This window comes from Dendrobates tinctorius, unplaced genomic scaffold, assembly GCF_039654945.1.
Source record: "Dendrobates tinctorius isolate UK_male_01 unplaced genomic scaffold, ASM3965494v1 ptg000007l, whole genome shotgun sequence".
Lineage (NCBI taxonomy): Eukaryota > Metazoa > Chordata > Amphibia > Anura > Dendrobatidae > Dendrobates > Dendrobates tinctorius.
In genome coordinates, this window is record NW_027361675.1 from 13,814,745 (window position 1) to 13,886,833 (window position 72,089).

Genomic DNA, 72,089 nt, shown 5'->3' on the forward strand with positions numbered 1-72,089 from the left:
GCACAGCATGTTTGATATTTACCCTATGTCAGAGGTGCAGAAAGTCAGTATACGTTCAAGTCAGCTGAGTGGCGCTGCTCAGAGAGAAGTTCAATCTTGGCCAGCTACTGATAAAAAGACTGTAGAAGACATTTTTGATAAACTAAGGGATACTTTTGACACCCATACTGCTTCAGAAATAAAGATGCGATTTTTCAGCTGCAGAAAAAAATCACAGGACACTATTAGAGACTATGCCCTTAACCTGCAGGAGACGCTGCAGGCCATTAAACAAATTTATCCAGACAGTGTAAGAGATGAGAACAAAATGCTGAAAGATCAGTTCATTGAGGGTCTTATGTCTGATTCCAGTAAGGCACAACAGCGCATGATGTCATTGCAGAACCCTGACATGGACTTTGTTCAGTTTAAGAACAGATCAATCCATATCTTAAGAGAATCTAGGTCGCCCTCACACCCAGGGCAGCGGGGTACCCGGTACCGGGCTGGTGTCAGGGGGATGTGTCACAGCAGCAGTGACCCGGTCCGTAGCCCTGGGCGCCCAATATCAATGGCGGTGATGTTAATAGTGTTATAGTTTATTTGAATAGTTCGTGACGCCACCCGTGGTGTTTGGCAAGGGAGATGTTAAGCCAACGCTGCATGCAGATCCACTGGGACTGATGATATATTGCAGCAAAGATGGTATAGCTCCCCACAGGTGGAGCTGTAGTCCCAGGGAAGTGTAGGTGCAATGAGCGAGGAGAGGCGCAGAAGGGGATAGATGCTGTTACCCAGATGTAGCGGTGCTGGAGGGGTTAGCGACGAATGAATGGAGGACACCAGGGCTTGTAGTTTCAACACTTTACTCACAGTTCTTGGTAACCACTGGTGCCCGCCTCCGTGCCGTGTCCTCCGGGGTAGAGACTCAATCAACCTCAGGGTTCTCCTCTCCAACACTCCGCCAACATGTGCCTTTCCTGAACCACTCCTCTATTGCGCCTTTTAGTGTGAAGAACTCCAGTACTATGTGTTATGATTGAGTCACCGTAGGAGGCAAAAACAGAAATGCTAGCTAAGTCCAGAAAACCAGAGAGGTTGGCAGTTATCGGATTGCAGACCCCTGAACCTATCAACATAACTAGCAGTAGCCGTGGGGGGTTCCTACGATGCCCTAGACCCCTCGATCACAGCTGGAGAACTACATAGCCTAAAGAGACAGAAAGGGAAATCTAAACTGCCCCAGAGCAGACCCCAAAGCAAAAGGCAGCCCCCCACATATAATGACGGTGAAGCAAGAAGAAAGAACACAACACAGACAGAAAGATAGACTGAGCAAAGACGGGGCCCAAGCTAACTAGATAGGAAAGGACAGGAAGGCTGCTGTCTGCAATCCGTGAAAAACCCTATGAAAATAAGAGCCAACAGACTGACAGTGAAAAAGGCCCTGAAGACGCTAGGCTTCAAAAGACTATGTCAGTACTCAGGAATATTCTGAAGACAGAGCAACTGGAAAAAGGGGATTCAGCTCACCCCAGCAGGGAATGGCAGAATCAGAAAAGCAAGGCAAACAAAAGCTAAAAGGCAAAGCAGAAAACTTAGCTTTAGAGGAGCAGGAATCAGACTGGTCTCCTAGAAGTCCACAGAGAAATCACCCGCAGGGCAGAAGGGCGTCGGCAGCCTTATATCCAGTCCGTGACTCCACTCAGCCAGTCATCATCATTAGGCTCAGGTGCCTGATAATCAGGCTCATTACCTTCCTTTACCAGAATAGGGAGTTCACCAGACCTCAGTGACGAAGGGGAAAATGAACTCACAACAGTACCTCCCCTTTGAGGAGGGGTCACCGAACCCTCAACCACGCCACCAGGGTGATCAGGGTGAGCCCGATGAAAGGCAAGCACCAATCTTTTGGCATGAATATCAGAGGCAGAGACCCAGGAATTATCCTCCTGACCATAACCCTTCCACTTAACCAAATACTGGAGTCTCCGTCTAGCCAGACGGGAATCCAGTATTTTCTCTACCTCATATTCCATGTTACCTTCAACCAATACAGGGTCCGGAGGTGCCACCCCAGGAAAAACTGGTTCAACAAACCTCTTCAACAAGGACTTATGGAACACATTATGGATTTTAAATGTGACAGGAAGAGCCAAACGAAAAGAGATCGGATTAATAATCTCCAAAATCTTGTAAGGTCCAATAAATCTAGGCTTAAACTTAGGAGAAGCCACCTTCATAGCAATATTTTTTGATGATAACCACACCATATCACCAATCTTAAACTGGGGACCAATGGTCCTATGTCAATTGGAAAACCGCTGGGCCTTTTCCTGGGAGAGAGATAACTTATCCACCACTTGGTCCCAGATCTGGTGCATCCTCTCCACCACAGTGTCAACACCTGGGCAGGCAGAAGGCTCCACCTGCCCTGAAGAAAATCGAGGATGAAACCCAAAGTTACAAAAAAAAGGTGACATCAAAGTGGCAAAACTAGCTCTATTATTTAAAGCAAATTCGGCCAATGGCAAAAATGAAACCCAATCATCCTGATCAGCAGAAATAAAACATCTCAAATACGACTCCAAGGTCTGGTTTGTTCTCTCTGTCTGCCCATTGGTCTGAGGGTGAAAAGCAGAGGAGAAGGACAACTGAATTCCCAGCTTGGAACAGAAAGTCCTCCAAAATCTAGACACAAACTGAACTCCTCTGTCAGATACAATGTTCTCAGGAATCCCATGCAAACGAACCACCTGTTGCAAAAACAGGGGCACCAACTCAGAGGAAGACGGCAACTTAGGGAGTGGTACAAGATGAACCATCTTAGAGAACCTATCACAAATCACCCAAATAACAGTCATTCTTTGAGAGACCGGCATATCAAAGATGAAATCCATTGAAATATGGGTCCATGGCCTCCTGGGGACCGGCAAAGGCATCAACAACCCACTAGAGCGAGAACAAGATTTAGACCGGGAGCAAGTCCCACAGGACTGCACAAAATTCCTGACATCATGAGACAAGGTGGGCCACCAAAAAGAGCGACTCACCAGATCTCTAGTACCAAAAATACCTGGATGACCAGCCAATGCAGAGCAATGAACTTCAGACATCACTCTCTTCTTCCACTGGTCAGGAACATACAACTTTCCACTGGGACAACGCTCAAGTTTGTCCTCCTGGAAGTCTTGCAGAGCAAGTCTCAAATCGGGCGAGATGGCAGAAAGAACTACCCCTTCGCCTAAGATGGTAGCAGGCTTGGTCACCACAGGAGAATCAGCAAAGAAGCTCCTAGAGAGGGCGTCTGCCTTGACATTCTTAGTTCCAGGAAGAAAAGAGACCACAAAATCAAAACGTGTAAAAAACAAGGCCCACCTAGCCTGTCTAGGGTTCAAGCGTTTAGCCGACTCTAGGTAAATCAAATTCTTGTGGTCAGTGAGGACCACAACTTGATGTTTAGCTCCCTCCAACCAATGTCTCCACTCCTCAAATACCCATTTCATGGCCAACATTTCCCGATTCCCCACATCATAGTTACGTTCAGATGGAGAGAACTTACGGGAAAAGAAAGCACAGGGATTCATTTTAGATGTTACAGGATCCTTTTGGGACAAAACAGCTCCTGCACCAATCTCAGAAGCATCCACCTCTACCTGGAACGGGAGTGAGACATCAGGTTGCCGCAAAACCGGGGCGGAGGTAAATCTTCGCTTCAGCTCCTGAAATGAAGCAACAGCCTCCGGAGACCAATTCAACACATCAGCACCCTTCTTAGTCAGATCAGTCAATGGCTTGGCAATACTAGAAAATTTTGCTATAAATTTCAGATAAAAATTAGCAAAACCCAAAAACTTCTGGAGGGCCTTCAAAGAAGTGGGCTGAACCCAATCATAAATGGCCTGTACCTTGGCCGGGTCCATTTCAATAGTTGACGGAGACAAAATAAATCCCAAAAATGAAATCCTCTGTACTCCAAAAAGGCATTTCGATCCTTTGACATACAGGGAATTCTCCCTCAAGATCCGGAACACAGTCCGAATATGTTCCACATGAGAATCCCAATCCTTGGAGAAGATCAAAATATCAGATAGATAATCAAAAATTTATCGACAAAGTCTCGGAAAATATCGTTCATGAAGCACTGGAAGACAGAAGGGGCATTAGTGAGCCCAAAAGGCATCACCAGGTACTCAAAATGTCCCTCCGGAGTATTAAACGCCGTCTTCCATTCATCCCCCTGCTTAATGTGGATAAGATTATACGCCCCCCTGAGGTCAAGCTTGGTAAACCAGCAAGCACCTCTAACTCTAGAGAATAGATCCGAAATCAGGGGTAACGGATACTGATATTTAATAGTAATTTTGTTGAGGGCACGATAATCAATACAAGGCCTTAAAGAACCATCCTTTTTGGCCACAAAAAAAAACCCGGCACCTAAGGGTGAAGAGGATGGTCTAATATGACCCTTCTCCAACGCCTCCATAATATAGGACCGCATAGCCTCGTGCTCGGGTACAGATAAATTGAAGAGCCGACCCTTGGGAAATTTACACCCCGGGCTCAGTTCAATTGCACAGTCATAACTCCTATGAAGAGGCAAGGACGCAGACTCATTCTCACTAAATACATCATAAAAGTCCGCCAAATAGTCAGGAACATCATGCGACTGAGGAGAGGTGGAAAAAAACGGAGCCTCACTAAAGGCACACCGACAACCCCAACTCACCACAGACACAGATTTCCAATCCAAAACTGGATTATGAATTTGCAACCAGGGAAACCCCAGAACAACGGCATCATGCAGACCATGCAACACCAAAAATCTGCAATTTTCTTGATGGTCTGGGGCGACCCGCATGACCACCTGGGTCCAAAACTGAGGTTTATTTTTCGCCAAAGGAGTAGCATCAATCCCCCTCAAAGGGATAGGCGTCTGCAAAGGTGTCATCGGAAATCCACAACGTTTAGCAAAATCCAAGTCCATTAGGTTTAGCGCTGCTCCCGAATCCACAAAAGCCTTGGTGGAAAATGTGGACAGGGAGCAGATCAGAGTAATTGCCAGAAGAAACTTAGGTTGAACACCACCAACAGAAAACGTGTGTGCAAAGCGTTTCTCTCGTTTAGGACAAACAGAAAGAATATGCGAGGCATCTCCACAGAAAAAACACAGCTTATTACGCCTTCTGAACTCCTGACGTTGCGCCTTAGACAAAACTCTATCACATTGCATAGGTTCAGACGTCTGTTCCACCGGTGGCAACACCTCTCGTGCAATCCTGCGTTCACGTAAACGCCGATCAACCTGAATGGCTAATGACGTAGAATCGTCCAGACCAGAGGGAACAGGAAATCCCACCATAGTATCTTTTACGGCTTCTGACAAACCCTTCCGAAAGAGAGCAGCCAAGGCATTATCATTCCAGGTAGTAAGGACCGCCCACTTTCGGAACTTTTGACAGTACAACTCTGCAGAATCTCGACCCTGGTTCAATGCCAACAGGGTCTTTTCAGCCTGATCAATAGCATTAGGTTCATCATACAACAACCCCAAGGCTTGAAAGAATGCGTTCACATTAGTCAGAATAGGATCATCTGGTTTCAAAGAAAACGCCCAATCCTGGGGATCGCCACGCAGCAAAGAGATGACAATTTTAACCTGCTGCGCGGAGCTCCCTGACGAGTTAGGCTTCAAGGCAAAAAATAATTTACAATTATTTTTGAAACTCAAAAATTTAGATCGATCCCCAAAAAATACATCAGGTGTAGGGATCTTTGGTTCAACTGCATGCGAACGAGCAAGGTAGGCGGAAATTCCCCGCACTTCCGCAGCGAGCTGCTCCACACGATCAGACAATTGCTTTACCTCCATTGAGAGAAAAAAAAATTCCCCCTACGGCCTCAGAGATATAGAGGAAAGAATATACACCTTTTTTTTTTTTTTTTTTTTTAAACACAATTCTTTCCTGCTATTGAGTACCCTAGGATCTGCTGTATGGCGGGTGATTCTGTTATGATTGAGTCACCGTAGGAGGCAAAAACAGAAATGCTAGCTAAGTCCAGAAAACCAGAGAGGTTGGCAGTTATCGGATTGCAGACCCCTGAACCTATCAACACAACTAGCAGTAGCCGTGGGGGGGTTCCTACGATGCCCTAGACCCCTCGATCACAGCTGGAGAACTACATAGCCTAAAGACAGAAAGGGAAATCTAAACTGCCCCAGAGCAGACCCCAAAGCAAAATGCAGCCCCCCACATATAATGATGGTGAAGCAAGAAGAAAGAACACAACACAGACAGAAAGATAGACTGAGCAAAGACGGGGCCCAAGCTAACTAGATAGGAAAGGACAGGAAGGCTGCTGTCTGCAATCCGTGAAAAACCCTATGAAAATAAGAGCCAACAGACTGACAGTGAAAAAGGCCCTGAAGATGCTAGGTTTCAAAAGACTATATCAGTACTCAGGAATATTCTGAAGACAGAGCAACCGGCAAAAGGGGATTCAGCTCACCCCAGCAGGGAATGGCAGAATCAGAAAAGCAAGGCAAACAAAAGCTAAAAGGCAAAGCAGAAAACTTAGCTTTAGAGGAGCAGGAATCAGACTGGTCTCCTAGAAGTCCACAGAGAAATCACCCGCAGGGCAGAAGGGCGTCGGCAGCCATATATCCAGTCCGTGACTCCACTCAGCCAGTCATCATCATTAGGCTCAGGTGCCTGATAATCAGGCTCATTACCTTCCTTTACCAGAATAGGGAGTTCACCAGACCTCAGTGACGAAGGGGAAAATGAACTCACAACAACCGTGGTTCTCTGGAGTTCCTCCTGTCAGATGTTCCTAGAACCTTACTTGTATGACAGACAGCTGTAGCCTGATCAGGGACCTCCTGGATCCCGGCTCTCTATCTGTGTTGCTGTTGTGTCCCAAGTCTCAGATGGGAGTAGTGCATTTACAACCAACTACTACACCGGTGTCTGCTGCAGAACCATAAGTGTCCATACAACCTCGGGGACCGGGCCCCGGCCTTGCGCTGAGAACCTATAGGCAGGGTTCCTCTTCCCACCCACAACTCCTCTCTGTTCTCCTACTCCTCCGTTCTGCGCTGTTCTTCTCTCTCTTATGGAAGCTTAGGTTGCAGTTCCACGTCTTTCTCCTTCTCTTCTCTTTCCCGTGCCAGCTGGCTCAGATCACTGAGGCAGCTGCAGCATTCTTTCTAAACTGAACTCAAACGGAACTAAAAACTAACTTCAGAACTGAACTCCTCTCACCTGACCTCCCATCAGACTGACCTGCAATTCTAACCCTTCCCACTCTTTTATATGGATCTCCACTCCACCCGCCTCCCAGCACATCTCGTGTTATGAAGCAAGGAATCACCAGAGGTGCTCTGCTACCGTCTAAGCATGAGCCGCAATGTGATCAGTGCTGAACTATCCTGCGTGTGGGATGCAGGTGTTGGAGTGTGGAAATGAGTTCCCAACTTAACTAGTTGGTGGGGCACTACACCTTAGGAGAAGGTGCAGTACCTCTGTGGCGACTGAGCCTCAGGGGCGCCACAAATCTACCTATGTCTGCACTGAGCCAGATAAACATCCAGCAGTTACATACCACCAGGGGGCAGTATCGTCACCCCAGGTTCCTGCAGTACAACATGTGCAGATTCCAATTGATGATTCTACTGCAGATTTACGGCTGCAAGTACAAGAACTGACTAAAAATATGACTGCTCTATGTAAAACTGTTCAGACTCTCCAGGCTTGATCCCCCACAGAAAGGATCCAGCTAGCATAAAGCCCGGATGATCTCCCATGGCAACGGCCAAAGAGGATGCCACAACATCAGCAATGACTGACTCGCTCCGGCAGGAGAACAACGGACCTATTTGACTCTTCTGGGAGACCCATCTGCAGACGGTGCCATAAGGTTGATTATTTTGAAAGAGAATGTCTTTTAAATGATCGACCCCTGGGGCCGAGGACCAACCCTCAGGAGTAAGACAATCTAGTCCAACAAACTGGAGAAATAGATATGTTGGAGGACATCCACTTATACCCACGGTAGAGGATGGTATCCCCTTCACCGCCCTCATGGACACTGGATCACAGGTACCCACAATGCCTCACACACTGTACCAGAGATATTGGACTGATGCTGATTTCACCCAACTTCCTGATGGTAACTTGTCATTAATTGCAAGTAATGGTCAACCTCTGACACAGGTGGGGTACAAAGAGGTTGTCATTAAAGTGGGGAAAGTTGAGCTCAAAGCTCAAGGTCTCTTGGTGGTAGAGGTGGACAGAGCAGAGTGTCAACCTATCATAACATTAGGCACAAATGTGATTGAAAATTGTTTAAATGAGGTCATCACCATTTTGAAAGACATAGCCGAGTCGGCCCCGTACAAAGAACAGGATGCCCTCAATAGAGATATCAACGCCCTTGTGCAGCAACAGCTGGTGGTGTTAACTGGTGGAGAGATTGGTACTGTAGTGTAAGGGTGAGTGATCCCTACTCCATTATGCTTTCCCCTAGGAGTGAGACTCTCATCTGGTGCAGAGCAGCCATAGGCATCAGAGGATAGGAATACCAAGCTCTCCTTGAACCAGTCTATTCAGATAGCAGACCTACTGCGCTGACGGCCAGGTGAATTGTTGAAGTTAAAAGGGGCACGGTCCCAGTACGTGTTCTGAACTGTAGAGAGGAGGAAGCTTGTTTGTCTCGTTATGCAACCGTAGCCAAACTATCCACAGTCAGCAACAATGATATCCAGGCTGTAGGACCCTTGGATCCGTCGGAAGCGACGGATGGCAATGGCTCTTCTGTTCAGACAGAGGAATGGTTCCAAAAGATACATGTTAGCACCGACTCAACTCCTGTACATCAGAAAAATGGAGTGCAGCGAGTGGTACAAGAATACGAGAGGGTTTTCCGTAAGCATCCCTTGGATTTTGGGCAGGTAAAATGGTTTCAACATAACATCCCCACAGGAGATCACCCACCTATCAAAGAAAGGTATCGTCCTGTACCTCCAGCTCATTATCAGTGTGCAAAAGGTATGCTAAGAGAAATGAAACAAGCAGTGGTAATCAGGGATAGCTACAGTCCTTGGGCAGCTCCCCTGCTGTTAGTCAAAAAGAAAGATGGTACAATGCGCATGTGTGTAGATTACAGACAACTTAACAAAATTACTCACAAAGATGCATACCCCTTACCGCGCATAGAGGAGTCTCTAGCAGAGTTAAAATCAGCTAGGTACTTCGTCACTTTGGACTTAACCAGCGGGTACTAGCAGGTTCCTGTTGCTGAGGCAGACAAAGAAAAAACTGCGTTCACTACTCCTATGGGGCTATGTGAATTTAACTACATGCTGTTCGGATTGAGCAGTGCTCCTGGGACCTTTCAGAGAATTATGGAATGTTGCCTGGGACATATGAACTGTGAGACTGTGCTACTGTACTTGGATGATGTGATTGTATATTCCAGGACCTATGAGGAACATCTGCAACACCTGGCAGAGGTCTTGGAGGCGTTGTCCAACCTCGGCTTAAAGGTAAAACCATCTAAATGTCATCTCTCCTAAAGCCCAAAGTGCAGTATTTACACCATGTCGTGAGTTCAGAAGGAGCAGCACCCGAACCCAGACAAAGTGACTGTCATCAGAGACTGGCAGGTACCCATCAACACCCATGAGGTTAGACAATTCCTAGGCCTAATGGGATACTACAGATGCTTTATCAAAGACTTTACTAAATTGTCAGCCCCTCTTCAAGATCTCCTAGTTGGCCAACCCAAAAAGGCCAGAGGCAAGAGTCCCCTGATTGAGTGGAATGCTAGGTTGGATGAGTCATTCAACAGCCTTAAGCAAGCACTTACTGGAGAAGAGATCTTAGCGTATCCAGACTATGATCAGCCATTTATCATGCACACCGATGCCAGCAATGTTGGGTTAGGAGCTGTCCTATCTCAAGTGCAGCAGGGTAAGGAGAAAGTCATTGCTTATGCCAGTCAGAAGCTTCGTCCTACTGAGAGGCACCCTAGCAACTAAAGCTCCTTCAAGCTAGAATTCTTGGCTATCGTTTGGGCAGTGACTGAGAGGTTCAAGCACTATTTGGCCTAATCCAAATTTACCATCTATACGGACAACAATCCGCCAGGCTCGACAGATTGAAACAAAGATGGATGGCTCAGTTGTCCAATCATGAGTTTGTCATTAAATACTGAGCTGGCACTAAAAATGCCAATGACGATGCCTTGTCTCGTATGCCAAATGCTCCTGATCTAGCAGAAGATCTAGAAGACCTGGAAGAAATAGAGATGCCGGCATTCCACTGCCACGGTGCCTCCCAAGACTCTAACTACATGACAGGGAGAAGTCTTGCCGTTCACGAAGTTTCCCTTAATCCACTACCTCACCATGGTTGGCAGAGACGCAGAGCAGTGACCCGGCTATATGTATGGTCAAAGAACTCCTTGGAGAAGCAGATTTGTCTTCAGCTCCTGATACGCCTGCAGATGTCCAACACTTGTGGAAAGAGAGAAAGGAGCTGTTCCTTTTTGAAGTCAAGTTGATCCGAATTGCTATTAACCCACGTACGCATAAACTGGTATGGCAGATCGTGGTCCCCAGAAAAGATGTGCCCATGGTCTTGAAAGCTTGCCACAATCAAGCAGGACACTTTGGTTGGAAAAAGCTGAAAGTAGTCATCCGCGACCGCTTCTTCTGAATAGGTATGAGATGGTCTATTGAACAGTGATGTAGAGAATGTGGCCCATGTAAACTCAGAAGAAAGAATTCTGCCAATCAAAGGGCCCCCTTGAAGCCCCTCATCACTAAACAACCTTTGGAACTTGTGGCCTTTGACCACGTGCAACTAACCCCAAGCCGATCAGGGTATACATGTACCTTAACAATCGTGGATCACTATTCCCATTTCCTAGTGGTCGTTCCAGTGAAAGACCAAACAGCAAGAACAGCTGCAAAGGCATTCCAAGAATATTTCTGCAGACCCCATGGCTAAACAGATAAAGTGCTGACAGACAGAGGTACAGCCTTCGAAGCAGAAGTCTTTCAAGAATTTTGCTCCCTCTATGGATGTAAAAAGATCGAACTACACCATACCATCCACAAGGCAATGGTGTTTGCGAAAAACTAAATCATCTGGTGATCAATTTATTGCAGATCCTACCACTAGAAGAAAGGAACCAATGGCCTGAGAAATTACCTGATTTGATTGAAATGTACAACCATATCCCAACCAGCGCAACAGGATATGCCCCAGCTTACTTGATCCATGCAAGTCCAGGTAAATTCCCCATTGACCTGGAAATGGGAGTCCTAACTCCTGAATCCATATTCAGCCAATTGGACACGGATTGGAATACGGAAAGACAACTGCAGTATAAAAAAGTTCAGCAATGTGTAGAAGAAAGTCTTGCTCAAGCTAGGCGAAAGCAGGAAAGGAACTTTAACAGACATGCTGTGGCAACCCCCTTACCAACAGGTGAACAAGTGCAAAAGAAAAAGAGAAGAAACCACAAGTTAGATGACCAATGGGAGGCTCAGCCTTACACTATTCAACCATCTGGTTATGACAATAGCAAAGTGTGTACCATCTCCAAAGACGGCAGAAAAACGTGTACCACCATATCCAGAGACAATCTGAAAGAACTGCATGTCCAGCACAATTGCGTGAAAGAGTTGAGACAAAGGAAGATCCTCAGCTAAAAGAAAAGACAGATACCAAGATTCGCGCTTTTCTAGGTGAATTCCCTAGTTCTTGGCTACAAGTTAACAAAGCAGTGGTAGTTCCATTGATGGTGTTCCCACAAAGGTCTTTACCAGAGACACCAAATTATTCTGGAAGCGATGAGTCGCTAATGCCAACCACTAACACTGTGCACGAGGAAGAATCAGAAAACTTGCCCACAGTCAGCAGTGAACCTGTTGTACCCATGGTAGGTTCAAAGATTCGTAGGAAGCTGCCTAGTATTCCTATCTTGCGCAGATCACAGCGTAGCACACAGGGCCAAACCCCTTCTTGGTATAGAAATGATTTGTAAAAATATTATAAGATTAATAATTGAGTTTGAGTTGTACTTACATTGAACTTTACCTTAGGTAATGTTATTAAAAATGTTAAAGAAGATGTGCCCACATGGACTAATGTGATATTTCAGATATTATGCCTTATTCTACTAGAAGAACACTTGTAAGACTCATAAACTTGAGAAGAAAAACTGTTCATCGTGCCTTGGCAGGAAGCCATCTAAATTAGCCAGTGCAGTGAATTTTCAAATTATGGCCTGTGTGCCCTGCAGCTGCACTCAGGGATGATCCAACCAATCAGAAGTGGTTTAGGGCTGTAATCCACGACTCAACTCAGTTAATGTGACTGTTTACCCATACCCAGGCTAAATGTTATGTCATTTTGTTATATGCTTATGTTCCTTGTGTAGCCCGAGGACGTGCTACCTTTAACTAGGGGGGAATGTGGAGCTGGGCATCTTTACTGCCACAAAAGGGTTAAATATGTACTGTTTTGTATGTGTTTTGTGAGCAATGGGAGTTATGCTTTCTCTGCTAGAGACCACAACACACACACAATTTGCCTCACTCCCTCACTTGTCTGAAGCTTAGAGCTTTGTAGACACACCCTAACTGGGAGAGGGAGGAGTCGAGACTTGTTGTTTTTGTGTGAAGAAGGAGGAGAAGAAGAACTCTCTTGGGAGCCATGAGACATGTGCTTGATCCAGGAGTGAAAGCTAGAAGCATCAGGGAATCAGCCCCTAGACCATCCATGCTTTCAGAGCAGGGTGGTAAGCTGAGAGACTGTGTGGATTTATACAACCAACAACATCGTGTTTTCCCAGGGAAAACTGCAGCGAACTAGGATCAGTGAAGGATAGTGGAAGTGGGAACTTGAGCTGCCTCACATAGGACCCAAGACTGCAAGTTACAAAAGGAGAAATGCACAGTGAGTAGACGCTATACTGGAAGTTTTAGACTCTGGGAAGCCTTGGTTCCAGAAGGGATTAGAATGGCAGGAAGCATACACTGAGTCACAAGCAGAGAGAAAGGATAACTCCCATTCTGCAGTATACACTGTAACCAGGTGAGAGTTGTAATATCTCCTCTGAACTGCACCTGAACTACAGTAAATGATAAAGTGACTTTCCTTGTCTCCTGCCTTATTACTCCATGCCATCTACTTCCATCACCATCTCTGGGGGTCAGCCCTGGTTGGAGAGGGTTTAACATCTGCACTGCCAACACATTCTACTCCCCCAGGGATCATCTGCAGTGCCGGCTATACTACAGTCGAACACTCCAACTAGCGTCACAAATCAATACATAAACTGTATCCCCATTCAATTCAACCCCTTTTACATGACCGCCTGAGGCCATGGACCGGGTCACTGCCACTGTGACATTTCCCATTGAAGTTAACGGGCCCGGTGCCGAGTATCCCACGGCCTCTGGGGCGCGTCAGTCACATACAGTAATATTATCTTACAATTGGTCACATAGGAATTCTGGCCCCAATACTGTAATAATGACCCTCATCCTGTTATAATGTCCTCCTTTTTGTAATATTGTCCTCCTTAATGTAATAATAACCATCATCCTGTCACATACAAAAAAAAATGTAAAAAATGTCACATAAAAAACAAAGAATTCTTCTCACCTTTTTACGCTTTTACGGCAAACATCAATTTCTTCCTCCTCCACAGCTGGGGCAGCGCATGGCAGTGATATAACGCTGACATAAGCGCTGGCCTCTGGCTAGTATACTGTAGGTATTGAGGTGCAAAGAGCTGGTGATTCTCTGCACCGTTGTACATTTGAACTGAATGTGCATCTGAGTACACACTTTCAGCTAAAAAAAGGGGTGGTGTCAGCAGGCCCTTTTCCTCCCTTGATCAGATCGCAATTGTTTTCAGTTGTCTGGTTCCCGTGGGCTGCAAAATGCAGCGTCAGGAGCTGCATGCGGCCCACAGACAGCGTGTTTGAGACACCTGACTTACAGTAAGATATATTGGCATTTAATGTTTCATTTTATTTCCTAAACAAAAAATGAGACAGTTACAGCCTTTGGCTAATACATCAGACATTCGAGTAGAACTCGAAGACCCACCTCTTCCGACAAGCCTATAACCTGCAGTAACCACCGATCGTCCAAACCGCTGCATGACCAGCTCTACCCTCGCCTACTGTATTCTCACCCATCCCTTGTAGATTGTGAGCCTTCACGGGCAGGGTCCTCTCTCCTCCTGTACCAGTTATGACTTGTATTGTTTAACATTATTGTACTTGTTTTTATTATGTATACCCCTCCTTACATGTAAAGCGCCATGGAATAAATGGCGCTACAACAATAAATAATAATAATGATAACTCCTGTCCAGAAGATTTGCATAGTTGCACAAAAACTCTGATATATTAATTTTTCATATAGATAATGTTTTAAATGGAAACTCCATCAAAATCAGTAATAATAATTATTCCTAATGAAGTCACTCTGTTTCTTTACACTCCATACTATACTGGTGAAGGATTAGTGGCATCACTAACACTGCCTGGCCTTCAGATGACAAACTGCCTAGATAATGTGCTGCAGTCTTATACGACAGGGAAATTTATGTAGGACCCACTTAGGCACCAGACCCTGGGTGCATCCTGTTGGCAGTGGATTATTCAGGATATTCTCCAAGCTTGTGACACCAGAGCTTCTTTATTCAGGAACAATCAGGAACAATATGCTTAATAAATCAGGAATACATTAGTTGTCTGTCTGTGTCTGTGCAGCATCTACAGCAGGCTGCTTCTCTCATACACAGACACAGGAAAAACAGGAAATACAGTCACATGCTCTCCCTGTGTGAGCCTCTGGGAGTTTTTTTTTATTTTTTACTTTATAAACAGCATAGAAATCTAGCAACTAAACACTCATAGACAGGAATGGAATTGTTGCACCAAACATATTCCAACACATCCACAATCTCAATACCCCTTATAGTTACACTCCTAGAAGTCATGTATATAGATGGCTATAATTTTGGATTTTCACACATGGACTTTCTCGTTACTGTGAAGAATGCAAACACCCATTCTACAAGTTTTCGAGGGGGCACAATACCTTTTAAAGACATTTACAGAAATCTGTCCCAATACAAAATAACGGACTCAGCGCTGCACCTAACAAGCTAAAGTCATACCCCACTCAAAATAATTTGGAGAGACCATCAGTCTATGGGCTTATTCAGGCAAGCGTATTATACTGACGTGTGATGTTTGTGTTAACAATGGGCAGCTGCTAGATCAATGTTTTTAAATAGAGTGGTTTAGATGACAGCTTTTTCACAGTGACCATGTGTTCAAGTTAAAAAATTGCACCATGCGCTAGTCTTGACGGATTTCAGATGAGATTTGCCTATTCAAGTCTATGGATGCACAAAAAAAGCCTATCCCATATTGATCATCCCTATTTCATCTGATGGATACATTGCAATTCTTATACAATAAACTGAATTTGATCATGTACATTTTAAATTGCTGATGTATACCTATGGTTGCTAAAAGTGGACACACAGATGGCATATGGATGACAAAATATATGAAAATATTTATTTATGGATGATAATTGGATGATTTTTCATGGTCTTGTCTGATCCTTTCCTAACCTTTATCATTCTGACATTGATCCTAGTGATACGAATTTCAGAGTTGGCAAATACTCTCTATTTCTGCAGGACATTGATTTGCCCTATTATCATTACATAGCAAATTCCATGTACACAAGTAATAGTTGTGGTTGACTGAAATTATATAAAATTAATATTTTCAGAAGAATCTAGTGAAAAAGTGAAACTGCTATTCTAAAAGACTTATAAACATTTGTAAGAGAATCCTTCGTAACTTAAGTGAAAGGGTAGAATAGTTGATTCAATCAGAAATGGTGCCTATGGTGGTGTTATCAGTAAGCCAAGCTTGTTAGGGTATATTAAACGTGATATATAATTTATTATAAAATTCTGTCTTTCTGCATCTGCATGAGATTTAATACTATGATCCAATTCACACGAACGCATTGCTCTCTTATCCTCTTTATCATTGTTTGTAACCGATTAAAAGGCCTTTAATTCAGAGGCCCCAATGCGTAGGAAAGCATCTGAAATGTTTCCCTCTGATAGCTTAGCAGAGATAGAGGGCAACAATGCTAGGAATGGCTCTAGGACATCTGTGTATGAGAAGCAGCAATGAGGAGACTGAATGCTTTTTGTTTGGGGCTCATAGATTCCAGAGTAGCAGCAGAGAAGTTGGGCAGACAGAGACACTGTGTGAAAGGGTCGACCGGATCTTTTCATCTGGATGGATTCTTGCAAGGCTAAACACTCCAGCTGTCGTCAGACTGGAGAGAGACACCCCAAGCATTGACGTGTAGGTGGTGCATAGAATCCCCATTGTGGATGCATATCAGTGCTGGACCTGACTCAGCCTGTGTGCGCTATGGATCTCATTGTCCCCCTGCTGTGTATTGTTAGTGCCTATGTTCCATCTGTGTGAGCTTCTAAAAGACAGGACTCCCAGCCATGTTCACACTGCAAAATATAAGAGGTCAGCACATCAGATCTAACCCCTGTGCAAGGGGTACATTTTTGTTAACTGTTTCATATATTATTAGTACATGCAATTTATGTTACTGTGTGATTGACAGTATATTTACAAATTATAGGGATTCTCCATGATGAAGTCAATAAAGTGAATTTACCATAACAGGATAAAAAGACGTTTAAAAATTAGCTGCGCTGCTGGAAAGAAATCTCTTGCTGTAATATTCATTAGAATGTTCTTTATTGTCCAATATGCGTTTCAATGCCATACTGGCTTCTTTATTAAGTGTTAAGAAAAACAACAGGTAAATCTCGGTAGGATATTGAATAATTCAAGTATTTATTCTTGGTAAATTATTTCCATTAGCTATCATGTACAACGAGTAAACAGATAGAGTTCATAGATCATTATTTAATGATCTCTTGACAAATTCTTAATCTTGGCTTGTGGGACTTTTGCATAAGCAAAATGGGATGTAAAAATTTTAATGTGAACATTTGAGTAGAAGATGTAACTCTTTAGTCTTCCATATAGTATAATGCACTCCCCATAGACCTCCATATAGTAAAATGCACTCCCAATAGTTCTCCATATAGTATAATACACTCTCCATAGTCCTCCATATAGTATAATGAATCCCTTAGTCCTTCATAGAGTGTAATATAATCCCCATAGTCCTCCATATAGTATATTGCACCCCAAAGTTCTTCATAGAAGATCATGAACCCCATTGTCCTACATATAGTATAATGCACTCCCCATATTCCTCCATATAATGCACTACTGATAGTACTCCATATAGTATAATGCACTCCCCATAGTCCTCCATATTGTATAATGTACCCCATAGTTCTACACATAATATAATGAACCCAATTGTCCTACATATAGTATATATAATGCACTCCCTATAGGCCTTCATATAGTATAATGCACTCTCTATAATGCACCCCATAGTCCTCCATATAGCATAATCCACTTCACATAGTCTTCCATGTAGTATAATGCACTCCCCATAGTCCTCTATACAATATCCCACTTGCCCTGTGGTGGTGGCAAGTGGGGTTCATATTTCTGGGATTGATGTCACCTTTGTACTATCCAGTGACATCACAGCTTAGAAATGGAGAGGCATCTATAAGACATCTCTCAACTAAAATCCTATAGTTGTATTGTAGATAAACACACATCAAGTATAAAGTCTTGTATTTGAATTTAAAAAAACACACTTTTCCATTTTCATTTAAAAATACCAAACACAGTTATACTCACTTAACGCCCATTCCATTGAAGCCATAGCCTCCTGTAATAGAACAAAAAAATCCATATCCCTCACCTGTCTGTCATTCTGTTCCATGCTGTAATCCATGTCTGGGGATAAACAGTTTTCAACCTGGACGGTGCCAAGATTCAACCGTGCAGGCTGAGAACCACAGGAAGAATGAGATGCTGCGAGCTCAGCCTCATTGACAAGCGGTGACGTCATCGATTTTACCGCCTGTCACAGAGTCTGTGTGGTATAGAGGAATGGCTAGCTAAATTAGGGATGGATGTGTAGAGTCAAGGGCCGGGCTGGGGGTGGTCCCCCTGTATACCGCACAAAGACGTCACAGACAAAAGATGGAGGCAGGTTTCGGGTACAACAGCTCCAAGTTTATTCCTCACCGTCTGACTGACGGCCTCAGCAGTACACTGTAATACCTTCAGGGCCTTGCGTTTCCAGGCCTCGCTACACACACCGTACTTTTCCTCCGGGGACATAAACACATGCACCGTCCCTTTTTTCACTTAGCGACGATCCTGTCAGCACAGTCACTGTGGCCGCCTTAGGCCCGTACACCAGCAGCACTTTTACTGGTCAGTTTTCGTCTTCAATGCGGTATGCTTTTCCCTGGGGCCTCGTCTGTACTGTGGTACTTCATGTCAGGACCACCCCCCTGACTTTCTCTCTCCTCAGTCCCCTGGTTTGGCTCTCCTCACAGCACACAAACTGTCACAGACTTCTGGTCTCTTGAACACCTCCCTGGGACTGGAACTTTCTGGAACCCTCCTGTCAAATTTATAACTTTCCCAGTTCCCTGTAACTCCGCCCCCCATGACCAACAGTTTCTGAAGCCCTAAGCTGCTGTTAAGTCATGAACTCACACTCCTCCCTGCCATCTAGTGGTCAACCCAAGGTACTGCACGTCACCTACACTTTCCTAGCTGTTTCCCCACTGTCATAACTGCTATCTGCCTAAAATGTGCAAACCCTCATTCCTACTTGCTGACAAGTCCGTCCGTCAGGTCACCTTCCCTACACTCCCCCTTCCTTTGTCCATTGTCATCCCTGACAATTACAACCCCTACCTTCGTCATTCTGAAACTTCTCCTACCATCTGTTGTCGGACCAGTTGTTGGGCCAGACCCGCTATCTGCGGGGGCCAAACCAAACCGGGAGCACGATGCTCCGAGCAGCCTACGGCCACTCACCAGCGTGCACGCCACATGACAACGTCATTCAAATTGGGCTAGGTACACCCAGATTCTTTCTACGGCGTGTACCTTCCCCTACTCTCCCCTACTATCACCTTTCACTATCCGGTACGCCACGATCGAGGCCTTACACCTACCAGATCATTGTCAGTGTCCGCTTTCTTCTTCGGGAATGTCCGTGGTGTTAAGGACCTAACTCGGGACTTCTGTCCGTCTCACATCTTCCATCTCTTTACCTTCCTCTTGGTAACAAGTCATGGTCAGCGTCTCAGTCACACAGACCCTCTCATCTCGTAGACCCTGTTGGTCTCACACTTCCTTCAGTCACACAGACCTTCCCGTACCCGGACCTGTTGCATTTTACTTTTGTATATTATACGTCAAAACAACTTTATAATAGCACAAGCTCCCCTTTTTCTATATATTTTTTTTCATTTACTGTTTCTTGTTAAAACCAACAACTAATAAAACAAAAACATAACAGGCTTTCTCCCCCTTCCTTCGACATTGACACTCCCCTTTTTCCGCATCCCTGCCATGTCAGGTAAACTAACTTCTACACTTATAAAGAAAACATTTCTCTTTAACCTGGACGCAAACTGTCCCAGTTATCTGCATAGCGATGCAGCGAATTCCCGACAGTCCAAGCCATCTTCTGTTGGCCGGTGGCAAGGGGGCCTCACAGCCGTGGAGCTCCTAGGATGCAGGGAGTGTCCTTAGAGTCCTTTTTACGGGGGCTTGTGTTCCTCAGGTTCAGCGAGCATGGCTACCGCGTAGTAGCCGCGGGGACAATATTCTTTATAGTATGACACCAAGTCCCCTTCTTGCAAGGCCCGGCCATGGTGGATCGATGCCACATTGAGGTACACTTTCTGACCGGTCACAAGGTCTCGGATAAACCCGTACCCTTTTGGTATATTAGTATATCCAAGCCGTCCCAAGGATCGTGCAGCCGCCATGCCAGCCTCTCCCCTCTCATGGAGCAGGTTCCAAATTTCCTGCTCCCTGGCCTTTTTCTTTTTGATGACCTCCGCGACCCAAACGGAGGGTCCAGAGTAGGCCCTGGAGTCCGGTGGGCGGGGCTCAGCCAGGGTTGAGAGCGGGGCAGAGGCGGCCGTTGATGTCATCGGTCCAGCAGCCGCTGGGGCCGGGCGGCGGGGAGGGGCAGCCGGAATTCCTGCTGAATCGGCCACAGAGCCTGACAAATAGCCTGCTGTTGACTTTGGTGACAACACAGATGCAGCCGCGGGGTAGGCCGCACCCGCAGTTGCAAACGGGGTTGGAACAGAGGCCAGTTTCATGGACAAGGTCGCTGCTGGCAGGGGGAACGCATCAGTGCCTTCCGTGGACAGACTCAGCTCCGGCAACACCGGGCGTGGCGCCACCGGGCGAGGTGGTTCGGGGACAGGAACGGGGGCCTTACTCAGCTCAGCATAAACCATAGGGCCCTCTGCGGCCAGGCTTTCAGGAACGGAGGAGGCCATGTGCTGCGGCCGAGTGGTGGGGGCCGCTTGTGGAGCCGCCGGCTGAGCTGGGGGAATTCTCACCTTCTCCGGCATGGCAGCCTCCGACATAACATCCCACGGCTCCCCCTGTAGTCTCCGTCCTTCACCCCGCCGTCTGGCGGGGCTAGCCTCCAGGCTCGGGGGTTCCGTGGGGAGGGACTCTGCTGTCAATGTTGGCGGCCGCTTCCATGGGACCAGCAATGGCTCTGCTTCTCCACCCGCGATCCGGATGTTTGCCCGTGACTCTGAGGAATAAGTCTTCCAGCGAGGCGTGATCTCCCGACGCCATCACCACTCCAGGCGCCCGATGCCTCGACAACCACAGCGGCGCATCCCGTCCGGTGGACAGCAATCAAATGGCGCCAAGCAGCCGCAGCCAATCTTTCCCTCAGTGCCACTCCCTCTGCTGGGTGGGGAGATGGCAGGCTTGTCCACCCAGCGGCCTGGGACCAGTATGTGGGAGCATCGGCCTCCGGGTTCATATCGCTTACCCCAGGGGTACGTTGGAGGGGGTCCCAGACCATCCAGAATGGCTGCAAACACCCGGACCTCTCTCCTGCGCTGGAGCAACACCGCCATCTTGCACAGCGCTCCCAATTTGTAGTCCACAGGTAAGCAATTTGTAATCCACAGGTATTTTCAATCCAAACAGAGCAGTCCAAGTCCTTCTCTGTTCTTCAGAGGCAGGTCTGCCGCAGAAGATATCGTATTAGCGGCGGCGATCCTGCCGACTACGCCAAGTGTAGAGTCGTGGGCCGGGCTGGGGGGTGGTCCCTTTGTATACCGCACAAAGACGTCACAGACAAAAGATGGAGGCAGGTTTCGGGTACAACAGGTCGAAGTTTATTCCTCACCGTCCAACTGACGGCCTCAGCAGTACACCGTAATATCTTCAGGGCCTTCCGTTTCCAGGCCTCGCTACACACACCGTACTTTTTCACCGGGGACATAAACACACGCAACGTCCCTTTTTTCACTTAGCGACGATCCTGTCAGCACAGTCACTGTGGCCGCCTTAGGCCCATACACCATCAGCACTTTTACTGGTCAGTTTTTGTCTTCAATACGGTATGCTGTTCCCGAGGCCTCGTCTGTACTGCGGTACTTCATGTCAGGACCACCCCCCTGACTTTCTCTCTCCTCAGTCCCCTGGTTTGGCTCTCCTCACAGCACACAAACTGTCACAGACTTATGGTCTCTTGAGCACCTCCCTGGGACTGGAACTTTCTGGAACCCTCCTGTCAAATTTATAACTTTCCCAGTTCCCTGTAACTCCGCCCCCCATGACCAATGGTTTCTAAAGCCCTAAGCTGCTGTCAAGTCCTGAACTTACACTCCTCCCTGCCATCTAGTGGTCAACCCAAGGTACTGCACGTCACCTACACTTTCCTAGCTGTTTCCCCACTGTCATAACTGCTATCTGCCTAAAATGTGCAAACCCTCCTCCCTACTTGCTGACAAGCCCGTCCGTCAGGTCGCCTTCCCTACAGATGGATGACTGGATGAGGGTGGGTTGAATGGGGATGGATGGATGAGGGATGGCTGGAGGGAATGTACTGTTTGGAGGTACGACTGGATGGATGGCTGACGATGGATGGATGGAGGGATGGATAGATTAGGGATGGATGGATGAGAGATGGCTGAGGGCTTGCTGGATGGATAAGGGATGAATGGAGGTTTGACTGGACAGATGGATGGAAGGAGGGATGGATGAAGGATGATTGGCGGTATGGCTGCAGGGATGAGAGATGGATGGAGGATGGCTGGATGAGGGATGATGGCTGAAAGGAGGGATGGAGGCAGGGATGGCTGCATGGATGAGGAAAGGATGGATGAAGGATAGATGGAGGGTTGGATGAATGAGGGATGGATGCATGAGAGATTGATGAATGAGGGATTGATGGATGGAGGGATTGATGGATGAGGGATTGATGGATGGAGGGATGTATGGAGGGATGGATGAGGGATGGATGGATGAGGGATGGATGGAGGGTTGGCTGGATGGAGGGATGGCTGGAATCCATAGTTTCCCACCCCATAATCCATCTGTGCAACATGTGCTCTTCAGCATGAACGATGGCATCATGCGACTGTTCATGCTGAGAAGCAAGGAAGAATGAGCTGCAGCAAGTGGGACCCTGAACTATGGTGATCACCGCTAGCACAATGAGAAAAAGTTTCACGATGCAGCGGTGAATTCACCACAGTTCTCCATGAGAAATTTCTCACGGTGAACCCCAGTGAACTCATTGCCGCACCATGACACTTTTTCTCACAGTGCGAGCGGTGATCACACCGAGGTCACCGCAATTCATTTTCCCGGCTGGGAACGCAGCCTCAGTGACCTGCGATAACCTCTAAGATGTCACCGCCAGCAGCTCATTCCTCAGTGGTTCTGAGCCTGGATGGTCGCATCTTGGCACCGTCCAGGTTGAAAACTATTTATCCCTAGACATGGATTACGGCAAGGGACAGAACAATGGACAGGTGAAGGATATGGTTGTTTTTTTATTTTTGTTTTATTACAGGAGACCATGGCTTCAATAGAATGAGAGGTAGGTGAGTAAAGCTGTGTTTGTTATTTTTAAATAAAAATGGAAAATTGTGTTTTTTTATTTCAAATAAAAAACTTCACACTTTGTGTGTTTTACAATACATCTATAGGAATAGTAATGGATAAATGTCTTATAGATGCCTCTCCATTACTAATCTGTGTGCTTGATGTCATCGGACAATACAAAGGTGACATTAACCCCAAGAATATGAACTCCATTTGCCACTGCCACAGGGCAAGTGGGAAGAGCCAGGCAAAGTTCCAGAATTGGTGCATCTAATAGATGTGCCCTTTCTGGGTGGCTATGGGCTGCTATTTTTAGACTGGGGGGCTAATATCCATGGCTCCTTACTAATCTGAAAATACCAGCCCCCATCTGTCTGCTTTAGCTTGGCTGGTTGTAAAATATAGGGGGACCAAATGCAGCTGTCAATTTTGCCTGGCTGGTTATCAAAAATACAGGGGAACCCACGCCACATTTTTTTTTAATTATTTAGAGCGCAGGCATAGGCTGATGGGAGCAGTAGTCCCATCAGTTGATGCCAGTTACCAGAAGTAAACTTTTTACCTCCAATCAAAGCTGCGGGCTCATGCTGTCATTTGACAGTGTGGGACCTGCTGCTGTCTGACCGATGGTAATGATTTTACCGCCGATCAGAAGCAGTGTTTGCCACGCTGTAGTGCTCATGACAGAGCGATATAAGCCCGGTGATCAGGAGCCAAAGCTGGACAGTAACACAGACTTCTTGGTGAAGTCGGTGTTCGGGATCCGTGCCCGAACATTAGGTGTTCGGTATGGACGCCGAACTTTACTGTTCGGGTTCGCTCATCTCTACTCCTGAGTCCTAACTGCAGCACATTATTAGCCCAAATTATTTGTATTAGGAAATGTGGACTCCTGCCTGCACAACACTATTAGCACAAACTAGTTAGATGCTGGAAGGTTGATTTCACACAGGACAGGACCCTACCTAACTATAAGACAACTTGCACCAGCAGCAGGAGCAGCCTCTGCGCTGTTACACTGACAAAATGAAGCAAGTAAAACAACATGTCCACTTTTTATATGGAGAGGGACATGTGACTTTGGCAGCCAATGACAGAAGCCCTTGTGTCTAGACGTTTTGGATGGTTTCTGCACCCTGAATGGTTGCTGGAATGTACGCACATTAAGTTAATTTTTTTGTAAATTACACTCAGCCGCTCCTCTGACCTATATACACCCCCTCACCTCATAAAATACGCCTCACTCCTGTCTCATCATACAGAACTATCCTAGCCAAAGTCCTAACAAAAGCATTAGTGGAAATACGATAATTTACCGAACTGTGCCTGAATTTAGCCTATTTTTATGAAAAATACAAGGGAATCTGAACACGAATCCAAATGAGCTACAGTTGTGCTGATTTTGAGATTGGTGTGGAGCGCCCGTCAGGGCAGTGGGGATACTCGGTACTGGGCCGGTTCTTAAAGGGAATGTGTCACAGCAGCAGTGACCCGTTCTGTGGCCCTGGGCATCCAATAAAAAGGGAATAGTGAAAAAGGGAAAAATAAAGTGTTCGTGACGCCACCTGTGGTTTCTGGTCAGAGGTGACCAGCGCTGCGGTGCAGCTCCTCTGGGACTGGTGGTGATGCAGCAGAGTTGGAATAGCTCTACATAGGCAGAGCTTAATCCCAGGGCAGTTGTGATAGAAAAGATGTTAGATGTTAGATGCAGCAGAGTTGGGTAGGTGATGCAGGAATAATTAGAGAACACAGCTGGGTGCAGTTCCAAAAGTTTACTCACAGTTCTTGTGTACACAGGTGCCAACTTGGTGCTGCATCCTCCAGGTGAGGGATCCAGCAAACTCCCAGGTAGATCAGGATTCACCTTCCCAGGACTCCCTTCAGTATGTGGTTTTCCTGACCGTCTCACTGTGCTGGTTCCTACTCCTCTTCCTGTCCAACACCTCACAGTCAGTGTCCCAGGCCATCAGCCATGGACCTTGTGGGGCGATGTCCTCTCTGGATCCCCTTGCTCCCTTATGGCTGCCTTTCCGGAGAAGATAACTGTGGCTTGTGGCTGAGGTACCTATAGGTGCCTCTGCCTTCGGCTTGCTAGTTGAGTCTGATGATTCCTCTGCTAGACTAGGGGGCTGGTACCCCACTGCAACCTGATCTCTCCATCCAATGTTAGTCAGTGTGGAAAATGGTCCACGGGAAATATAGTCACTGTGCCATGCTTCTAGGATCCCTTCCCTCTTCAGGGAGCTTCCTTCTGTATCTTTCCTTCAGTCTTTCCAGGGAGCTGCTTGTCAGCATGTCTGCTCCCTTTCACTTCCCCTTCAGTCTGCATACTGACTAAACTCTCTTCTCCTGCTCTCATCCTACAAGCTCCACCCACCTCCCAACACCCTTTACTACCTAGGCAGGATTGATATCATCCTCCTGTAGGATCCATCCAGGGTGCCCTGCTGCTATAGGGTGTGTGCTGGGTGCAGATATTAGAGTCCTGTGAGGTGCCCCCCCTTTACTTGGGAATGGGGTACCACACCTATGGGTGTGGTGCAGTACCTCTGTGGCGACTGAACCCTCAGGGGCGCCACAGGTGAACGTCTTCCTAACAAGTTCGCTCATCACTACTAAAAATGTATAAGCATGCATTTAAAAAAAAACAAATCATTGACCTGCTTTTTAATAACTGTCATTCTTTCCATCCATGGAGTCTGACAGTTTTTTAATCTGTTAATGATCAACATTTTGAGAAGCACCATTCACAACCTTCCAGACACTATTCAGAGAGGTGTGCTGTTTTTCTTCACCGTAAGTCTCCCATTTAAAAAGGACCTAAAAGTTCTCAATAGAGTTTAGGTCAGATGTGGAAGGCACCATATCATTATTATTTTATCTTTAAGGCCTTTACTGGAGGCCAATCAATGGAGCATTTCGACGCATGCGATGGAACGCTGCCCCCAATAATAATCATAGTGTTCCTGAAAGATGCAGACTTTTTCCTGTAAAAAATGATATTGCCCATTATGCTCATGAATGATTATTTAACAATATATACACTGCTCAAAAAAATAAAGGGAACACTAAAATACCACATCCTATGTTATAGTGTTTCCTTTATTTTTTTGTATATATGTACGGTATATGTACAATATTTCTAATTATTACATTAGAATAGTTCTAAACTATAATATTTTATTTCAATATTTTGCACTATTCAGAAAGAATGAAAATTTTTGTAAAGCACATTTCTATTCTACCTATTTTTAAGACTTTTCTTCAGATAACCTTATTTTAATAGCATTTTCCCAAACTAGGTCTTTATTCTGCATAATATATGGTTGTCTTATGACACTATGAGACCTTGATTACCATTTGACTTGATTGCAATAAGACTATTTTTACAAGACCTGTGAAGAAGCAATTATCCTAATGAATAGGGGCATTGGTGTGCCATAACCTGCTGAAAAGTTTTTAAAATTCTTGTTAAGTTTTAAGTTATTGACTGGTATTTAGCACTTTAACTTGTGTGCATTTATAATGCAATAAATGTAAGTATACAAAATGCGTAGCCATCATAAAGTAAAATAGTGTATTAAAAGACATTTCTTAACTACTATCTTGTTTGATGTATGTGTTGTGCTTGTGCACTGTGCTTGTTTGATGCATACGCTTTGCATGTATGCTGTGCCTGATATTGTATCTAATAATCTGATATGTCTGATGTGTGTGCTGTACTTGTGTGATGTGTCCTTTGTATGCACCGTGCTTGTGTCACACATCTGATTTGTGCAGTTTTTGTGCGATATGTCTGATGTTCTTTGTATTGTGTCTGATGTGTGCGCTGTGCTTGTGTGATATTTCTGATGTATGTGCTGTGCCTGTGTGATGTCTCTTATGTGTGCACTACTTTGTTTGCCTCTTTGTTACTTCTCTAGTGACACACACTCATTGCAGCTAATTACTGGGCTCAGCATCTTGTGCCTTAGGGTATGTGCACACGCTGCGGATTGGGGTGCGGATTTGGCCGGGCGGATTGTGTAAAATCCGCAGGTAAATCTGCAGGTCAAAAGGTTTTACCTGCGGATTGGCCTGCTGTTTTGCCCTGCGGTTTATCATCTCTACAATGGAGGAGATGGTAAACTGCAGTGCAATCCGCAGAAAGAATTGACATGTCAATTCTTTCTGCGGTTTAGAAACCGCAGGAAAACCGCGCGGAAAAATCTGCACCGTCTGCACTGCGGTTTTTAATATCCATAGGATATTATGGTACTGTACGCAGCAAAAACTGCTGCGGATCCGCAGCGGCCAAATCCGCTGCGGAACCGCAGCAGAATCCGCAGCGTGTGCACACACGCTTAAAAGTCCAAATGACTCCTGAGCCCAGTGATTGGATGCAGTAGTCCGGTTCGTTGTTGTTCTATTTCTAGAACAAAGGGAACACTATGGTACCAATATTCAAAAAAGGCTCTAAAAGTGAACCTGGAAATTATAGGCCAGTAAGTCTAACCTCTATTGTTGGTAAAATATTTGAAGGGTTTCTGAGGGATGTTATTCTGGATTATCTCAATGAGAATAACTGTTTAACTCTATATCAGCATGGGTTTATGAGGAATCACTCCTGTCAAACCAATCTAATCTGTTTTTATGAAGAGGTAAGCTATAGACTGGACCAAGGTGAGTCATTGGATGTGGTATATCTTGATTTTTCCAAAGCGTTTGATACCGTGCCACACAAGAGGTTGGTACACAAAATGAGAATGCTGGGTCTGGGGGAAAATGTGTGTAAATGGGTAAGTAACTGGCTTAGTGATAGAAAGCAGAGGGTGGTTATAAATGGTATATTCTCTAACTGGGTCACTGTGACCAGTGGGTTACCGTTGAGGTCGGTGTTGGGACCTATTCTCTTCAACATATTTATTAACGATCTGGTAGAAGGTATACACAGTAAAATATCAATATTTGCAGATGATACAAAACTATGTAAAGCAGTCAGTACAAGAGAAGATAGTATTCTGCTACAGATGGATCTGGATAAGTTGGGAACTTGGGCCGAAAGGTGGCAGATGCAGTTTAACAATGATAAATGTAAGGTTATACACATGGGAAGAAGGAATCAATATCACCATTACATACTGAACAGTAAACCACTGGGTAAATCTGACATGGAGAAGGACTTGGGGATCCCAGTTAATGATAAACTTACCTGGAGTAGCCAATGCCAGGCAGCGACTGCCAAGGCAAACAGGATCATGGGGTGCATTAAAAGAGGTCTGGATACACATGATGAGAGCATTATACTGCCTCTGTACAAATCTCTGGTTAGACCGCACATGGAGTACTGTGTACAGTTTTGGGCACCGGTGCTCAGGAAAGATATAATGAAACTAGAGCGGGTACAAAGGAGGGCAGCAAAATTAATAAAGGGGATGGGGGAACTACAATACCCAGAGAGATTAGCAAAATTAGGATTATTTAGTCTAGAAAAAAGACGACTGAGGGGCGATCTAATAACCGTGTATAAGTATATAAGGGGACAATACAAATATCTCTCCGAGGATCTGTTTATACCAAGGAAGGTGACGGTCACAAGGGGGCATTCTCTGCGTCTGGAGGAGAAAAGGTTTTTCCACCAACATAGAAGAGGATTCTTTACAGTTAGGGCAGTGAGAATCTGGAATTCCCTGCCTGAGGAGGTGGTGATGGCGAACTCAGTCGAAGGGTTCAAGAGATGCCTGGATGTCTTCCTGGAGCGTAAAGATATTGTACCTTACAGTTATTGTTAGGTTCTTTAGAAGGATGTAGATCTGGGGATTTATTCTGACAGAATTTTATAGGCTGAACTGGATGGACTATTGTCTTTTTTTGGCCTTACTAACTATGTTACTATGTTACTATGTTGTCAGGATGTCACCACTGCAGTCTGTCAACAAAGCCCAAGGAAGAGGCCACACTGTATCGTGGAGGAGGAGTAGTTTTGATGCTATTATTTTTCACTAAATTACAAGAAAAAACCTTTAAGGGGATCCATACACAATTCTCACACAGGGCCCTTTGCTCTCAGTAAACGCTCCTATATTTAACTATTGTCATTGACAGAACTTACAATTGCAATTTGATCATCTACCTTTACATTTGTCGCACATTTATGAAGTCTAGAGCATAAGATTCTTAAATTATTTTTAGAGTAGAGAATGGCTCTGCACAGGCAAATCAAATAAGTCTAACCATCGTTTTTAACCCTTTGGTGCCAGAGCCTGCTTTGGCCTTCGTGACTGGGCCAATTTTTACAATTCTGACCAGTGTCACTTTATGAGGTAATAACTCTGGAATGCTTCAACGGCTCCCAGAAATTCTGAGCTTGATTTTTTCAAGACATATTGTACTTCATGACAGAAGTAAAATTTGGTCAATCTGACTAGCATTTATTTCTGAAAAAAATCCGAAATTTGGATAAAATTTTTAAAATTTAGCAATTTTTAAACTTTTAATTTTTATGTCCTTAAACTGGAAGAGTTATGTCACACAAAATAGCTCATAAATAACATTTACTACATGTCTACTGTACATCAGCACAATTTTTCAATCATATTTTTCTTATTAGGCAGTTAGAAGGGTTAAAAGTTGATCAGACAGTCAGTAATTTCTCATTTTTCCAATAACGTTTATAAAACCAATTTTTTAGGCACCACATCACATTTGAAGTGACTTTGAGGGGCCTGTATGACAGAAAATACCCAAAAGTAACACCATACTAAAAACTGCACCCCTCAAACTACTCAAAAGCACGTCCAAGAAGTTTATTAACCCTTTGAGTGCTTTGCAGGGACTAAAGAAAGGAAGGAAAAAATGAAAGTTTTACTTTTTCCCTCAAAAATGTTACTTTAACCCTACGTTTTGCATTTTCACAATGATAACAGGAGAAAATGCACTATAAAATTTGTTGCACAATTTTTCCTGAGTGCGCTGATACCCCATATGTGGTGGAAAACTACTGTTTGGGCGCACGGTAGGGCTCAAAAGGGAAGGAGCTCCATTTGACTTTTAGAATGCAAAATTGGCTTTGGAGAGTCTATGAGGCACCTAGACAGTATAAGCCCCCCACAAGTGACCCCATTTTGGAAACTAGAAGCCTCAAAGATATTATCTAGAGGTGAGGTGAACACCTTGAACTTCCAGGTGCTTTGCAGAATTTTATGACGTTGAGCCATGAAAGTTAGAAAACACATTTTTCCAACAAAAATGTAATTTTAACCTCCTTTTTTAAAAAAATGGTAACAAGAAAAAATGGACCACACAATTTGTTGTGCAATTTTTCTGAGTTCAACGATACCCAGTATGTTTTGGAAAGCTACTGTCTGGGCACAAGGCAGGGCTCAGAAGAGAAGGAGCACCAACTGAATTCAGGTGCTCAGTTTTGGCTAGAATAGATTGCGGATGACATGTTAAATTTGAAGAGTAACCAGCACATAGGCAAAAGATGCTTACCTGACCAGGCCACAGAACAAATGCACTATCAGGGTGCAGCGGATCCGATTAAAGGGCACAGGTGAAAAAATACCTGATGAGACAGCCAGCCTACAATCAGGAATTGGCCGCTTGGTACAATAATACACAAAAAATATCTGTATATGGCAGTGTTCACACAGAAAATGCAGAGCATCTGGCTGAACCTATTAATGACGCCCATACTCTTAGATCAGGCGGGCCAGCCAGTTCTAACATATAGATGTCTGTGGCAAATACAATTAGTACAGTGTGTGCAGCTTATTGTACCTTTATTTAATAAAAAAAATTTTGGGGGGGAAATAATGTGGGCTCCCGCACAATTTTCGTAACAGCAGAGAGAAAGCTGATGGCTGGGGGGCCGATGTTAATAGCCTGGGAAGGGTGAAAGGGCCATGGATACTAGCCCCCCAGGCTAAAAATATTTGATGAGCTGCTGTTTTTAGCCTGGGGGGCAAGTATCCATGGTCCCTTCCTAGACTATTAATATCAGCCTGCAGCTGTCTGCTTAGACTTTGCTGGTTATTAATTATAGGGAGACCCCATGTCACTTTTTAGGGGGTTCCCCATTTTAATAGCCAGTAAAGTGTAATTATACAGCTGTGCGCTAATATTAATGAACTAGGAAGATCCATGGGTGTTAGCCCCTTCCCAGGATATAAACATTGGCCCCCAGCCATCGGCTTTCCCTCTGCTGGTTATGGGAGCCCACACCATTTTTTTCCAAAATATAATCTTTTATTAATTAAATACATGTACAGTAAGCTGCACAAACACTGTACTAATTGTATTTGTCACAGACTTCTGCATATCTACCGATTCTATTTGTATTTACTGTATTCCATCTCTTCTACCCTGTCGGCGCCTGCAGTGATTTTACACTTCGTGGCTGCTGAATTACCAGCTTTTCTTGCATCTATCTATGTAATATATATACATATATATACAGCTCTGGCAAAAATTAAGAGACCACTGCAACATTTTCAGTTTATCTGATTTTTCTCTTTATAGGTATATTGTTGAGTAAAATGTAAATTGCTCTTTTATTCTATAAACTACTGACAACATGTCTTCGATTTTCCAAGCACTAAATTTTGTACTTATTTTCAGAAAATGAGAAATGGTCAAAAGAACAAAAAAATGCAGTGCCTGTAGACCTCAAATAATGCTAAGAAAACAAGTTCATAATCATTTAGAAACAACAATAATTTTAACTCAGGAAGAGTTCAGAAATCAATATTTTTTGGAATAACCATGATTTTTAATCACAGCTTTCATGCGTGTTAGCATGCTTTCCACTAGTCTTTCACACTGCTTTTGGGTGACCTTATGCCACTCCTGGTAGAAAAATGTAAGCAGTTCTTCTTTGTTTGATGGCTTGTGACTATCCATCTTCCTCTTGATTACATTCCAGAGGTTGTCAATGGGGTTCAGGTCTGGAGATTGGGCTGGCCATGACAAGGATTTGATGTGGTGGTCTTTCATCCACACATTGATTGACCTAGTGCATTGTCCGGCTGGAAGAACCAGTCCCAAGAGTTGGGGAACATCGCCTGAGCAGAAGGATTCAACTGTTTTTTCCAGGATAACCTTGTATGCGGCTTGATTCATACATCCTTTTGCAAAGATTAACCTGCCCAATTCCAGCCTTGCTGAAGCATCCCTAGATCATCACTGATCCTCCACCAAATTTCACAGTGAGTGCAAGTGTCATGCCGCCTGCTGCCGCGCTCCCCACTCCCACTGCTCCTGTCACACCGCCTGCTGCTGCGCACTCCACTCCCACTGCTCCTCCTCCCGAATCCCGGTGCACTCACCTCTCCCGGCGTGCTCCCGAGATGGGCGCGCGTCACCCAGCTCCTTCACTTCCGCCCCTGCAGCCGGCCTTCCGTGCTCATCGGGTGCGCCTGCGCACTGCGCACCAGTGACCCTGCCACTCATCTTCCCTGCTTGTGCTGCAGCTGCTCCACTTCCTGGCTGACCCTGACCCGGAAGTCCTGCCAGCTGCCCTATATCAGGTAGCCTCACCTCCTGCCCAGTGCCTGACTATCATTTGTGTCTAGCACCTCTGATTCAGTTCCACGCATCCCTGCGTCCTCCCAGCTTTGCACTCTGTCCTGCACTCTGTGCTTCTGTACCTCCTTGTAACCTTCCTGTGTTCCTTCCTAGTGCCTGCCTCGTCCGTTCCTGCCCTCCAGTCTTCTCCTACAGTATCTACCGCCACCAGTCTTGTCCGTTCCTGCTGGACCTGCCGCTGCCCCTGTGGTCTCTGCTTGTTTTGCTCCTGATATCTGCCCGGGGTATCAGCTTCCGCAGCGATAGTCTCCCCTGGGCTTACCCCAGATGCTCCCTGTATAGGGGTGGTCCACATGGCCAGCTCGTCCCGAGGAGGTTCGTCGTCTCGGTTCTGCAAGTTCACTTCTGGTTCTCCTCAGCTCTTCAGTATAGTCAGGCCATGGACCCCGCTGGTACCCCGACCCCAACCCAAAAGCAGCTCCTATTCCTACGGGAGAATCAAGCAAGGATAATGTCCTTCCTCAAGTCCATGGAGTCCCGCTTGTCGACCCTACAGGCCTCTGATCCTGGGACTGCCTCCCAGCTGGGCAGCCTCCAACAGGAGCTGGCTCAGCAGCGAGACACTCAGGCCCACATATTGAACTACATGGCATCCATAGATAACCATCTCCTTGCCCTGCAATCTGCGGCCTCGACCCCGGCCCAGGCTGCGGTCTCTCACCCGCCTCCCCGTTTGGCTAAACCCCCGCATTATGGTGGTGATCCTAAGTCGTGCAGGGTTTTTTTAAATCAATGCCAGCTCCATTTTGAGCTGCTGCCACAACAGTACCCCACCGACCGAGCCAAGGTGGCCTTTGTCGTTTCCCATTTGGAAGGTGAGGCTTTGACCTGGGTAAACCCTCTCTGGGAGCGTGATGACCCCTTGGTCTCCCAACTCTCCATCTTTCTTGACTCTTTCCATAAAGTGTTTATCGAGCCGGGCCGCCTAGCCTCTGCCACCGAATCACTTTTTAACCTGCATCAGGGCACGCTCTCCGTAGGCCAGCACGCCATTCGCTTCCGTACCTTGGCTTCCGAGCTAGGATGGAACAATGAGGCCTTGGTAGGAGCTTTTTGGCGGGGACTCTGTGGTCATTGTGGTTGCTCCTGTAAACCTGACTTCCTTGCCCCCGGGTAAGACGTTTGTTCGAGGGAACAATAGGAATCGAGTCTTACATTGGGGCCATGCCTCCAAGCTAGGGGGTCATGTCGGTCTCAAGAAAACCCTCTCCTTCATCTCTTGTTACTATTGGTGGCCATCTCTTGCTCAAGATGTTCGAAGTTTTGTTGCCTCTTGTCCATCTTGTGCCAAGAATAAAGTTCCCCGACACCTACCCGCTGGCCGCCTTCACCCGCTTCCAGTTCCTTCAGCCCCTTGGCAACATATTGCTATGGACTTTATAACCGATTTGTCTCGGTCTTCGGGTCACACAGTCATCCTCGTGGTCGTAGATTGATTTTCCAAGATGGCCCATTTCATCTCCCTGCCTGGACTACCCTCTTCTCCTGAATAGGCAAGAATTTTCATTACCCATGTTTTCCAGATTCACGGCTTTCCTCAGCATATCGTTTCGGATAGAGGAGTCCAGTTTACTTCACGGTTTTGGCGGGCTCTGTGCAAACTGATGGATGTGATTTTGGACTTCTCCTCGGCCTACCACCCCCAAACTAATGGTCAGGCTGAACGCACGAACCAAATTTTGGTAACCTATCTTCGTCACTTCTCCAACGTTCACCACAACGACTGGTCCCACCTGCTCCCGTGGGCCGAATTTGCCTACAACAACCACACCAACGAGTCCTCGTCTAAATCACCTTTTTTCATCGTCTATGGGCAACATCCTAGTGTACCTCTGTCGGTACCCCCTGTCTCGGGTGTGCCGGCGGCCGACCTTCTGACTGAGGAGTTCTCCAGGGTCTGGCAGGAGACCAAGTCCGTGCTTGTATGAGCACGGGACAGAATAAAGAAACACGCTGACAAAAGGCGCCTGGATTCCCCATTGTACCATCCTGGGGATAAAGTGTGGCTGTCCTCCAAGTTTGTTCATCTTAAAGTTCCCTCGTATAAGCTAGGTCCTCGGTATATCGGTCCTTTTGAGGTCTTAGCTCGCATTAATGATGTTGCCTATAAGTTAAAACTCCCCGCCTTGCTACGAATTCCCAATTCTTTTCACGTTTCCCTCCTGAAACCTGTCATACTCAACCAGTTCCACGCGTCTGTGGGTCGCTCTCCTCAGCCAGTTTCCGCCCGGGATGTCTTTGAGGTTAAAGACATTCTTGCCATGAAAAAATCTAGAGGAAAGACCCTTTTCTTAATTTACTGGAAGGGTTTTGGTGCCGAAGAAAGATCTTGGGAACCCCGGCAGAACATCTAGGCTCCTCTAATTCTAGCTAGGTTCCTTGCCAGTCTCAAGAAGAGGAGGCGTAAGGAGGGGGGTACTGTCACGCTGCCTGCTGCCGCGCTCCCCGCTTCCACTGCTCCTGACACGCCGCCTGCTGCTGTGCCCTCCGCTCCCACTGCTCCTCCTCCCGAATCCCGGCACACTCACCTCTCCCGGCGTGCTCCCAAGATGGGCGCGCGTCACCCAGCTCCTTCACTTCCGCCCCTGCAGCTGGCCTTCCGTGCTCGTCGGGTGCGCCTGCGCACTGCGCGCCAGTGACCCTGCCACTCACCTTCCCTGCTTGTGCTGCAGCTGCTCCACCTCCTGGCTGACCCTGACCCGGAAGTCCTGCCAGCTGCCCTATATCGGGTAGCCTCGCCTCCTACCCAGTGCCTGACTATCATTTGTGTCTAGCACCTCTGATTCAGGTCCACACATCCCTGCGTCCTCCCAGCCTTGCACTCTGTCCTGCGCTCTGTGCTCCTGTACCTCCTTGTAACCTCCCTGTGTTCCTTCCTAGTGCCTGCCTCGTCCATTCCTGCCCCCCAGTCTTCTCCTGCAGTATCTACCGCCACCAGTCTTGTCCGTTCCTGCTGGACCTGCCGCTGCCCCTGTCGTCTCCGCTTGTCTTGCTCCTGCTATATGTCCCCGGGTATCAGCTTCCACGGTGATAGTCTCCCCTGGGCATGCCCCAGACGCTCCCTGTATAGGGGGTGGTCCACTTGGCCAGCTCGCCCCGCGGAGGTTCGTCATCGCGGTTCTGTGGGTTCACTTCTGGTTCTCCTCAGCCCTACAGCAAGACAGTGTGGCTTGTATGCCTCTCCAGGTCTCCATCTAACCATTAGATGACCAGGTGTTGGGCAAAGCTGAAAATTAGACAAGTCAGAGAAGATTACCTTACTCCAGTCCTCTATGGTCCAATCCTTATGGTCTTTGGCAAACTTCAGGCTCTCCTTTGCTTCTCATTGATGAAATGCTTTTTTCTAGCTTTACATGACTTGAGCCCTGCCTCTAGTATAATTGTTTGTACATATGGACGAGGTACCTTCAGGTATCTTGAAATTGCACCCAAGGATGAGTCAGATTTGTGCAAGTCCACAATTCTCTTTCTAATATCTTGGCTGATTTCTTGAAACTTTCCCATGATGCTGCACAAACAAGCAGCATGTTTCAGGTGTGCATGTCTTTAATTAACTCAGATGTTGCCACAAAACCAAAATCAGAAGCTTCCAAACACATGACATCGTCATATGGGCAGTCCAGAATTATTTAAAGGCATAGTAATCTTAGTTTATGTAAACTTTTGACTTTGCAATAAGTAATAAAAATGCCTTAAGACATTATCTCTCATTATTCTGGCCGTGTGTTTACGAGGTGTACGGAGCAGAACTGTGTGTGTGCGAGGTGTACGGAGTGGAGCCGTGTGTTTACGAGGTGTACGAAGCAGAGCCAGGATAACAAGGCCGAGTCTCGCATGTTAATACCCGGCACTGCCACTGGCACTCGGATCGGAGCGTGTGGCCGCATAGCAATACACGGAGCCGCACGCTCCGCTCCCGAGTGCCGGAGGCAGTGCCGGGTATTAACATGCGAGACTCGGCCGTGTTTCTCGCATGTGTGATCCCGGCCTAAAGAGCAAAAATGGACAATCACCCAGTCTGGAAGGGGTTAAAACTTTCTAGGTTCCCTATAAATATATACTGGATCAGTTTTTATTCTGTAATTTTGACTGTGACAAATGGGTTTTGGCAAACTGTCAGTCACACAATGGGGCCCGAGTGAAACTTGATGTCCAGCAGTGAACCTCTATCTGGAACATTTTTCAGGTTTCATTCATAGATACTTTCCTGTTTTGATTTCCTTCGTTAGTTTGGATGTGTCTATGTGGTGAAGGTACTTGCCCTGTGCGTCATCAGTAGTCTGTTAGGAAGGCTGCACTAACAAGTACACTAGGAAAGTACTTATGTACAGTTGTGCTCGAAAGTTTATATAGCCCGGCAGAATTTTTGCTTTCTTGGCCTTTTTTCAGAGAATATGAATGATAACACCAAAACTTTTTCTTCACTCATGATTAGAAGTTGGGTGAAGCCATTTATTGTCAATCTATTGTGTTTTCTCTTTTTAAATCATAATGACAACCCAACATCCAAATGACACTGATCAAAAGTTTACATACCCTGGTGATTTTGGCCTGATAACATGCACAGAAGTTGACACAAATGGGTTTTAATGGCTGCTAAAAGTAACATACTCACCTGTGACCTGTGACAAATGCCAGGAAAATTGTTCAGGATGCAAAGAAAAACCCACAAATTACATTACCTGAAATACTGGACATCTTTGAAAACTAGCGGTGTGGCTGTTTCAAGATGCACAATAAGGAGGCACTTGAAGAAAAATGGGCTGCATGGTCAAATTTCCAGAAAAAACCTAAATGACCCTGATCAAAAGTGCACATACCTCATTTCTTATAACTGTGTATTGCCCCCACGAACATCAATGACAGCTTGAAGACATTTGTGGTAGTTGTGGCTGAGGTTCTTTATTTTCTCAGATGGTAAAGCTGCCCACTCATCTTGGCAAAAAGCCTCCAGTTCCTGTAAATTCTTGGCCTATCTAACATGAACTGCTCGCTTGAGATCTCCCCAGAGTGACTCAATAATATTGAGGTCAGGAGACTGAGATGGTCACTCCAGAACCTTCACTTTGTTCTGTTGTAGCCAATGATAGGTCGACTTGGACTTGTGTTTTGAATCATTGTTATGTTGGAACGCCAAGAACATCCCATGCACAGTTCCTGGCTGATAATTGCAAATTTGCCTCCAGTATTTGCTGATAACGAGCTGCATTCATCTTTCCTTCAACTTTGACCAACTTTCCTGTGCCTTTGTATCTCATGCATCCCTAAAACATCAGCGAACCACCTCTGTGCTTTACAGTAGGAATGGTGTTTCTTTCATCATAGACCTTGTTGACCTCTCTCCAAATGTAACATTTATGGTTGTGGCCAAAAAAGTTCAATTTTGGTCTCATCACTCCAAATTACCTTCTTACAGAAGTAGTGTAGTTTGTAGGTAAGATACTTTGTGGCATTTGCACAGTAATAGCTTTTTTCTGGCGACTCGACCATGCAGCCCAATTTTCTTCAAGTGCCTCCTTATTGTGTATCTTGAAACAACCACACCACTAGTCTTCAGACAGTCCGGTATTTTAGCTGATGTTATTTGTGGGTTTTTCTTTGCATCCCGAACAATTTTCCTAGCAGTTGTGGACAAAAATTTTGTTTGTCTACCAACCTTGGTTTTGTTTCTACAGAGCCCCTGATTTTTTTGTTAATCACAGTTTGAACTCTTCTGACTGGCATTATCAGTTCCTTAGATATCATTTTGTATCCCTTTCCTGTTTTATACAGTTCAACTACCTTTTCCCGTAGATTCATTGACAATTCTTTTGCTTTCCCCATGACTCACAATTCAGAAATGTCAGTGTCTGGATGTAAGATGCAAGAGTTTGTCTGGATCCCAGAAACTCACTTAGCTTTTAAGTACACACACTGATTACAAGCAAACAGGTCAGAGGTGAGGATGTTACCTTTAGTAGCCATTCAAACCCATTTGTGTCAACTTATGTGCATGTTATCAGCCCAAAATCACTAGGGTATGTAAACTTTTGATCAGTGTCATTTGGATGTTTTGGGTTGTCATTATGATTTAAAAAGAGAAAACACAGTAGTGTGACAATAAATGGCTTCACCCAACCACTAACCATGAGTGGAGAAAAAGTTTTGGTGTTATCATTCATATTTTCTATAAAAAAAAAAGGCCAAGAAAGCAAAAATTCTGCCGGGGTATGTAAACTTTTGAGCACAACTGTATTAGTAAGCGCCACAAAAACATGGCACCAACACATCTGTTAATATAAAGAAAAAGTGGCCAATCCCTTTAAATGTTCTTATTCTATTGATATAATTATACGATTACTTTATTTTGATTCATAATTTCTTATTGTTTCCCACAAGACTAAATATTGCTCAAAACATGAAAGCCAAAATGTCCGATTCCCATCCCCCTCATTTTCTTTTAGTTAAAACAGAGGTAATCCCTAAGTACATGAGATGGGTGCCTGATCCCAACAATATCAGTAGGCTTGGCAAACCTTTCTCTTATATACTGTATATGGCCAGCTCGAATGTTTTGAATACACCATGCCAATTCTTTTATTGTTGCCACAAGGTAAAATGCAATTACAGCCTTTATTTTTTCATCAAGAATTTGGGGGATTTTTCTGACATTACAGTTACCATATACATTAGAAAATGTGCAGTATAGCTCTAGGTAAATGCAAGATGCGATAGTACATGGTTTTTGTCCTTCAAAAGCAAATGTCTAGGATAAATGGTGCATATTTTCTCCTCCACATTGAGAAGTATGTTTGTAAACTTATGATGGATAACTGTGCCCCTCGCATAAAGTCATTAGGTGACACGCTGGAAATCAATAGCCTTGTGTTTGATTATCAGCTGAGCAGAACACTTGTTGGACCTGTAATTACCGGTTTGCTAAAAGTGCCCAGGGATTGGAAGGAGAGGAGAAATAAACAGCAGTGGATGATCAATGAGCATGAAAACCTCGCTATTGATCACCTTTAACCTCTGCTTAAACTAATGACATTGCTACCATTTAGCAGCCCCCTGCCCCCTCCCTTCTACTAGCTGAAGCAGCATCAATTGCATTGTAGCCACCATAAATCATCATGGGTCAAGAGGCACGTGGCCTAGCTGATGAAAGTGACAAGACTAGGGTAGGATGACACTTGTGCACACTATGGAAGATCACACATTACATCTCAGTTATCCTCAGTTACATTAGCTTTTTTCTTAATTTCTGTTTCCATATTGCAATTGTTACATTATTTAAATTTGCAGAATATGAGACTTACCAATCTTTACTTCAACCTTTAACAACAACACAAGGGGAGCACTAAGTTGGTGCAACACAAGGGGAGCACTAAGTTGGTGCAGGGAGACTTATAGGCCATGCAATGCTCCCCTAGGAATTTGAATGCGGCTAATTGCAATTTCAAATTAACAGGGACACAGTATATGGACTTTATGTCTCATTACACCAACTTGGCACTCTACACAAGGAGACTTTTTAAGCTCTATACCCTCTGTCAGATGTCTCTTACCAAGCCAAGCCAGTTGACTTTGCACTGATGAGGGGCAAACATTCCAACATATTTTTTTCCTGTAACTGGAGTGTCTGGTTTGGCTTCTTATCCTTAGTCATGTGGCAAGGCTCGTGAAATGGTCAATATTGACTTTTAGGATTGATACTTTCAATAGGTCGCACTAGAGTTCCGGTCTTCTTATCTGAAAAAGCTACTTGCATATGAGTTAACAACGTATATTTGAGGAGGTTCGCATCTTCATTGACACTTGATCCATTGGTGCTTGTTCATCAGGAATCATCTGCATCTGTTTGAAGGCAGATCCAACATAGTTGTGATAGCCATAATGCTAGTATGAACACAGCCTAATTATAATTTAAGCAAAAATGTATTTAAAGGGGTTGTCTGCTCTCATTGCATGACCCATGGCATTTAATGGAACACTTTGTACCAGTATTCATTGTAAGACCCTTTTGAAAATAACAGCTGGTCATGAGGAGTCAACAGAGGGACTCTCCATGTTCTTATACTTTAAATAATGGGAGAACCATCAAAAGCATAAATATTTGCAGATGGTTATACATGTTAGCATGTTAGTAGTCCAAGATTAACATTCAGAGTCCAGATGTCATCCACACGGTTTGATGTGTTTCCTATACAGTGGGGAAAAAAAGTATTTACAGTACTCTGTAATATTGACAGCACTCGTAAATGGTGGAGAAAGTGGTGCCCAATTAGGGTATTCAGCTCTTAGTAAATGAAGTTGATAGAAATTGGCAATCACGAGAGAATAAGATGTGAAAAATAAGGTCCCATTTATTATGCATCCAAAAACAAAATCGTTGTTAAACATTTTCGGTCCTGGTTTAGACCTTCAGCAGAACTGGTATAGTTACAGGATTTCTATATTCCAGTGTGGTTCTCCCTAAGGCCTCTTTCACACTTCCGTTTTTTACAATCAGTCACAATCCGCCATGTTTTGAAAAAAAACGGATTCTCAAATTTTTTTTGAGGATCCGTTTTTTTCCCATTGACTTGCATTAATGGCGGATTGTGACGGATTGCTGTCCGTTGCATCCGTTTTTTGTGAGGATCCGCCAAAAGTTGCTGTCCGTCACCATCCTCAAAAATTTCAAAACGGAGCTTGTAACGTTTTTTTCTCTGGCGGATCCTGCAAACACTGATTTAACCCGAATTTATTTCTGGGTGCCGGACAAAAAAAAAAAATTCTCTCTCTCTCTCTCTCTCTCTCTCTCTCTCTCTCTCTCCTTCCCAGCCAGCGATTCCTTTAAATTTCTTCATTTTCAGATCAGTTGAGAACGGATCCGCTTGTCCGCCTTTTTGGCGGATTATAACTGATGCAAAAAACTGAAGTGTGAAAGAGGCCTAAGCAAGGACTCAGGCGGCCTGGATGCCTTGTGTGAGAGAGGAACCCGTGGTAAACAGGCGCTGAGGTAATCGGCGATCTGCATCACTGGGAATGGCCAGTTTCCACAATCAGTGATGGTTTGGGGAGCCATGCAATTTGCTGGTATAGGTACACTGTGTTTTATCAAGACCAAAGTCAACGCAGCCTTCCTACCAGGAAATTTTAGAGCACTTCATTCTCCCCTCTGCCGACAGGCTTTTTGGAGATGGAAATTTCATTCTCCAGCAGGACTTGGCACCTGTCCACACTGCCAAAAGTACCATTACCTGGTTTAAAAACAACAGTATCATTGTGCTTGATTGGCCAGCAAACTCCACTGACCTTAATCCCATTAAGAATCTATGGGGTATTGTCAAGAGGAAGTTGAGAGACACCAGACACAACAATGCAGATGAGCTGAAGGCTGGTATCAAAGCAACCTGGGCTTCCATAACGGCTGTAAGCCATAATCATCAACACTAACAGAAATAAACACGTGAAATAGATCACTCTGTTTGTAATGACCCTATATAATATATGAGTTTCATTTTTTGCATCGAAGAACTGAAATAAATTAACTTTTTGATATTCTAATTTTGTGAGATGCACCCGTATTTGTTTGATGAGTTTGTGATAAGAAACAATGGGAGTAGAGACTGATCTAAGTTATCATAATTTGTGTAGAGTGCCAGGAGTTTAGCAAGGGGTGGTTCGACAGGGCATGTAGCCGCCAAGATCTTGTGTGCCAGGGAAATTGTCTACTAGCTGATTTACCTTGTTCAGTGACTTTAGATGCAAGGTTAGTAAACGAAAGCCTAGCCAGGTCTCTTCACAGGGCTTTGGAATATGTTGGTGTTATATAAACAGTGGGGACAAATCAATAAAACCCTATTAAATTAAAGCAATATTTATATGTAATATTTTATATCAATGTAACATACTATATACAGTACATGTGCTGCTCAATAAATTAGAATATCATCAAAACGTTAATTTATTTCAGTTCTTCAATGCAAACAGTGAAATTCATATATTATATAGAGTCATTACACAGAAACTGATCTATTTTAAGTGATTACTTCTGTTAATGTTGATGATTATGAAATGAAAACCCAAATTATGAAAATCCAAAAGTCATTATCTCAGTAAATTCAAATAATTAACAAAAAACACCTGCAAAAGCTTCCTAAGCGTTTAAAAAGGCCCCTTAGTCTGTTTCAGTAGGCTCCACAATCATGAGGAAGACTGCTAACGTGACAGATGTCCAGAAGGCAGTTACTGACACACTCCACAAGTAGGGTAAACCACAAAAGATCATTGCTAAAGAAGCTGGCTGTTCACAGAGTGCTGTATCCAAGCATATTAATGGAAAGTTCAGTGGAAGGAAGAAGTGTGGTAGAAAAAGGTGAACAAGCAACCGGGATAACCGCAGCCTTGAAAGGATTGTTAAGAAAAGGCCATTCAAAAATTTGGGGGAGATTCACAAGGAGTGGACTGCTGCTGGAGTCATTGCTTCAAGAGCCACCACACACAGACGTATCCAGGACATGGGCTACAAGTGTCACATTCCTTGTGCCAAGACACTCATCACCAATAGACAAAACCAGTAGCATCTTACTTGGGCCGAGAAGAAAAAGAACTGAACTGTTGCTCAGTGGTTCAAGGTGTTGTTTTCAGATGAAAGTGAATTTTGCATTTCATTTGGAAATCAAGGTCCCAGAGTCTGGAGGAAGAGTGGAGAGGCACACAATCCAAGCTGCTTGAGGTCTAGTGTAAAGTTTCCACAATCAGTGATGGTTTGGGGAGCCATGTCATCTGCTGGTGTTGGTCCACTGTGTTTTATCAAGACCAAAGTCAGCTGTCTACCAGGAAATTTTAGAGTGCTTCATGCTTCCCTCTGCCGACAAACTTTTTGGTGATGGAAATTTCATTCTCTAGCAGGACTTGGCACCTGTCCACATTGCCAAAGGTACCAATACCTGGTTTAAAAACAACAGTATCACTGTGTTTGATTGGCCAACAAACTCACCTGACCGTAATCCCATAGAGAATCTATGGGGTATTGTCAAGACGACAACAATGCAGACGAGCTGAAGGCTGCTATCAAAGCAACCTGGGCTTCCATAACATCTCAGCAGTGCCACAGACTGATCACCTCCATGCCACGTCGCATTGATGCAGTAATTGATGCAAAAGGAAACCCGACCAAGTATTCAGTGCATTTACTGAACATACATTTCATCTGGACAATATTTCAAATTTTAAAATCATTTTTCAAGCTGGTGTAATAAAGTGTTCTAATTTACCGAGATAATGTCTTTGGGGTTCTCATTTGCTGTAAGCCATAATCATCAACATTAACAGAAATAAACACGTGAAATAGATCACTCTGTTTGTAATGACTCTATATAATTTATGAGTTTCACTTTTGTATTGAAGAACTGAAATAAATTAACTTTTTGATGATATTCTAATTTATTGAGAAGCACTTGTATATGGGTATATATTGTAGCCTATATTCAACATGTGTTACTATCAGAGACCTGTTTTCTAACATACTTCTGTGTATGAAGAAAACTTGGGGTAGTGACCTGATATCTTCAACTATCTATGTCTGCAGATTGTATTCCTAACGACTGGCGCTCAAGATACCAGGCACTGCAGGGCCCGGCTGCTATTGTCTGCAACTGATTCAGCTGGACAGGTAAGCAGAGACCTGCCACAGGGTCTGTATCTATCACTAAATCTTCGAGTAAACCCGCGACATGTTGTCACCTCTGTAGAGTGACCCAGCTTATGGCTGCAGGATGTGTTGAAAACTTAGAATGCAAAAGCAAAAGCTGAACATCTGCAAACAATATGTTTTGGATATTGCAAGAAGATAGATAGATTAGATAGATAGATGATAGATAGCTCTTATTTTTTAAACTATGCAATAATTTGATATTTTTCAAGAGTAAGAAAATGTTTGCAAAGCGGAGTTTTTGCAAATGTTCCTTTACAATAAGACTCAGGAAGCTACAGTGGCTTGCAAAAGTATTCATCCCCTTGGAGGTGAAATTTCACTTTTTTTTCTGTATATGCTTTGGGTTGTTGGGTAGATGCTGGAAGGTGAACCTCTGTATCAGGGACAATTCACTGACAGACTGAAACAGGTATTGCTCGAGAATATACCATTCATCTTTTCCTCGACTCATACCATTTTCTCTGTCCCTGCTGCTGAAAATCATCCCCGCAGCATGATGTTGCCACCCCCCATGTTTCACTGTGTGGATGGTATTCTTGGGGTGATGAGCTGTGATAGTTTGGTGCCCGACATAATGCTTACTTTGGTTGCCAAAAAGTTCAATTTTGGTCTCATCTGACCACAGCACCATCCTCCATCGATATGGGGGGTCTCCCCTATGTCTTTTTTCAAATTCAAAACGAGGTTTACAGTTTTGTGTGTAAGGAAAGGCTTTTTTGCCCACTCTTTTATAAAGGCCACCTCTATGGAATGTACAGCTTATTGTGGTCATTTGGACAGATACTCCAATCTCTGCTTGGGAACTCTGCAGCTCTGTCAGGGTTACCTTTGATCTCTGTGCTGCCTCTCTGATTAATGCCTTCCTTGCCCAGGCTGAGAGTTTTGGTGGGTGGCCCTGTCTTGGCAGTATTTTTGTGGTACCATGTCCTTTCCATTTGATGATAATGGATTTGATGGGCCTCCAGAGATCATCAGAGATTGGATATTTTTTATAACCCAACCCTGACTTGTACTTCTCAACAACTTTGCCCTTGACTTGTTTGAAGATCTACTTGATGTTCATGGTGTTGTTTGGTTAGTGGTGCCTCTTGCTTAATGGTGTTGCAGCCTCTATGGCCTTTTAGATAAGGTGTGTATATACTGACAAACAATATGACACTAAGATTGCACACAGGTTGACTTCCTTTCACTAAGCATGTGACTTATGAAAACAATTGATTGCATCAGATTTTTTTTGAGGCTTCATCGCAAAAGGGGTGACTACATATGCACATACCAATTTTTAGATATTTGATCACAGGCTGAATATATGTGAGGAATGCCTGTTTATTACGGAATCTCCACCTGTATTCAGCCTGTCCAGCAGCCGTAAATCATACAGCTGATTCAACAAAAACTAAATCTCCGAGCACACCAAAATACTGGGAGGTCACCCGAGCATGCTCGGGAAAACCCGAGCAATGAGTATACTCACTAGTAGAGATGAGCGACTTTGCCTTTTTTAGGGTTCTCAAAAGTCGAGTAGAATGAAATCGGCCGATCATCGGGAAAAGTCAGAGGTCCGACTGAAACACGAAACCCAATGCAAGTCAATGGGGAAGCAAAGGCGACAGGGAGTGGAAGACAGTAAACACACCTACATGCCGGACTGCTTTTTTAAAGTGCGCGAAATCTCTCTCTCCCCGGACACTGCGCATGTCATCTCGTTACCCACAGTGTACGTCCTTGCTCAGTGGCTGAAAAAAGTCACGTGCAAGCATTCTGGGAAATGCTACTTTGGCGCTTGTTTTGCCGACCGCATGACCGACTTCACGCTGTGGTCGGGTTTTGGTCGGCGAAACCCGACTTTGCCATAAGTCGGCGACTTATGAATCTGGCCGCTCAACTCTACTCACTAGTGCTGATGCATTACACACGAATCGGATTACAAAAATATTTAAACACAGGTTCTAATGTGAAAAAATACGTAAAAAGCCAAGGGGGTGAATACTTTCAAAGAATAGAAGTTCCAGCTTCAGAAATTTGCGAATGTTATTCCAAAAATTTTGATTATTTTTTTTTCTCAATCCATGATATTACAGAAGCAGCAATACATTTTGAACGCACATACTGCGTTCTTTAGTCACATATAAAATGACTGCGAGATATTTATATTGCCAGGTGCCAATGAATACACATGAAACAATCACATGACAAAGATAAAATCAAAAATTGGCAAATGTGAAAAAGCAACAAAATTACATGCAAGAAAATATATATGAACAAAAACTGCATAAAATAAACAATTTTAGTAATGAAACATCAAATGTGTAATATGAATAGTGAAATGCATTTATGTGTATCTACTGTAGTGTGTAATATGAAATGGTGTAGTATGAGTACTGTTAATATAATAATGTGAACTATAATATAAATACTACGTGGCAGCGGTATAGGACATGTTAGTAATGTACAGTATTAGGATAAGGATAGGACATAATATATGATACAGCTAATGTTTGAGACTAGCCCACGGTGTAAGGAGGTTAGCAAACTAAGAAAAGGGACTCCCTTCCGGATGTTTGTCAGATAGGGAACTACAATAACAAGGACAAATTCAAGTGCAGTGGGCTACTAGGGCCAGTATGCACCTATTGTTCAAGGCAGTGTGTATGCCACATCTGACAGCACACTAGAACTGGGGCACGATTTTCTGTAAAGTGCCAGAACATAAAGAGACAGCAGCTCTCGGCCACTCTACAAAATAGTTTGAAAAGCCAGAAAGAACAATAGGAGAGACCCAATTGGCTCAGCGCTCCTTCTGCCGGTCGTCACCCTGCCCCATTTCAGTTGATTGACAGGTGTCTCTTATGCAGGCTCGGACTGGACCATAGGGTAACATGGGAATCCCCTGGTGGGCCTCTTTGCAGATCTGGGCCCCCAGCCCCACTGTATGGGCAGTACTTGGCATCATTCACTTGATTCACTCTTTCCAGAAAAAAGATACATCTCATCATTCATTACTTAAACTACCCAGTTTATTATTATATAGAGATATAAATAAAATTGTGAACGACAGTAGTATAATATTTGTATGTAGGTGAAAAGTGGGCCTCCAAAGTCAATATTACTGGTGGACCATTAGCACCCCATTCTTACACTGCTGTTATGTACTGTATATATTTAGGCAAAGCCCTGTCAATCAACTTGAACAGTGTGGGGTGAAGCTGGCCAAGGGTTTTGCTGGGCTAGTCAGGTATCTTTTTGTGGCCCATAGCCAATTTTGCAAGCTATATTTTCTCTGAACCACAGCAGCGTTTCAGACTAAAGCATAATTTGCTGCAGTGCTTAAGGGAACCGCCCGACTCTACCCTGATAGATGATGTTGGGAGATGGAAAGATCTGGTATGCAAAATGCAAACAGCCTATCATATCATATCAGATTATTCTGGCAGCAGCACTCAGATAGAGACTGTAGCCGCGCTCTGCCGAGCATAGTATTCCTCTGAATGGGGTAGTCAGTGAGATGGCTGTATGGTGAACAGCTGTCTAATGTTTATGGGACATTAAGAGCTGTACCTGTGCCCTAAGTCAGTAAAAAGTCTCAATCCCTTGGTTGTCAATCTAATCTCCCTCTGATGCTGCCTTACAGCAATCTTAAATTATAAACTGCAGCTGCAGCCCCCTCCTCCCTAATTTATACTTATTGTAACACTCTTGATCTGATAAAGGCAAGCCCGGACGCCTGCCCCAAAGGGGCTACAGGGAGGGCGCACATGACTAAGGAGGGATGCTGGGCCTGAGGGTTAGTGAAGGGTTAAGGTGTAGTGCTTTTGTGTTTGTGGGGAAGGTGTGGGGTGGAGCTATGGGGCTTATGGTGCAATGTGAGTTGGCAGGGAGTGGTCAGTTGTGGGATGGAGCTATGGGGCTTATGGTGCAATGTGAGTTGGCAGGGAGTGGTCAGTTGTGGGATGGATATATAGGGCAGAACTGTGGGGGGATGGTCATTCCTTACCTTGCAGACGTCCGGAATTGTCAGCCCCTCACATCTGGGACTTCAGCTTGAATCTTTGGATCCAGAAGATGGAATACCTCGTGGCACAAATGAAGAGGATGATGGAGCAGCGCGGCCAGCAGTGGATGAAGGAACAGCTGCAGCGATGGTCCGGTGATGGCGACGGCGGAGAAGATGGGAACCCTCTGCCTCCGAAGCGGCAGCGACGATCACGGCCTCCTGAGCACCTCAGCCCGGAGTTAAGTTTGCAGCGGAGGTTGAGCCCCATTAGCAGACCTGTTGCAGAAGACATCGCGGGGCTGGAGCCAGAAGTCAAGAAGCAGGCAGCAAGACAGCGGGGCGGTGAGTGACGTGGCCGGCCTCCCCTCCATTTCGGATCGCGGCACACAGTGGTGACGCGCACGTCGCGGCCACGTTACCCGGCGTGGTCACCTGACCCGGCGCGGTCATCGGCATCGGTGGACGGCGGTGACATGACGCGGCAAGGAGCCCGGTGGCGAGGTGGTGTGTGACGTCACCGGCCTCATTTCCTTTCTCGCGGCGCTGGGGGGAAGCGGGCGGTGGCACGGTCATGTGGCCACCCATCAGCAGCCAAGGGCCACAGGTCATGTGGTCCGGCGTCGCGTTCCCCCGGCGATGGGTGCCAGATTCAGGAGGTGTTGCCTGTGGCTGGAGTGCCAACCTCCCCCCCCTGTTTGAGGCTCCGAGCCGGTGACTTTTTGCCAAGCGTTCCCGGATGGACAGTCGGTCTGGGAGCTGGCGCTGCGGCCCAGGAGGGCTGCAATCGGCGTAGATTCATGGAGAAGATCGCAGTTGCGGTGCTCGACGCGGAGGACACGTGACGGCTGTTCCGTGGGGTTCTGCGGAGTCAGCCTAGTAAGTAAGGCTCACTTAAACCTTTATTAATGTCTAGATTATATTGGTTGGGAAGGGTGTTGCTACGTATGGTTTCGCACTAGGGTAGTAGTTGGTTTGTCACGGGTTTTCGGAACGATGCCTGGCTGGTCCATGTGGCCAGCGTTCGAATCTGCGAGGGAATGGTTGCTTTTGGTCCAGGAGGCCGTTTTGTGCACTTCATGAGTGTTGGGTGGTTTTATTTTCATGCTAGTTTGTTTTCATGATAGTGGGTATATCTATAGTAAGTAAGGCTCACTAAGGCACACTTAAACCTTTATTAATGTCTAGATTATATTGGTTGGGAAGGGTGTTGCTACGTATGGTTTCGGGTGCACTAGGGTGGTAGTGTGTTTGTCTGGGGATTCGGAAAGATGCGCGGCTGGTCCATGTGGACAGCGTTCGAATCTGTGAGGGAATGGTTGCTTTGTGGTCCAGGAGGCTGTTTTGTGCACTTCATGAGTGTTGGGAGGTTTTTTTTATTTTCATGCTAGTTTGCTTTTATATCTATAGGTGACGACATCATTTTATTTTGGTTGGTATAATTGTGCTTGCATTCTCTGGGTCTTTGTGTATGACTGGTGGTGATTCCATGGCGGTTTGTGAGTAATTCAGGTGGTGATATGGATATTGGCAGAGCGGTGGTGGATAGCCATATCCATGCCGGTTTTATGGTTTATTGTTATAGGCATGGGGTCTTTTGGCTGGAGGATTATGGCCGCGCCTAGCATTTGATAAGGGTTTGATGGTAGTTCACTGATGTGGTGAGCAGTTTTATCGCCGCGCCTAGTATTTGATAAGGGTTTGATGGCAGTTCACTGACGTGGTGAGCAGTTTGGGGAGTGCACCGGGCGGCTTAATCTTTCACGTTACAGTGGGGTGTGTGCTATTGCTGGTCAGAGGTGAGGGGGTAGGTGGTCGAGTTTTCATTACGGTGTGTTTTATTTATATGCCTCGGTCCGGGTTCGGTTCTCCAGTAGGGGCTTTGAGTGTACTAAGGGTTTTCATGTTCACTAGGGGCATTATGGTTTGTTGCGGCAGACGTTCAGGAGAGGTCGAGATGCTTGGGACGGCAGATCTTTTGGGAACCTGCCTTTCTGGCAGCAATGGATGACATTCCCCCCGGGGTCTCCCGCATGGGTGTAGCCCGTCCGGCAATACATGGCTATGTCATTCATTCCGTTATGCGCACTTGTCAGGACCGGCTGGTATTATGGGGACACGGTTGTGGTGCAGCGCAGCTGCGGGGGAGGTGTACTTTAGGTAGTGGGTGAGCAGGTTGCAACTATAACATTACTTTCATTAATGTCGGGCAGGTGGTACGCCGTGGCAGGGGAAGCTAGTGCGATGTGCATTGACTTTTAATGATTCTAAGGACCTGGTAATCGTCTGGGGCTGTGCTCCGTTTGGTGGTGTTTTTTGCGGTGCTTTAAGGCTGAGTGGTGGACAAGCATCGGGCACCGGTGAGTGCAATGTTTTGACGGATGGCCCGGGTTTATGGTGTCTAGGGTTTTCGGGAGACGTGATGTGTGTCTGAGTTTTCCTGGACTTCAGGTGGTGTGGAGTCGCTTTTCTTTCTTTTTGTGAGTAGTGTCGAGTCCGCAGTTCAGCGGGGAATGGGTGCGGAGGAGTACATCTCACTTTTGGTAAGAGGGTGGCAACAGTAGTGTTGTGATTCTGGGTTCGAAGTGCACGGGTGATGCACACAATTAATTTGTTTCTGGGTCGTGATGATTCCGGGGTGGATTGGTTTATGTTTTCGAGTTGGGTGGATATTTTAAGATCGATGCTATCACGCAGGGTTGACGGGACCAACAGCGTTTTGGTATTGCACGTGTGTGGTGGAGACTTGGTCGCTGGGGCGTCAAGGGGTTTGATCTGAGACATCGGGCCTGAATGCTGTGGTTCATTTCTTCCTGCCTGGGAGCCATGCTCGTGTTGTTGTTCATGACTACATAGTGGGTTTTACTGGGCACGTTTTTCAAGAATCTGTCCGAGGTTGGGGAACCAGTGTAGGTTCTTTTGTTACGTCAATAATGGTTGGCTTTGATTATTATCAGGTGGAGTGCAATTTTCTGCCTGGGAGCCGTGCTCGTGTTGTTGTTCATAGGGGCTCCTGTTTGGAATGACTACATAGTGGGTTTTACTGGGCACATTTTCAAGAATCTTTCGGAGGTTTGGGGAACCAATGTAGGTTCTTTAGTTCATGGCAATAATGGTTGGCTTTGATTAATTATTAGGTGAAGTGCAATTTTCGGAGGCGCCTGCAATGTTGCGGTCTCAACGAGGCAGAGGCGGCGGCTCAGGTTGGGGACTGGTTGCGCAGGCGGTGCATAGGTTGGATGATGCGGTTGGCTAGTTGCAGGTCTTGGGTGTGGCTGACCTTGTTGTACTGGTGGTTTGGTGTAGGTTGGCATTGTGAGGTCTAATGGGGATCAGTTTTGATCGATTGGTCTTGGTACAGAAGCATTGGTTACTCGAGCCGCAGAGTCGGCTCGGGTTGGGTTTTTTGGTGGTGGTACTCGCACGTACAAGGTGTCATACGTGCTCGCGGTGGCGGAAAGGAGGGGGGTATTTGAAGTCGGTGGATTGCACAAAGAGCGGGGGGGTGAACCCAGTGCAGGAGCGGGTTACCCCTGGTGGTGCAATGGTATACTTGGTTAAGGTGGGTCCCAGCTGTGCTGGGTCACAGCGGGACATGTTAACGTGGGACCCTGCTGTGCTGGGTCACAGCGGGGCATGTTAACGTGGGTCCCTGCTGGGCTGGGTCCCAGCAGGACATTGGTTGGGCAACACTCGGCTGGGTGTCCTCGAGCCGATGTGGTGCGGCTGAGGGCACGTGGTGGAGCTGGTGTTGCAATCATGTACAATGGACTCTTCATTTACCCCCCCTCCTTTTGCTGGTGGTTATGTTTATGGAATATTTCTACGTTTATGGATAAAATGTTATTGCTTGTTTGGTGTTAATAAACGGGGCTGCTGTGGCCTTTTACATCCAATGTCACGCAGTCGTGTCTTATTTAAGTTAAGAAGGGGTAAGTGTGGGTTTTGGGATGGGTCATTACAGTGAAGCCGTCAGTCAGACTTTCCTAAGTCATGATTCTGAAAACCTTTAGGAAGACTGTAAGGAAGGAAAGAGGAGTTACAGACTTTTGGAAAGTGATTATACCCCCCACATATAATGCAGTATTTCATATGGACAACAGATATGTAGAACATAGCTTTACTTATATATACACCAGGTTATATATATATTTTTACCATAAGTTGCATTAATGCTGGACTGCAGGTCGTTTTGTAATTAATGTATACCGGTACAATTAGATATTTCTTTTAACTGGCTCAGCTAAGCTACATTCATTAAAGCTTTTTTTATGTAAAGGCACTACTATATATAAACCAGATAAACTAACCTATTAAATTCCATCAATTCCTAATCTCAGTTCACCTCAATTTGAGTCTGACAACTTCAGCCTATCAGCCATTCATGACCCCCTTACCTATGATTCTCAAGGGATTCTAGCACTTTGCTCACTGAAAGGAGAATTCTCCAAGCGTTTGGCCAAATGCTCAAAAATCTGTGCCAACTCAGCTGGTAACACATGTAACAACACATGCTGTGCGCACTGAATAATTGTAATTCTGGAAAAATGTAAAGATGCACTCTGCAGCTTGAATTCCATTGCTGGCATGCACAGTCATAATTTGCTTGATTATCTGTATAGTAGACATAACATATTTAGCCTAAGTATAAGGATTAGAAGAAAGGGTCATTAATTAACTAATAAACACATTACACTCTTACAAAATGAACATCTTTATTGCAACATTAAAGTGATTCATTATGAATAAAGCTCCATCATTGCTGAAGAAAATTTTCTTAAAATTACTAAGGGTACGTGCCCACGATCAGGAAGAGCAGCGTTTTGGATGCAGCTCACCTTGGATACTGCGTACATTAGAAGCACAGTGGATGGGATTTATTGACATCCCTTGCCCACTCTGCTTTTATTTAGCGCAGCAGATGATAATCCACCTCCTGATGATCCGGTTAGGAGAAACGTGATGAGGTTCATCCTATCAATCATCAAATTTGAGTACCCCTTTTACTGTTATCAATATGCTTTTGAAACCGTTCTATTGTATGGGTCATGTGTCACACACTAAAAGACACCTTTTATTGCAAGTACTAGTTTTAGCAACACCATATTTTGTGAGCTATAATTTTTCCAGATTTTGACCCACAGAGTCATGAGAGGTCTTATTTTTTGTGGGATGAGTTGACGTTTTTATTGGTACCATTTTCAGACACATGACATTTTTTAATCGCTTTCTATTCCAATTTTTGGGAGGCAGAATAAGCAAAAACCAGCAATTCAGGAATTGTTTGGGGGGTTTATGTAATTCTGCATGTGGTAAAATTGATAAGCTAGTTTTATTCTATGAGTCAGTAAGATTACAGCGATACTCCATTTATATATTTTTTATATTTTAGCACTTTTGCACAATAAAAACTATTTTATTGAAAAAATAATTATTTTTTGCATTGTTTTATTCTGAGAGCTATAACTTTTTTATTTTTCCGCTCATGGAACTGTATGATGGCTTGTTTTTTGTGGGACAAGATGGCATTTTCAGCGGTACCATGTTTATTTATTCCACTTTTTGTTCGGCTGTATGATAATAAAGCATTGTTTTTTGCCTTGTTTTTTTATTTTCTTTTAGGCTGAGTGCACACGTACTTTTTTGCCCTGCGGATTTTTCCGCGCAGAATTGAAGAAATCCGCAGGTCAAATGACCTGCATTTTTCCTGCGGATTTCTTCCATTTTTAATGCGGTTTTCTTGTGGCTTTTGTGCGGTTTTCCACTGCTGTTTTACCCTTGCGGATTTGAAGACTGGGGAGGTGGAAAACCGCACAAAAGAAGTGACATGCTGCGGATTTTGTACCGCAGGAAAACCGCGTGGAAAAATCCGCAGCGTCTGCACAGTGGTTTTTGTTTTTTTTCGTTGATTTAAATGCTACTGTACATCACAATGCGGATATGCAACGTTTCTGCGCGGTAAAATCCGCTGCGAATCCGCTGGATATCTGCATCGTGTGCACACAGCCTTATGGTGTTCACTAAAGGTCTTAACTAGTGGGACGATTTCATAGGTTGTGCCGTTGCAGACATGGCAATATCAAATATGTGTACTTTTATTGTTAATATTTTTTTTCATAAAAATATTTATGGGTACAATATATTTTGTGTTTTTTTAATACTTTTACAACTTTTTAGAAATGTTTTTTAACTTTCTTTAACTTTTTTACTTTGTCTCACTATGGGACTTTCATTTTTTGCAGGCTGATCGCTTATATAATATGGGGATGCAGCAGCATCCTCATACTATGCAAACTGTCAGCGCTGCACTGACAGAGAAAGTTGCTGAATAAGATCTAGCAACTTTACTAGCTTTAGTCATCCAGTCACTATGGCAACGATCGGGACCCGCAATAATTTTGCAGGGTCTTCGATCAAAAGACAGAGAGGCTGTCTTCCCTCTGCCTGCTTCCGAAATGTTGTGGAGTTCGATCGCAATATTTTTAGGGGGTTAAAGTGGCGGGAATGGTGCGGGACCACTCCTGGCACTAAGTGATGGGTGTCAGCTGTCAGAATCAGCTGACACCCAGTGTCGATCGCGAGCTTACAGCTTCTGTGCACGCGTGATCGCCAAGATGCATCCACACAACACTGGTCAATAAGACCCAGGTCACAGGGATGTATGGATACGTCAGGTGGAAACTGGGTTAACAGACTGCCAGGGCTGGTGTTAGCGGCAGGCAGACCAGGCAGCTGCCTAGGGCCCCTGATCCCCCAGGGGCCCCGAGCCAGTGGCGTTCCGCTAATAGCTGCACATTACGCAGCATCAACTCCCCCTCTGCGCCACATTCAACTATACCGGTGTCTATGATGCCCGTACAGTTCAAAGCAATGATGGAAGAGAGAGCATCAGATGACTCTCCTTCTCCCATCATTCCCCTCTGCCTCTGACACTTCAGGTGCACGATGATGTCACTTTATCACGCACCCATTGTGTGCCGGGAAGTGGAGCTGCTGAGACCGGAGCTGAGCCAGGAGCAGCATGGGGCACGAGGAGGGGTGAAGATTGTGTGTTTTTTTTTTTTTTTACCTTTATCAGTGCATAAGTACTGAACTGGGGGGGCATTCTCGGGGCTGCTACATTATATTCTCTGAGGGAGGATTGCATCATACTTTTTGATGGGGCTGCATTATTTATATTCTTTGGGGCTGTATTATATTCTGTGGGGGCTACATTATATTCTATGCAGGGCTATATTATATTCTGTGAAAGAAGATTGCATCATACTCTTGATGGGGCTATATTATATTCTATGGGAAGGTGGGCTGTATTATATTCTATGGGGGGCCACATTATATCCTATGGGGGGCTGTATTATATTTATTATATTCTATGAGGAGTGATTGCATCATACTCTATGAGGGGGCTACATTATACTATATAAGGGGCTACATTGTATTCTATGGGGGGCTGCATTATATTCTATGGGGGGTTAGATTATATTGTATAGGGGGATTCTTTATACTCTATGAGGGGGCTACATTATATTCTATGGAGGGCTACATTATACTATTTAAGAAGGCTGCATTATATTCTATGGTTGGGCTGCATTATATTCTATGGGAGGCTGCATTATATTCTATGGGGGCTGCATTATATTCTATGAGGGGGCTACCATATATATTCTATGGAGGGGCTGCATTATACTGTATGAGAGGGGCGGCATTATATTCTATGGGGGGCTGCATTATATTATATGGCTGGACTGCATTATACTCTGTTGGATGGCTGCATTATGCTCTATGGGGTGGCTGCATTATATTATATGTGGGCTGCATTATACTGTATTGAGGACTATGGGGAATACATTGTACTACATGGATAACTATGGTGGTGCATTATACTATATGGAGCACTATGAGGAGTGTATTATACTATATAAAGGACTGAGCAGTGTATTTTAATATATGGAGGACTGTGGAGTATATTATACTATATGGAGGACTAAGGAGTATATTATACTATATGGAGGACTGAGGAGTGTATTTTAATATACGGAGGACTATGAGGAGTGTACTATACTATATGGAGGACTGAGGAGTGTGTTTTAATATATGGAGGACTATAGGGAGTGTATTATACTATAAGGAGGACTATGGGGAGTGTATTATACTATATGGAGGAATTTAGGGAGTGTATTGTACTATATGTAGGACTATGGGGGTGTATTATACTATATGGAGGACTATGGGGCACATTTATTATATGGAGGACTATGGGGTGTGCATTTTGCAATATGGAGGACTGTGGTGAACATTATAATATATAGAGGACTTTGGGGTGTATTATACTAAACAAACAAAATGCTGCCTATTCATCGAGTGATTGGATTGTTTATGCCGGAACAAAAATCATTGTTCTCAGCAGCACATCTCCGGTGTAAACTGTAGATGTGCTGCTGATAGCATGATACTGTATGGGGATCTATTAGTGATCTACTAGTAATTGTTCTGCCCCCATCATTATTCCTCAGCCAGTGGAAAGAGGCAGGGAAAAAAGCGTCGAACGACTTCAATATTGTCGATCACACTCGTTCAGCGTCCTCAACTCAGCACATGTAAATACAACAGAAATGCTTCTGTGTGATGTGCAATATGTTAGCATTTGGGGCACCATTTTAAACTTTTGCCTAGGGCCCCACTTTGCCTAAAACTGGCCCTGCAGACTGCGGACCATCCCAGTACTGATCAGACGTAGTCAGTATCAACAGTAAGCATTTACATCCAGGGACCTTATGGGTGACCTCTTCTCTGAGTCTTCTCGTCTCCATCTTGTCCAGACGCTATGATGACTTTTCACATTCACAGCTTATATCTCTAGATTCCCTCTTCTCCGGTCTTCTGCAGCACATCCCCACACAGTGCCCTTTATAAATAACAGTGTTATTAAAATACTCCAGAATTAAAAATATCTGTCCATACTATTATGACCTAAATAAGCCTCCTATAGCGTATGGCCTCCACCTTCAGTGATCTAAACCTGTAACTCTGCCATTATCAGCTATAACCGTTACACCATCCGCCCTTATGAACCATGGCCTATACCATGGGGTGATCTGCTGCTGACACTGTTATAGGGGTAATCAATGAAGAAGTGAGGAAGTAAAGTCAGCTCACCATGCTGTAGGAATACAGATGAGAAGTCCCGCAAGGATGGCCTGGAGCAATGCAAAATCTTCAATACGAAAAGGATTGACGATCCAGTGAGGCATATGTGGTAAAATCCAGAAAAAACTTTAAAATCAAAAATAATTCAAGAACAAGGATGGAGTCACCAGTGGCACACTGACTAACGCGTTTCGGCTAAGGAGCTTTATTCATGGTAGTGCATAGTGTGTAAGGTAGAACATATATATCTATGCAGAGTCAAAATCACATGGTATATGTCGACCAATACAGATGGAGGTAGTAAAATGGCACACATGAGACAGGTTGCTTAACCATTAGTGAATGTGATAGATAAATGCATTGAAAAAGCCATGTATGTGACACAATTGCAGGAATTTTTATAAAAACTACTAGACAATGAAAGAAAACCTGATGAAAAAAAAGAGAAAACATTAAGTGCCATACATACTGTAATATTCTGCAAAAACATGCATGTGAAAATTGAAATAGAAAAAAAATTTGAAAAACTTTTCTTTTTTTTTTCCCTTTCCCTTTCCTTCTTTCCTATTTCCTCCCTTCCCTTTATTTCCCCCTTCCCTTTCTTCTCCCTTCCTCCTCCTTTCTTCTTTCGTCCCCTCATTCCCTTTTGGAATGAAAAAAAAAAGGAAGGAAAAAAGTTATCAAATACTAAGCATAATAAACAAAGGCAGAGTTGGGACAACTATAAGAAAAAAAATCCCTTTTTTAATTGTACTGTAGAATTAGGTTGCGTCTAATGTTAAGACCTGAGGGATGTCAAGTATTGAGTGTGAAAATCCATAAGGATTCTCTATTGAGAACCTTCCTTCTGAAATCTCCTACCCTATGATGTTTGTGCACTTTTTCTATGCCTCTAAACACAAACGTTGATAAATATCTCCCATGTTTTTGTGAAAAATGCCGTGAGGCAGTGGACATGTTCACCGCTGTTGCACTGGAAGCATCATACATATGGCATCTGATGAGTTTTTTCAATGTGCCGATCGTGCATCCCACATATTGTACTCGGCAAGACGTGCAGTCAATTAAATATATGACCGTGGTGCTGGCGGCTGAGGCTAACAGTGTGCCCGCTATTAAGGAAAATTAACATTCACTGCTCTCCACTCCCATAGTCTCACCCACATCTCTGCGTCGGCTTCAGTGCAGAAAGGGGGGAAAAGATTATGGGCGTGGTAAGCAGTTAATATTCATATTTTTTAATAGCGAGCAGATGTGTAAGGGCCCCGTCACACATAGCGACTCACCAGCGATCCCGACAACGATATGAACTTGTCAGGATCGCTGGTGTGTCGCTACATGATCGCTGGTGAGCTGTCAAACAGGCAGCTTCACCAGCGATCAGGACAGCGACACGCGGGTAACAAGTGACGCACGTCGCTTAGGCTGGTTTCACATTTGCGTTTTTTTGCGCTTGAAAAAAACGCATACGTGCGCATGCGTTTTTTCCCCTATATTTAACATGGGTGCGCATACCTGCGCGCTGGCATGCGCACGTATGCGATTTTCATGCGCTGCGTTTTTTTGGGGTGTGCGTTTGTATTTTACAGACGCTACATGTTGCATTTTTTGGTCCTGCAAAAAAGCGCATGCGCACATATGCGCACGTTTTGCGCTAAAAATGGCCATTATAGCCTATGGATGCGCATACGTGCGCACTGGCATGCGCATGTATGCGTTTTTTTAGCGCTGCGTTTTTTTGGTGGTGTCCACTTGTTGTACTAGTTATAAACTTCTAAAGTAAAAAAAAAAAAGTCTATATAAAGGAGGTGCCTGCCAAAACTCTGCCACTACTACACTGACAGATTGGAGAGCAGACAGTCACCAAGGAACCCATCTTCTATCAGCGTCAAGAATATGAGTATATTACATTATATGCCTGTCCTTTTAAATTATGTATGTACTAATGATTTTTATTATTTTTACATGCAGTATGTCTTCAGAATCCGAATATTCCCCATCGCGGCAGGAATTGGCGCAAGCAGACCGTGAGGTGATTATTTTCGTGCATCTGGTAAGTATATCTGCTGCTACTCCAAATCTCTTACGTTTTTTTCAACTTTTTTAAGACATCATCTTCATCATCTTCTGCGGACGGGACTACTGAGGGCGAAGAGCAGGAGCAGCGAAGCCAAGTCCCGGTGGTGATACGGAATGTATGTATCAAATGATTTGTAATGTTCTTTATTTTTTATCTTCTATTTTTACTCTTTTTTATGTTTCTTTTTTTTGTAACTTTTTATTCAATTTAAATTTGATTATTCTAATGAATGTGTTTTGTCTAGGTTCCACAACGGGATGAAGACGTCTACCTGGATAATGAGCAGCTCATCAGCCTGGTCCAGGAGCGTGTGCCGTTGTGGGACAGCCGTGACCGTCTGTACAAGGACAATGTGGTGACCCGGCGGCTATGGAATGAGGTGGCCGCAGCGTTGATGGATGGCTGGGACAGCGCCACAGCATCCTCCAAAAAGGCGTTTAGTGAGTATTTCCCTGCTCTGTATTGTGCCGCAGTGTCTGTTGTCCTTGACGGCACTGTTGGGTTTTGTGCTAGGTATATTCTAGCAGGAAATCCAACAGTGTCATCGGGCTCTACAGTGACTGCTTTGAGTATTGTATTGCTATATTGTGCCGCAGTGACTGTTGTCCTTGACGGCACTGTTGGGTTTCGTGCTAGGTATATTCTAGCAGGAAACCCAACAGTGTCATCGGGCTCTACAGTGACTACTTTGAGTATTGTATTGCTATATTGTGCCGCAGTGACTGTTGTCCTTGACGGCACTGTTGGGTTTCGTGCTAGGTATATTCTAGCAGGAAACCCAACAGTGTCATCGGGCTCTACAGTGACTGCTTTGAGTATTGTATTGCTATATTGTGCCGCAGTGACTGTTGTCCTTGACTGCACTGTTTTTTTTTTCCCAACAGTGGACAAAGTCCGAACACGTTGGCGTTCGATCAAGGACCGCTTCAACAGTGATGTTCGTGCTGAGGGCCAGGTTCGCAGTGGATCTGCGTCAAGGACCAGAACTAGATACCGTCACTATCACGCGTTGCAGTTCCTAAGACCGGTCCTTGCCACGAGATCGTAAGTATTATAAATTTTGGGTTTTTATTTTTATTAATCTGTGTTTTTCTAATCCACAGCTGATGCTTCTTGTAAAGGCATGGTAGTAATGATTTTCCTTTCTTCCACAGCACCTGGAGCAGCACCCTGCAACCTGGCCCTGGAGCGGTACTTCCTCGGATGTCCTCTGACCCGTCCCAGCCATCTGACAGCCAGGAAGCACCTTGCAGGTCAGCCACACACACAGCTGGTGACCAGGAAGCTGGGCCATCAGGTGTTCCCCTGTCCCAGGTCTCTGCCACTGGTTATGCGGGCACTACCCGCCAGCGGCAGAGGGCCTTGGACAGGAATGTCTTGCCCGAGTTTATGCATTTGAGCGAGGCCTTTAATTCCAGCCTCAAGTCGCTGTCCGACAGAGTTGAAAGCGGTTTTGCACTCATGGAACGTGGTTTTAACCACTTTGAACACCGCTTCAATTCTGTAGAACAGCGCCTTGACCGTCTGGAGGCCGACCTCAACAGACCAGCACACCATTTTTTTAGTAAGATTGAAAAGGGCATGGCGGAACACCTTAGTCCTGAGCAACAGCTGAATGTGCTGCAGGCCTGCAACAATGCTTTCTTGCAGGCTATGCAGCATAATCGGTACGGTCAGCAGTCAGTAGTGTCATTTCCACCTGTGCCACCATTGACTCGCTTCACCTCACTACCGACTTGTGCTGCATACCACTGCACGGACACCTCTATTCAAAGCCAGGACACCCACCGTTACACCACCACAAGTCTGAGTGCAGCTGGTCACTTCACCGACACCACCATGGCAAGCGCTGCTCCTGTCTGGAGCACCACCGCCACTCCCATGCATGCGTGGAGCTCAGCCACCACTAGGCAAACATGGAACAGCCCTGCCACTACAACAACATGTAGTAGCCCTGCCACCACCACTCCGCAAACCTGGACCATCACTGCCGCCACCAGTCCTCCTGCAAGGACGAGCACTGCCAACCAAGAGCAGCAGCAGCAGCCACCTCAGCAGCAGCAGCAGCCACCTCAGCAGCAGCCACCTCAGCAGCAGCCACCTCAGCAGCAGCAGCAGCCACCTCAGCAGCAGCCACCTCAGCAGCAGCAGCCACCTCAGCAGCAGCAGCCACCTCAGCAGCAGCAGCCACCTCAGCAGCAGCAGCAGCCACCCCAGCAGACGGGGGACCTACACTCAATATTTGCCCCAAGTTCAAGGCGAAATCAATCAAGGCGGGCATTGAACCAATTAAATATTAATTTTAATTAAATATTTTTTTGGTGTGGTCCAAGTCCCGGCTGGAGTAGGGTTTCAGTAAGTATCCGTACATTTGAAAAGCCTCATCGCCAACCATTACAAAGAGCAGTGGCGGAGCTTCGGTGTGAGGAAGAGGCCGTGGCATAGGGAAATTAAATTGGTTGCCATACAACCTCCGGCCCATGTCTGAGTTTTTAAAAGCCTGTGAGTCATTACCACGGCCAAATGCTCCAATGTCCACTGCTACAAACATACATCCGGCATCCGCAATGGCCATGAGTACTATTGAAAAGTACTTTTTGTAATTATAGTACTCAGATCCCGTTCTTTTGGGTTTGATGATCTGTATGTGTTTACCATCAACAGCTCCCAAACAGTTGGGAAAATTGCATACTGTCCAGAATTTGTCAGCAATTTCCATCCACTTTTCAGCGGTGGGCAGGGGCATAAATTCTGGACAAAGAACATTCCAGAGAGCCCAGCAGGTGTCAGCAACAATTCCAGACAAGGTAGAGATTCCAATACGGTACTGGAAGTGTAGTGAAGATAGGGTTTCTCCAGTCGCCAGGAATCTGTGAACAGACAAAGAAGTAAAATTAATATTTATGTATATTATTTTAAAAAACTATAAAATAAAATATTAGTACATTCACGAAAACTAATTACCCAAGGTTTTGAATACTAAATTTAAAAAAAAAACATCAGACCGCACCCCTTGGTTTTTAAATATTACATACCGTAATGTCACCAGTAGCCGTTCCTCAGGAGGAATCGCACGACGGAGCTGTGTGTCCTGTCTCCGGATGGATTGTTGGACACGAGCAAGCAAATCCCTGAAACTTTCTTGGGACATCCGGATATAATCTGTAAATTTCTCCGGGTTTGCCTGGAGCTCGCTGTAGAGGGTGTGGTATGCCCCACGGCTCTCCCGGAGTTCAACAATCGGATGTATCCACATACGCCGCCGCTGCCGTCTTCGCTGCCTCTCTCTCTTCCTTTGTTCATGGCAAGCAACTGCATACGCCTGAGCCATCGCAATGTCCAAATCCAAGTTGAAGTGAAAACTCTTCCAGCGCAGATCCATGGTCACGAGAAGAATCAAGCAAATGTGAAGAATACTGTAGACAGGGTCTATATATTAACATACCACACCCACAATGAAGTCCCACTGGTCTTGTGTGTTGTTGAATGTTTTTTTTTTCTTTTTTGGGGGTTTTTTCCAAAATCTGTAAAAAAAACGCAAACGCACAAAAAACGCATACAAACGCACAAAAACGCTGCGTTTTTTTCCTGCATGCGCATAAAAATGCTTGAAAAAAACGCAGCGTTTGTATGCATTTGTATGTGTTTTTTCTAAGCGTTTTTTTGCGCTAAAAAAGGGGTTGGAAAAAAAAGCAAGTGTGAAATTAGCCTTAGTTACCCACTGTGTACCTTAGTTACCAGCGTGCTGGTGCAGGGAGCTGGTAGCCAAGGTACACATCAGGTTTCCAAGCGGCACGCGGCACTTAGAAACCCAATGTGTACCTTGGTTACCAGCTCCCTGCACCAGCGCGCTGGTAACTAAGGTACACATCGGGTTTCTAAGCGCCGCGCGGAGCTTAGAAACCCGATGTTTACCTTGGTTACCAGCTCCAGCTCGCTGATCGTTGGTCTCCCGCCTGCCACACATAGCGATGGTGCTGGCCAGCGGGAGATCAGTGATCAAAAAAATGTCCTGGCCATTCCAGGACGATCAGCGATACTCGGCAGGGAGGCCGGTCGCTGGTAAGTGTCACACACAGCGATCTCACTGGTGAGATCGCTGTTGCGTCACAAAACTTGTGACTCAGCAGCGATCTCACTAGCGAGATCGCTGTGTGTGAAAGGGGCTTTAGCCTCAACTCCTGCTCTGCCTCCTGTGACCTGCTCCTCCACCGACACTGCTCCCTCCCACAAAGCCACAGCCGGACTATATTATAAACAGAACAACCACAAAGGAGTAAAAAGTCCATATTTTATAAAAATAATAAATTTATTAGACAAATTTCACATAATTGGCAATACATATATGAAAAAATAAACCAAGAAGGGATCAGGTAATGATGGCTGAGGTCACCTATCAAAAAATTGTAAGTGCTATAGTGCCAGAAGTATAAGCAGCAAGCAACATATTGTGCTTGACTGGACCAAAGCCCGCCGCACAATATGGGCAAGCACTATGCTAGAATGACTGAATTTACTCTAGCTTTCTGTCTGTGCACATGTGAAGGACTTTTGCTAGTGGAGGTGATATTAAATTAACCCTGTATTGTTGCTTATACTTCTGGCACTATAGCACTTGTAATATCCACACGTTATGAAGAATTCAAGGTATTAAACTTTAGATATGTTTTATTCTTCATCCTCCAGCACACAGCATAACAGTTGCATTCCCATGCTACACAGAAGTGAAACTGAAACTTCAGTTCTCATCCCTCTTGTCTCCACCCCCCAAGTCCCATAAGTCTGGCTTGCTTAAAGAGACAGATCTAATTATTATACATTACATCATCCCCTTTTTTTTTTTTTGTTTCTATAAATAACCCATATTACTGATAAATGCAACAACATGAAAACGTCCAAAGAAATCATATGTCTGTTTTGTCTTATTTGTTCAATTCCAAAACCAGAGAAACAAACAAAAAAAAAAAAACAAAACAAAACTGTAATTACACTTCTTCAATAAGCCTCGATGGAGCTCTTCTCTCTCGTGTAGGATAACGTCTGGGCTCATTGAGAGGGTTCATTATTGATGGACCAGCTACCTCTTGTTGGTCCTCTCCACCATCGGATACCAAATCTTCCACCAAAGAGAGTTCATTGTCATCATTCTGCGGTATGACTTTAAAATATGAAGAATTTCGCGTTATGGAGTGTCCATCTCGTTCAGCTGTGATCATGCTGCCTTTCCTTTTAGTAACATATTTTGCAGGACCATATACAGGTGAGGTCTTGTTGGTTGGTCTTTGACGTACCACCACGACATCCCCTCTTTCGATGGCACTTGACTGTGTCCTTCGCCTTCTGTCTGCATAACTTTTCATGGCTTGTTTGTTGGAGAAATCTGTGGATCTCACTGAGGAGTCACTCGGTCTGGGATGGCTGGTCACATCTGGGAGACGTATACGCAGGGTTCTGCTGAACATTAAATGAGCTGGAGCAGCATTAGTAGTGGAGTGTGGCGTATTGCGGTAATGACGCATGAATTTGTATAATGACTGTTTCAGTGGGATGTGCTCCAGACTCGCTGCCTTGATACGTTTCCCCAGAGTGCGCATAAAACGTTCCACAATTCCATTGGCTTGCGGCCAGCAAGCTGTGATTTTCCTGTGATTGAATCCCAAGTATTCAGAAAATTGTGTAAACACATGTCCATTGAATGGAGGTCCATTGTCTGTTTTGACCACTCTTGGAATACCATATGCCGAGAAAATGTCGTCCAGCTCTGGTATAACATTATTAGCAGATGTTGAAGAGATAAATGAAATGACAGGGTATCGAGAATATTCATCAATTGTTACGAGAATGTATTGGCCATTTGGCAATGGTCCATATATATCGACTGCCACTTCCTCCCAGACAGCAGTGGGTAACGGAGACACTTGTAATGGCTCTAAGGTTGATGATGGAGTGATTAATTGACAAGTAGAACAGCGTCTAATCTTTTCTTCCACCAAGTGATCCATATTTGGGAACAACACTTTTTCTCTGAGTAACTTCTTTGTGCCAACAATTCCTAAATGACCTTCATGTGCTATCTGTATGACTAAGTTGCGCAAAGTCTTAGGTACAACTAGTTTGGTACCTCGAAGAATGAGGTGTTCTTCAGTGACTGATAATTCCTCACGTACGTTTGAGAATAGTTTTAACTCTTTCAGATCAATCTCAGAATCAGGAAATTTTTCCTTTTGAATTTCATGCCACCTTCGATTTTGGATGATTTGTATTAGGGCACAGAGTGTCTTGTCTTTTGTTGTTTCATTTATAAATTGATCAAGAGAAAGTGCTTTTGGCACGGCATGATCTGTAACAAAACGTAGGTATTCTTCAATGGAGGAATGCACAGGTATATCATCATTAGTAGGATGTCTTGAAAGAGCCGGATTAGTGTATTTTCCAGGTTTGTGAACAATGTTATAGTTGTAGTCCTGTAGACGTAGGCCCCATCGTTCAATTCGTGCAGGCATTTTAGCTCTGGAATTTCCAAAAATTGTAAGAAGTGCTTGATGATCTGTGACAATGGTGAAGGGAGCTCCATAGAGAAATAAGTGAAAGTGTTCACATCCCCAGACAACTGCCAAGCTTTCTTTTTCAGGTTGAGAATATTTTCTTTCAGTGTTTGTTAAGCTCTTACTTGCATAAGAAATGATGTGAGGATTTTGATTGTTATCCTTGTACTGCGCTAGAATAGCACCCAGTCCCACGGGACTGGCGTCCACAATCAGTTCAGTTCGAAGAGCTGGATCAAAATAAGCCATAGTGGTTGTCGAGCAGAGTTCATTTTTAATTGTTTCAAAAGAGGCCTGACAGTCTTGAGACCATTGAAAAATACAACTTTGTTTTGTAAGTTCCCGTAGTGGATTGCTGATTGTTGAAAAATTCGGAATATATCTAGCACAGTAACTTGCCATTCCAAGGAAAGAACGCACTTCACTGGCATCCTGTGGAATTGAGGCTGTTCTGATAGCTTCCACTTTCTTGGGGTCTGGTTGTACTCCTTTTGCCGAGAAGATGTGACCATAGAATTCTAATGAACCCTTGTCAAACTCGCACTTCTCTTTGTTTAAAGTGAGTCCAGCAGAAAGCAGACATTCGAAGATAGCATATAGAGCACGATTATGCTCAGCTTGAGTTTTACCAAAAACCAATATGTCATCACTGTAATTAAAGGCATTTGGGATGTGTTGAATGACACTCCTTATTGCATCCTGAAAAATTTCTGCTCCTGAGCAGACTCCAAAAGTCAATCTTTTGTATCTTCTGAGGCCCACATGGGTGGAAAATGTGGTCAAGTATCGGGACTCTGGACTCAGTTCTAATTGATGATATCCCTTATTGAGGTCGAGCTTTGAGAAGATGGTGGCTCCATTTAATAAATGAATGATGTCATCAATCGTAGGTGAGATATATCTTTCCCTCTGGATAGCGGTGTTGGTCAGGCGCATGTCAACACACAGTCTCACTTGATCAGGAGTCTTTGGTTTTGGAACTACCACAAGTGGAGAGACCCACGGAGTGGGACCAGTAACAGTTTCAATAACGTCCTCATCCATGAGCAATTGGAGTTCCTTTTTTACCTTCTGTCTCAGGTGAAATGGAATACGCCTGTGAGGCTGGGCTACTGGACGAACATTGTCATCCACATGAAGGTGTACTTGAGAGTCCTTTAGTTTTCCCAAACCACTAAATAGGGAGGGAAAGCTGTTCACCATAGTTTGTACATCCATATCCGCAGGGTCAGTTATGGTATGAATAATCTGGATGAGCCCTAGCTCCAAGGCAGTGTGATAGCTGAGAAGACAGCCTCCCGATCCTTGTAATGTGTGGAAAGTGGTTTTCTGCCTGTTTTCTTTATATCTAATTTCAGCATCAAATTGTCCCATTATAGCTAGAGGTGTTTTAGATCCATAAGGAAAGATTTTAGTCTGCACTTGTTGTAAGACTGGCCTTGTTTTCAATTGTTCATATGTAGTGCCATCTATGATATCCACTGAAGCTCCTGTATCTATTGTAAAGGTAATGTCAGTGTTGCAGATTGAGAGTGTAACACAGGGAGACTGTACTGAACCAGTGACAGAGGTAGTGAACACATAGTTCTCAGTCGCAGACATTTCTTCTGTGTCCTGATTTATCACTTTTACATCTGCAGATTTTGTCATAGGCAGCGGAGGCTTGTAGTGCGCTGATTTGCAAACAGCTGCAAAATGATTCCCTTTTCCACATTTACTGCAGGTTTGTCCCATAGCTGGACATTTGTTCTGGTGGTGAGGGAAATCCTGTCCACATCTATAACATTTCTTCTGTTTCTGGGCTTGTTTGTCTGGTAAATTTTTCTGTTTGAGATTATGCACATGTAATTTATCCCCATTCTCCATTATGGTAGCCTGATGATCTGCTATTTCTATAGCACGGACCATTTTGAGCAAATCATGTAGAGAGATATCCTGCTGCAGAGCCTTACGCCTTAGGTTATTAGACGAGCAGGTGACAATTATTTGAGTTAGGATTTCATTATCTACATCTGTAAAGGCACATCCATGTGCTAACTCTTTCAGCCGTGTGACATAAGTGTCTATGGACTCTTCTGGAAGCTGCTTGGCAATCCTGAATTTATATCTTTCATATCTGATGTTCTGTTTGGGGTTGAAGTAGCCAGTGAGAGCTTTAGTGCAGTTGCTGTATGTGTCTGTTTCTGCTGCAGGTAACGTACTGTATATGTCATAGACTCCTGTGCCTGCACAATGCAGGAGCAAAGCTCTCTTTCTTTTCTCCTCCTTTATGTCCATGGCTTCTAGGAAATTCTCAAATCTGTTTAGCCATTTTCTCCAGTTATGGGAGAGATTAATGACATCAGTCATATCAAATTGTGGGAATGTGTGCAAGTAGTCAGCCATGATAGAGTCTCTCAGTGGTGCTGGCGTGTGAAGCGGTAAAATATAGTCTGTACTCACAGCAGTAGGTGATTATATCCCATCCTCGTCGCCAGTTGTAATATCCACACGTTATGAAGAATTCAAGGTATTAAACTTTAGATATGTTTTATTCTTCGTCCTCCAGCACACAGCATAACAGTTGCATTCCCATGCTACACAGAAGTGAAACTGAAACTTCCCTTCTCATCCCTCTTGTCTCCACCCCCCAAGTCCCATAAGTCTGGCTTGCTTAAAGAGACAGATCTAATTATTAAACATTACAGCACTTTCAATTTTTTGACAGGTGACCTCAGCCATCATTACCTGATCCCTTCTTGGTTTATTTATTCATGTATGTATTGCCATTTACAGTATGTGAAATTTGTCTAATAAATGTATTATTTTGATAAAATATGGACTTTTTACTCCTTTGTGGTTGTTCTGTTTATATGGTTATATTTAGGAGTGTCCTATAGTGGGCTTGTTTGATACCCTATTATGGCGGTTGGTTTGTTTGGCATCCCTTTCATTTTTATTGTGCCTTTTCTGGTCTGTATTTAGCTGGACTATCTTGCAGCATCTTTCTTTAGGGAGGCAGGAGGTAGCACCCTAGATTGGTGCCTACTCTTCTTACCCCTCATCCTGGCCCTGTGCCAGTCCTTTGTATTGACCACACATATATTTATACATGTAAATGAGATCTCCTCTGAGTCATCTTTTCTCTTAGCTAAACAAGCCCAACTTTTCCGACTTCTCATCCTTTGAGAGGCCTTCCACACCTTCTAATAATTTACTTGCCCACCTTTGCACTGATTCTAACTTCTGAACATGCTTTTTAAAATGTGGAGCCAAAAACTTGATCCCATATTCTATATGTGGCCTCACCAGTGATTTATAAAGGAGAAATAATACGTTGTGATCGCAGGATTTTATTTTTCTTTTTATACATCCAAAAATCTTGTTTGCTTTTGCAGCTGTTGCTCAGCTTACTTATAACTAGAGATGAGAGAATTTGTTCGGATTCGGTTCCGAATACGATCAGATTTGAATTTTGTTTTTGTAATATTCATCGAACACAGCCGAAAGTCATTAAAGTCAATGTGAGTAGAAATTACCGAATATGTTCGGAACTGATCATAAGACAAACATTCGGCACGAATAGTGTTCGAATATGGCTCCAATATGTCAAAATCCGAACAAATTCGCTTATCTCTACTTATAACCAGAATACACAAGTCCTTCTCCTGTTCTGTAGTCCCGAGTATACCCCCATTGACTGTGCATGCAGCAATAGGATAACTCCATTTTAGGTGCGTTACTCAAAATTTATCAACATTAAATCTCATTTTCCGAGTGTTTGCCCTATCAGATATCTTATCTAGATCGTTTTGTAATATTGTACTGTCAAGGCTTGAACTACAGCTGTATGCAGCCAATACCCAAATCAACATACAGCGACGAATGAGGGAACGAGATTCTGGTTACACTACGGTATCACACAATTGTGCTTTCCAGCCCTCTACGGCCATTGTGCTCTATGAAAATTAACAGTTAAGGCCTGTTTCACACATCCATTTTTCCCCATCAGTCAAAATCCGCCGTTTTGCAAAAAAACGGATCCGCCATTATTCTTGGTGGATCCGTTTTTTTCCCCATTGACTTGTATTAACGGCGGATCTTGACTGATGGTCATCCGTTCAATCCATTTTTTTAAGGATCCGCCAAGATTTTGCCGTCCACTGAGCGGACAGGACAGACAATGAAATTTTTTTTTCCCCGGTGGCAAACGTTGTGGTCAGTACAGGAACGGATCCGTCGTCCACCATTTTAGCGGATTTTAACTGACAGAAAAAAACTGATGTGTGAAACAGGGTTTTGTTGGAGATTTTATTGCTTCAAGGGTTCATGCAGACAAGCATATAAATCAGACATGTGCTATTCAATTTTTAATCAAACAGCACACTGACCCATGTTATTCAATAGTTGTTAAGCATCAGGTTCCTGCAGCTGCACAGCAGGAATCCAGAGCCATGCAGCCAGCAGTCTCCCATTCCCCTCCAACCTCTCAGGGACCTGCACAGCAATCTCAGCAATCCAGACACCCTGCTCAGACCAGCTGTCTGGGTCTGGTTGTTGCTGTCACCTCTGGACCAGCAATAGTAGCGCAGCCTGCTCTGGCTAAGTCCTCTCGTTGCGCTACTGGGCATGCTCATGAAATGATCTCCCAGTGGAGATCGGGAGTCACGTGCTCAGGTCCTTCTCCTGATCTGATTGGTCCATCTCAGAGATCTGGAAGGTCCCGGAAGCGCACGGCTATAAAAGTTGAATGTTGCAATTTTCATGCCATCTAATATATAAAGCTGAATGTGTGTGTAAGTTTGTATGTATGTATATGTGTATGTTCGGGATTGGCATCTGCACCGTCGCAGCTACAGCCACAGAATTTTGCACAGTCACACGTCTGGACCCCGAGAGCGTCATAGACTATGTTGTGAGGTGAAATTTTAATCCCGCTTGTTCCAATTCACCAAACAATTTTGCCCCTAGGTACATAATGGGGAAAAAGTGTATGTATGTATGTATGTATGTCCGGGATTGGCATCTGCACCGTCGCAGCTACTGCCACAAAATTTTGCACAGTCACACGTCTGGACCCTGAGAGCGTCATAGGTTGACGAGGTTGTGAGGCGAAATTTTAACTCCACGCGTTCCAATTCATCAAACAATTTGGCCTATTATTCTTATCATTTCTATGGTGTTATCGTCCTTCTGTAGAGCTGGAAATAACACAATTTATTACCGTGCCCACACAGACCACCCTCTGACACAGACTGCAGGGGGAGCCTAGTATCACACAGGATAGGATTAGATACATGGCTCAGCAGTCAGTATCACACAGGATAGGATTAGATACACAGCTAAGCAGTCAGTATCACACAAGAGAGGATTAGACACATGGCTCAGAAGTCACTATCACACAGGATAGGATTACATACACAGCTCAAGCAGTCAGTATCACACAGGATAGGATTAGATACACAGCTCAGCAGTCAGTATCACACAGGATAGGAATAGATACACGGCTCAGCAGACAGTATAACACAGGATAGGATTAGATACACAGCTCAGCACACAGTATCACACAGAATAGTATTAGATACACAGCTCAGCAGTCAGCACACAGTATCACACAGAATAGTATTAGCTATATGGCTCAGCAGACAGTATCACACAGAATAGGATTAGATACAAGGCTGAGCAGTCAGTAACACACATGATAGGATTAGGTACATGGCTCAGCAGTCAGTATCACACAGGATAGGATTAGATACACGGCCCAGCAGTCAGTATCACACAGAATAGGAATAGATACACAGCTCAGCAGTCAGTATCACACAGGATAGGAATAGATACATGGCTCAGCAGACAGTATCACACAGGATAGAATTAGATACACAGCTCAGCACACAGTATCACACAGAATAGTATTAGATACACGGCTCAGTAGACAGTATCACACAGAATAGGATTAGATACACGGTTCT